At 41.9% G+C, this 72,089-nt stretch overlaps 1 protein-coding gene, 1 non-coding gene and 8 pseudogenes across 2 annotated transcripts; 9 read left to right on the top strand and 1 right to left on the bottom strand.

Moving 5' to 3' along the window:
- Window positions 1–31,818: 31,818 nt before the first annotated feature.
- On the top strand, window positions 31,819–31,937 carry LOC142116329 (5S ribosomal RNA; annotated as a pseudogene).
- Window positions 31,938–32,012: 75 nt separating this feature from the next.
- Window positions 32,013–32,131, top strand: LOC142133391 (5S ribosomal RNA). Its single transcript, XR_012686771.1, has one exon. It is a non-coding gene; the product is annotated as a 5S ribosomal RNA (ribosomal RNA).
- Window positions 32,132–32,387: 256 nt separating this feature from the next.
- LOC142129420 (5S ribosomal RNA) lies at window positions 32,388–32,506 on the top strand (annotated as a pseudogene).
- Window positions 32,507–41,537: 9,031 nt separating this feature from the next.
- On the top strand, window positions 41,538–41,656 carry LOC142130841 (5S ribosomal RNA; annotated as a pseudogene).
- An 81-nt stretch (window positions 41,657–41,737) lies between these two features.
- LOC142136704 (5S ribosomal RNA) lies at window positions 41,738–41,856 on the top strand (annotated as a pseudogene).
- An 83-nt stretch (window positions 41,857–41,939) lies between these two features.
- Window positions 41,940–42,058, top strand: LOC142130819 (5S ribosomal RNA; annotated as a pseudogene).
- Window positions 42,059–42,143: 85 nt separating this feature from the next.
- LOC142129133 (5S ribosomal RNA) lies at window positions 42,144–42,262 on the top strand (annotated as a pseudogene).
- Window positions 42,263–42,346: 84 nt separating this feature from the next.
- Window positions 42,347–42,465, top strand: LOC142132836 (5S ribosomal RNA; annotated as a pseudogene).
- A 286-nt stretch (window positions 42,466–42,751) lies between these two features.
- LOC142136372 (5S ribosomal RNA) lies at window positions 42,752–42,870 on the top strand (annotated as a pseudogene).
- Window positions 42,871–46,531: 3,661 nt separating this feature from the next.
- Window positions 46,532–48,122, bottom strand: LOC142110637 (serine/threonine-protein kinase SBK1-like). The gene is made up of 3 exons (XM_075193776.1): window positions 47,960–48,122; window positions 47,452–47,654; window positions 46,532–47,338 (listed from the first exon to the last, which is right to left on the bottom strand). The coding sequence occupies exons 1-3, from the start codon at window positions 48,120–48,122 to the stop codon at window positions 46,532–46,534; spliced, it is 1,173 nt and encodes a 390-aa protein (XP_075049877.1).
- Window positions 48,123–72,089: the final 23,967 nt, after the last annotated feature.

The raw sequence follows: 72,089 nt of genomic DNA, 5'->3' as shown, positions 1-72,089 counted from the left end.
AGTGTCAGTGCATGTCCTCGTGTTCTAATACTTCTCTTCCTCCCAGTGTCAGTACATGTCCTCGTGTTCTAATTCTTCTCTTACCCCAAGTGTCAGTACATGTCCTCGTGTTCTAATACTTTTCTTCCCCCCAGTGTCAGTGCATGTCCTCGTGTTCTAATACTTCTCTTCCCCCCCAGTGTCAGTACATGTCCTCGTGTTCTAATACTTCTCTTCCCCCCAGTGTCAGTGCATGTCCTCGTGTTCTAATACTTCTCTTACCCCCCAGTAACAGTACATGTCCTGGTGTTCTAGTACTTCTCTTCCCTCCAGTGTCAGTGCATGTCCTCGTGTTCTAATACTTCTCTTCCCCCCAGTGTCAGTACATGTCCTCGTGTTCTAATACTTCTCTTCCCCCCAGTGTCAGTGCATGTCCTCGTGTTCTAATACTTCTCTTACCCCCCAGTAACAGTACATGTCCTCGTGTTCTAGTACTTCTCTTCCCTCCAGTGTCAGTGCATGTCCTCGTGTTCTAATACTTCTCTTCCCCCAAGTGTCAGTACATGTCCTCGTGTTCTAATACTTCTCTTCCCCCCAGTGTCATTACATGTCCTCGTGTTCTAATACTTCTCTTCCCCCCAGTGTCAGTTCATGTCCTCGTGTTCTAGTACTTCTCTTCCCTCCAGTGTCAGTACATGTCCTCGTGTTCTAATACTTCTCTTCCCCCCCAGTGTCAGTACATGTCCTTGTGTTCTAGTACTTCTCTTCCCCCCAGTGTCAGTGCATGTCCTCGTGTTCTAATACTTCTCTTCCCCCCCATTGTCAGTACATGTCCTCGTGTTCTAGTACTTCTCTTCCCTCCAGTGTCAGTACATGTCCTCGTGTTCTAATACTTCTCTTCCCCCCAGTGTCATTACATGCCCTCTTGTTCTAATACTTCTCTTCCCCCCAGTGTCAGTGCATGTCCTCGTGTTCTAATACTTCTCTTCCCCCCCAGTGTCAGTACATGTCCTCGTGTTCTAGTACTTCTCTTCCCTCCAGTGTCAGTGCATGTCCTTGTGTTCTAATACTTCTCTTCCCCCAAGTGTCAGTACATGTCCTCGTATTCTAGTACTTCTCTTTCCTCCAGTGTCAGTACATGTCCTCGTGTTCTAATACTTCTCTTCCCCCAGTGTCATTACATGTCCTCGTGTTCTAATACTACTCTTCCCCCCCAGTGTCAGTACATGTCCTCGTGTTCTAGTACTTCTTTTCCCTCCAATGTCATTACATGTCCTCGTGTTCTAATACTTCTCTTCCCTCCAGTGTCAGTGCATGTCCTCTTGTTCTAGTACTTCTCTTGCCCCCAGTGTCAGTACATGTCCTGGTGTTCTAGTACTTCTCTTCCCCCCAGTGTCAGTACATGTCCTCATGTTCTAAAACTTCTCCTTCCCCCAGTGTCAGTACATGTCCTCGTGTTCTAGTACTTCTCTTCACTCCAGTGTCAGTGCATGTCCTCGTGTTCTAGTACGTCTCTTCGCCCCAGTGTCAGTGTATGTCCTCGTGTTCTAATACTTCTGTCCCTCCCAGTGTCAGTACATTTCCTCATGTTCTAGTACTTCTCTTCCCCCCAGTGTCAGTACATGTCCTCGTGTTCTAATACTTCTCTTCCCCCAAGTGTCAGTGCATGTCCTCGTGTTCTAGTACTTCTCTTCCCCCCAGTGTCAGTACATGTCCTCGTGTTCTAGTACTTCTCTTCCCTCCAGTGTCAGTGCATGTCCTCGTGTTCTAGTACTTCTCTTCCTCCCAGTGTCTGTGCATGTCCTCGTGTTCTAATACTTCTCTTCCTCCCAGTGTCAGTGCATGTCCTCGTGTTCTAATACTTCTCTTCCCCCCAGTGTCAGTACATGTCCTCGTGTTCTAATTCTTCTCTTCCCCCAATTGTCAGTACATGTCCTCGTGTTCTAATACTTCTCTTCCTCCCAGTGTCAGTACATATCCTCGTGTTCTAATTCTTCTCTTCCCCCAAGTGTCAGTACATGTCCTCGTGTTCTAATACTTCTCTTCCTCCCAGTGTCAGTACATGTCTTTGTTTTCTAGTACTTCTCTTCCCCCTAGTGTCAGTGCATGTCCTCGTGTTCTAATACTTCTCTTCCCCCAAGTGTCAGTGCATGTCCTCGTGTTCTAGTACTTCTCTTCCCCCCAGTGTCAGTACATGTCCTCGTGTTCTAGTACTTCTCTTACCTCCAGTGTCAGTGCATGTCCTCGTGTTCTAGTACTTCTCTTTCCCCCAGTGTCAGTACATGTCCTCGTGTTCTATTACTTCTCTTCCTCCCAGTGTCAGTACATGTCCTCGTGTTCTAATACTTCTCTTCCTCCCAGTGTCTGTGCATGTCCTCGTGTTCTAATACTTCTCTTCCTCCCAGTGTCAGTGCATGTCCTCGTGTTCTAATACTTCTCTTCCCCCCAGTGTCAGTACATGTCCTCGTGTTCTAATTCTTCTCTTCCCCCAAGTGTCAGTACATGTCCTCGTGTTCTAATACTTCTCTTCCTCCCAGTGTCAGTACATATCCTCGTGTTCTAATTCTTCTCTTCCCCCAAGTGTCAGTACATGTCCTCATGTTCTAGTACTTCTCTTCCCTCCAGTGTCAGTACATGTCCTCGTGTTCTAGTACTTCTCTTCCCCCAAGTGTCAGTACATGTCCTCGTGTTCTAGTACTTCTCTTCCCTCCAGTGTCAGTACATGTCCTCGTGTTCTAATTCTTCTCTTCCCCAAGTGTCAGTACATGTCCTCGTATTCTAATACTTCTCTTCCCCCCCAGTGTCAGTGCATGTCCTCGTGTTCTAATACTTCTCTTCCCCCCCAGTGTCAGTACATGTCCTCGTGTTCTAATACTTCTCTTCCCCCCAGTGTCAGTGCATGTCCTCGTGTTCTAATACTTCTCTTACCCCCCAGTAACAGTACATGTCCTCGTGTTCTAGTACTTCTCTTCCCTCCAGTGTCAGTGCATGTCCTCGTGTTCTAATACTTCTCTTCCCCCCCAGTGTCAGTACATGTCCTCGTGTTCTAATACTTCTCTTCCCCCCCAGTGTCAGTACATGTCCTCGTGTTCTAATACTTCTCTTCCCCCCAGTGTCAGTGCATGTCCTCGTGTTCTAATACTTCTCTTACCCCCCAGTAACAGTACATGTCCTCGTGTTCTAGTACTTCTCTTCCCTCCAGTGTCAGTGCATGTCCTCGTGTTCTAATACTTCTCTTCCCCCAAGTGTCAGTACATGTCCTCGTGTTCTAATACTTCTCTTCCCCCAGTGTCATTACATGTCCTCGTGTTCTAATACTACTCTTCCCCCCCAGTGTCAGTACATGTCCTCGTGTTCTAGTACTTCTTTTCCCTCCAGTGTCATTACATGTCCTCGTGTTCTAATACTTCTCTTCCCTCCAGTGTCAGTGCATGTCCTCTTGTTCTAGTACTTCTCTTGCCCCCAGTGTCAGTACATGTCCTGGTGTTCTAGTACTTCTCTTCCCCCCAGTGTCAGTACATGTCCTCATGTTCTAAAACTTCTCCTTCCCCAGTGTCAGTACATGTCCTCGTGTTCTAGTACTTCTCTTCCCTCCAGTGTCAGTGCATGTCCTCGTGTTCTAGTACGTCTCTTCGCCCCAGTGTCAGTGTATGTTCGTGTTCTAATACTTCTGTCCCTCCCAGTGTCAGTACATTTCCTCATGTTCTAGTACTTCTCTTCCCCCCAGTGTCAGTACATGTCCTCGTGTTCTAATACTTCTCTTCCCCAAGTGTCAGTGCATGTCCTCGTGTTCTAGTACTTCTCTTCCCCCCAGTGTCAGTACATGTCCTCGTGTTCTAGTACTTCTCTTCCCTCCAGTGTCAGTGCATGTCCTCGTGTTCTAGTACTTCTCTTCCTCCCAGTGTCTGTGCATGTCCTCGTGTTCTAATACTTCTCTTCCTCCCAGTGTCAGCGCATGTCCTCGTGTTCTAATACTTCTCTTCCCCCCAGTGTCAGTACATGTCCTCGTGTTCTAATTCTTCTCTTCCCCCAATTGTCAGTACATGTCCTCGTGTTCTAATACTTCTCTTCCTCCCAGTGTCAGTACATATCCTCGTGTTCTAATTCTTCTCTTCCCCCCAGTGTCAGTACATGTCCTCGTGTTCTAATACTTCTCTTCCTCCCAGTGTCAGTACATGTCTTTGTTTTCTAGTACTTCTCTTCCCCCTAGTGTCAGTGCATGTCCTCGTGTTCTAATACTTCTCTTCCCCCAAGTGTCAGTGCATGTCCTCGTGTTCTAGTACTTCTCTTCCCCCAGTGTCAGTACATGTCCTCGTGTTCTAGTACTTCTCTTACCTCCAGTGTCAGTGCATGTCCTCGTGTTCTAGTACTTCTCTTTCCCCCAGTGTCAGTACATGTCCTCGTGTTCTATTACTTCTCTTCCTCCCAGTGTCAGTACATGTCCTCGTGTTCTTATACTTCTCTTCCTCCCAGTGTCTGTGCATGTCCTCGTGTTCTAATACTTCTCTTCCTCCCAGTGTCAGTGCATGTCCTCGTGTTCTAATACTTCTCTTCCCCCCAGTGTCAGTACATGTCCTCGTGTTCTAATTCTTCTCTTCCCCCAAGTGTCAGTACATGTCCTCGTGTTCTAATACTTCTCTTCCTCCCAGTGTCAGTACATATCCTCGTGTTCTAATTCTTCTCTTCCCCAAGTGTCAGTACATGTCCTCATGTTCTAGTACTTCTCTTCCCTCCAGTGTCAGTACATGTCCTCGTGTTCTAGTACTTCTCTTCCCCCAAGTGTCAGTACATGTCCTCGTGTTCTAGTACTTCTCTTCCCTCCAGTGTCAGTACATGTCCTCGTGTTCTAATTCTTCTCTTCCCCCAAGTGTCAGTACATGTCCTCGTGTTCTAATACTTCTCTTCCCCCCCAGTGTCAGTGCATGTCCTCGTGTTCTAATACTTCTCTTCCCCCCCAGTGTCAGTACATGTCCTCGTGTTCTAATACTTCTCTTCCCCCAGTGTCAGTGCATGTCCTCGTGTTCTAATACTTCTCTTACCCCCCAGTAACAGTACATGTCCTCGTGTTCTAGTACTTCTCTTCCCTCCAGTGTCAGTGCATGTCCTCGTGTTCTAATACTTCTCTTCCCCCCAGTGTCAGTACATGTCCTCGTGTTCTAATACTTCTCTTCCCCCCCAGTGTCAGTACATGTCCTCGTGTTCTAATACTTCTCTTCCCCCCAGTGTCAGTGCATGTCCTCGTGTTCTAATACTTCTCTTACCCCCCAGTAACAGTACATGTCCTCGTGTTCTAGTACTTCTCTTCCCTCCAGTGTCAGTGCATGTCCTCGTGTTCTAATACTTCTCTTCCCCCAAGTGTCAGTACATGTCCTCGTGTTCTAATACTTCTCTTCCCCCCAGTGTCATTACATGTCCTCGTGTTCTAATACTTCTCTTCCCCCCCAGTGTCAGTACATGTCCTCGTGTTCTAGTACTTCTCTTCCCTCCAGTGTCAGTACATGTCCTCGTGTTCTAATACTTCTCTTCCCCCCCAGTGTCAGTACATGTCCTTGTGTTCTAGTACTTCTCTTCCCCCAGTGTCAGTGCATGTCCTCGTGTTCTAATACTTCTCTTCCCCCCCATTGTCAGTACATGTCCTCGTGTTCTAGTACTTCTCTTCCCTCCAGTGTCAGTGCATGTCCTTGTGTTCTAATACTTCTCTTCCCCCAAGTGTCAGTACATGTCCTCGTATTCTAGTACTTCTCTTCCCCCCCAGTGTCAGTACATGTCCTCGTGTTCTAGTACTTCTTTTCCCTCCAGTGTCATTACATGTCCTCGTGTTCTAATACTTCTCTTCCCTCCAGTGTCAGTGCATGTCCTCTTGTTCTAGTACTTCTCTTGCCCCCAGTGTCAGTACATGTCCTGGTGTTCTAGTACTTCTCTTCCCCCCAGTGTCAGTACATGTCCTCATGTTCTAAAACTTCTCCTTCCCCAGGGTCAGTACATGTCCTCGTGTTCTAGTACTTCTCTTCCCTCCAGTGTCAGTGCATGTCCTCGTGTTCTAGTACGTCTCTTCCCCCAGTGTCAGTGTATGTCCTCGTGTTCTAATACTTCTTTCACTCCCAGTGTCAGTACATTTCCTCATGTTCTAGTACTTCTCTTCCCCCAGTGTCAGTACATGTCCTCGTGTTCTAATACTTCTCTTCCTCCCAGTGTCAGTACATGTCCTTGTTTTCTAGTACTTCTCTTCCCCCTAGTGTCAGTGCATGTCCTCGTGTTCTAGTACTTCTCTTCCCCCCAGTGTCAGTACATGTCCTCGTGTTCTAATACTTCTCTTCCCCCAGTGTCATTACATGTTCTCGTGTTCTAATACTTCTCTTCCCCCCCAGTGTCAGTACATGTCCTCGTGTTCTAGTACTTCTTTTCCCTCCAGTGTCATTACATGTCCTCGTGTTCTAATACTTCTCTTCCCTCCAGTGTCAGTGCATGTCCTCTTGTTCTAGTACTTCTCTTGCCCCCAGTGTCAGTACATGTCCTGGTGTTCTAGTACTTCTCTTCCCCCAGTGTCAGTACATGTCCTCATGTTCTAAAACTTCTCCTTCCCCCAGTGTCAGTACATGTCCTCGTGTTCTAGTACTTCTCTTCCCTCCAGTGTCAGTGCATGTCCTCGTGTTCTAGTACGTCTCTTCGCCCCAGTGTCAGTGTATGTCCTCGTGTTCTAATACTTCTGTCCCTCCCAGTGTCAGTACATTTCCTCATGTTCTAGTACTTCTCTTCCCCCCAGTGTCAGTACATGTCCTCGTGTTCTAATACTTCTCTTCCCTCCAGTGTCAGTGCATGTCCTCGTGTTCTAGTACTTCTCTTCCCCCAGTGTCAGTACATGTCCTCGTGTTCTAGTACTTCTCTTCCCTCCAGTGTCAGTGCATGTCCTCGTGTTCTAGTACTTCTCTTCCTCCCAGTGTCTGTGCATGTCCTCGTGTTCTAATACTTCTCTTCCTCCCAGTGTCAGTGCATGTCCTCGTGTTCTAATACTTCTCTTCCCCCAGTGTCAGTACATGTCCTCGTGTTCTAATTCTTCTCTTCCCCCAAGTGTCAGTACATGTCCTCGTGTTCTAATACTTCTCTTCCCCCCAGTGTCAGTACATGTCCTCGTGTTCTAATACTTCTCTTCCTCCCAGTGTCAGTACATGTCCTTGTTTTCTAGTACTTCTCTTCCCCCTAGTGTCAGTGCATGTCCTCGTGTTCTAATACTTCTCTTCCCCAAGTGTCAGTGCATGTCCTCGTGTTCTAGTACTTCTCTTCCCCCCAGTGTCAGTACATGTCCTCGTGTTCTAATACTTCTCTTCCCCAGTGTCATTACATGTCCTCGTGTTCTAATACTTCTCTTCCCCCCCAGTGTCAGTACATGTCCTCGTGTTCTAGTACTTCTTTTCCCTCCAGTGTCATTACATGTCCTCGTGTTCTAATACTTCTCTTCCCTCCAGTGTCAGTGCATGTCCTCTTGTTCTAGTACTTCTCTTGCCCCAGTGTCAGTACATGTCCTGGTGTTCTAGTACTTCTCTTCCCCCAGTGTCAGTACATGTCCTCATGTTCTAAAACTTCTCCTTCCCCAGTGTCAGTACATGTCCTCGTGTTCTAGTACTTCTCTTCCCTCCAGTGTCAGTGCATGTCCTCGTGTTCTAGTACGTCTCTTCGCCCCAGTGTCAGTGTATGTCCTCGTGTTCTAATACTTCTGTCCCTCCCAGTGTCAGTACATTTCCTCATGTTCTAGTACTTCTCTTCCCCCAGTGTCAGTACATGTCCTCGTGTTCTAATACTTCTCTTCCCCAAGTGTCAGTGCATGTCCTCGTGTTCTAGTACTTCTCTTCCCCCAGTGTCAGTACATGTCCTTGTGTTCTAGTACTTCTCTTCCCTCCAGTGTCAGTGCATGTCCTCGTGTTCTAGTACTTCTCTTCCTCCCAGTGTCTGTGCATGTCCTCGTGTTCTAATACTTCTCTTCCTCCCAGTGTCAGTGCATGTCCTCGTGTTCTAATACTTCTCTTCCCCCCAGTGTCAGTACATGTCCTCGACCAGTGTCAGTACATGTCCTCGTGTTCTAATTCTTCTCTTCCCCCAAGTGTCAGTACATGTCCTCGTGTTCTAATACTTCTCTTCCTCCCAGTGTCAGTACATATCCTCGTGTTCTAATTCTTCTCTTCCCCCCAGTGTCAGTACATGTCCTCGTGTTCTAATACTTCTCTTCCTCCCAGTGTCAGTACATGTCTTTGTTTTCTAGTACTTCTCTTCCCCCTAGTGTCAGTGCATGTCCTCGTGTTCTAATACTTCTCTTCCCCCAAGTGTCAGTGCATGTCCTCGTGTTCTAGTACTTCTCTTCCCCCCAGTGTCAGTACATGTCCTCGTGTTCTAGTACTTCTCTTCCCTCCAGTGTCAGTGCATGTCCTCGTGTTCTAGTACTTCTCTTTCCCCCAGTGTCAGTACATGTCCTCGTGTTCTATTACTTCTCTTCCTCCCAGTGTCAGTACATGTCCTCGTGTTCTAATACTTCTCTTCCTCCCAGTGTCTGTGCATGTCCTCGTGTTCTAATACTTCTCTTCCTCCCAGTGTCAGTGCATGTCCTCGTGTTCTAATACATCTCTTCCCCCCCAGTGTCAGTACATGTCCTCGTGTTCTAATTCTTCTCTTCCCCCAAGTGTCAGTACATGTCCTCGTGTTCTAATACTTCTCTTCCTCCCAGTGTCAGTACATATCCTTGTGTTCTAATTCTTCTCTTCCCCCAAGTGTCAGTACATGTCCTCGTGTTCTAGTACTTCTCTTCCCTCCAGTGTCAGTACATGTCCTCGTGTTCTAGTACTTCTCTTCCCCCCAGTGTCAGTACATGTCCTCGTGTTCTAGTACTTCTCTTCCCTCCAGTGTCAGTACATGTCCTCGTGTTCTAATTCTTCTCTTCCCCCAAGTGTCAGTACATGTCCTCGTGTTCTAGCACTTCTCTTCCCCCCCAGTGTCAGTGCATGTCCTTGTGTTCTAATACTTCTCTTCCCCCCCAGTGTCAGTACATGTCCTCGTGTTCTAATACTTCTCTTCCCCCCAGTGTCAGTGCATGTCCTCGTGTTCTAATACTTCTCTTACCCCCCAGTAACAGTACATGTCCTCGTGTTCTAGTACTTCTCTTCCCTCCAGTGTCAGTGCATGTCCTCGTGTTCTAATACTTCTCTTCCCCCCCAGTGTCAGTACATGTCCTCGTGTTCTAATACTTCTTTCCCCCCCCAGTGTCAGTACATGTCCTCGTGTTCTAATACTTCTCTTTCCCCCAGTGTCAGTGCATGTCCTCGTGTTCTAATACTTCTCTTACCCCCCAGTAACAGTACATGTCCTCGTGTTCTAGTACTTCTCTTCCCTCCAGTGTCAGTGCATGTCCTCGTGTTCTAATACTTCTCTTCCCCCAAGTGTCAGTACATGTCCTCGTGTTCTAATACTTCTCTTCCCCCCAGTGTCATTGCATGTCCTCGTGTTCTAATACTTCTCTTCCCCCCCAGTGTCAGTACATGTCCTCGTGTTCTAGTACTTCTCTTCCCTCCAGTGTCAGTACATGTCCTCGTGTTCTAATACTTCTCTTCCCCCCCAGTGTCAGTACATGTCCTTGTGTTCTAGTACTTCTCTTCCCCCCAGTGTCAGTGCATGTCCTCGTGTTCTAATACTTCTCTTCCCCCCCATTGTCAGTACATGTCCTCGTGTTCTAGTACTTCTCTTCCCTCCAGTGTCAGTACATGTCCTCGTGTTCTAATACTTCTCTTCCCCCCAGTGTCATTACATGCCCTCTTGTTCTAATACTTCTCTTCCCCCCAGTGTCAGTGCATGTCCTCGTGTTCTAATACTTCTCTTCCCCCCCAGTGTAAGTACATGTCCTCGTGTTCTAGTACTTCTCTTCCCTCCAGTGTCAGTGCATGTCCTTGTGTTCTAATACTTCTCTTCCCCCAAGTGTCAGTACATGTCCTCGTATTCTAGTACTTCTCTTTCCTCCAGTGTCAGTACATGTCCTCGTGTTCTAATACTTCTCTTCCCCCAGTGTCATTACATGTCCTCGTGTTCTAATACTTCTCTTCCCCCCCAGTGTCAGTACATGTCCTCGTGTTCTAGTACTTCTTTTCCCTCCAGTGTCATTACATGTCCTCGTGTTCTAATACTTCTCTTCCCTCCAGTGTCAGTGCATGTCCTCTTGTTCTAGTACTTCTCTTGCCCCCAGTGTCAGTACATGTCCTGGTGTTCTAGTACTTCTCTTCCCCCCAGTGTCAGTACATGTCCTCGTGTTCTAGTACTTCTCTTCCCTCCAGTGTCAGTGCATGTCCTCCTGTTCTAGTACGTCTCTTCCCCCCAGTGTCAGTGTATGTCCTCGTGTTCTAATACTTCTGTCACTCCCAGTGTCAGTACATTTCCTCATGTTCTAGTACTTCTCTTCCCCCCAGTGTCAGTACATGTCCTCGTGTTCTAATACTTCTCTTCCTCCCAGTGTCAGTACATGTCCTTGTTTTCTAGTACTTCTCTTCCCCTAGTGTCAGTGCATGTCCTCGTGTTCTAATACTTCTCTTCCCCCAAGTGTCAGTGCATGTCCTCGTGTTCTAATACTTCTCTTCCTCCCAGTGTCAGTATATGTCCTCGTGTTCTAATACTTCTCTTCCCCCCAGTGTCAGTACATGTCCTCGTGTTCTAGTACTTCTCTTCCCTCCAGTGTCAGTGCATGTCCTCGTGTTCTAGTACTTCTCTTTCCCCCAGTGTCAGTACATGTCCTCGTGTTCTATTACTTCTCTTCCTCCCAGTGTCAGTACATGTCCTCGTGTTCTAATACTTCTCTTCCTCCCAGTGTCTGTGCATGTCCTCGTGTTCTAATACTTCTCTTCCTCCCAGTGTCAGTGCATGTCCTCGTGTTCTAATACTTCTCTTCCCCCCAGTGTCATTACATGTCCTCGTGTTCTAATTCTTCTCTTCCCCCAAGTGTCAGTACATGTCCTCGTGTTCTAATACTTCTCTTCCTCCCAGTGTCAGTACATATCCTCGTGTTCTAATTCTTCTCTTCCCCCAAGTGTCAGTACATGTCCTCGTGTTCTAGTACTTCTCTTCCCTCCAGTGTCAGTACATGTCCTCGTGCTCTAGTACTTCTCTTCCCCCAAGTGTCAGTACATGTCCTCGTGTTCTAGTACTTCTCTTCCCTCCAGTGTCAGTACATGTCCTCGTGTTCTAATTATTCTCTTCCCCCAAGTGTCAGTACATGTCCTCGTGTTCTAATACTTCTCTTCCCCCCCAGTGTCAGTGCATGTCCTCGTGTTCTAATACTTCTCTTCCCCCCCAGTGTCAGTACATGTCCTCGTGTTCTAATACTTCTCTTCCCCCCAGTGTCAGTGCATGTCCTCGTGTTCTAATACTTCTCTTACCCCCCAGTAACAGTACATGTCCTCGTGTTCTAGTACTTCTCTTCCCTCCAGTGTCAGTGCATGTCCTCGTGTTCTAATACTTCTCTTCCCCCCCAGTGTCAGTACATGTCCTCGTGTTCTAATACTTCTCTTCCCCCCCAGTGTCAGTACATGTCCTCGTGTTCTAATACTTCTCTTCCCCCCAGTGTCAGTGCATGTCCTCGTGTTCTAATACTTCTCTTACCCCCCAGTAACAGTACATGTCCTCGTGTTCTAGTACTTCTCTTCCCTCCAGTGTCAGTGCATGTCCTCGTGTTCTAATACTTCTCTTCCCCCAAGTGTCAGTACATGTCCTCGTGTTCTAATACTTCTCTTCCCCCCAGTGTCATTACATGTCCTCGTGTTCTAATACTTCTCTTCCCCCCCAGTGTCAGTACATGTCCTCGTGTTCTAGTACTTCTCTTCCCCCCAGTGTCAGTGCATGTCCTCGTGTTCTAATACTTCTCTTCCCCCCCAGTGTCAGTACATGTCCTCGTGTTCTAATACTTCTCTTTCCCCCAGTGTCAGTGCATGTCCTCGTGTTCTAATACTTCTCTTACCCCCCAGTAACAGTACATGTCCTCGTGTTCTAGTACTTCTCTTCCCTCCAGTGTCAGTGCATGTCCTCGTGTTCTAATACTTCTCTTCCCCCAAGTGTCAGTACATGTCCTCGTGTTCTAATACTTCTCTTCCCCCCAGTGTCATTGCATGTCCTCGTGTTCTAATACTTCTCTTCCCCCCCAGTGTCAGTACATGTCCTCGTGTTCTAGTACTTCTCTTCCCTCCAGTGTCAGTACATGTCCTCGTGTTCTAATACTTCTCTTCCCCCCCAGTGTCAGTACATGTCCTTGTGTTCTAGTACTTCTCTTCCCCCCAGTGTCAGTGCATGTCCTCGTGTTCTAATACTTCTCTTCCCCCCCATTGTCAGTACATGTCCTCGTGTTCTAGTACTTCTCTTCCCTCCAGTGTCAGTACATGTCCTCGTGTTCTAATACTTCTCTTCCCCCCAGTGTCATTACATGCCCTCTTGTTCTAATACTTCTCTTCCCCCCAGTGTCAGTGCATGTCCTCGTGTTCTAATACTTCTCTTCCCCCCCAGTGTAAGTACATGTCCTCGTGTTCTAGTACTTCTCTTCCCTCCAGTGTCAGTGCATGTCCTTGTGTTCTAATACTTCTCTTCCCCCAAGTGTCAGTACATGTCCTCGTATTCTAGTACTTCTCTTTCCTCCAGTGTCAGTACATGTCCTCGTGTTCTAATACTTCTCTTCCCCCAGTGTCATTACATGTCCTCGTGTTCTAATACTTCTCTTCCCCCCCAGTGTCAGTACATGTCCTCGTGTTCTAGTACTTCTTTTCCCTCCAGTGTCATTACATGTCCTCGTGTTCTAATACTTCTCTTCCCTCCAGTGTCAGTGCATGTCCTCTTGTTCTAGTACTTCTCTTGCCCCCAGTGTCAGTACATGTCCTGGTGTTCTAGTACTTCTCTTCCCCCCAGTGTCAGTACATGTCCTCGTGTTCTAGTACTTCTCTTCCCTCCAGTGTCAGTGCATGTCTTCCTGTTCTAGTACGTCTCTTCCCCCCAGTGTCAGTGTATGTCCTCGTGTTCTAATACTTCTGTCACTCCCAGTGTCAGTACATTTCCTCATGTTCTAGTACTTCTCTTCCCCCCAGTGTCAGTACATGTCCTCGTGTTCTAATACTTCTCTTCCTCCCAGTGTCAGTACATGTCCTTGTTTTCTAGTACTTCTCTTCCCCTAGTGTCAGTGCATGTCCTCGTGTTCTAATACTTCTCTTCCCCCAAGTGTCAGTGCATGTCCTCGTGTTCTAATACTTCTCTTCCTCCCAGTGTCAGTATATGTCCTCGTGTTCTAATACTTCTCTTCCCCCCAGTGTCAGTACATGTCCTCGTGTTCTAGTACTTCTCTTCCCTCCAGTGTCAGTGCATGTCCTCGTGTTCTAGTACTTCTCTTTCCCCCAGTGTCAGTACATGTCCTCGTGTTCTATTACTTCTCTTCCTCCCAGTGTCAGTACATGTCCTCGTGTTCTAATACTTCTCTTCCTCCCAGTGTCTGTGCATGTCCTCGTGTTCTAATACTTCTCTTCCTCCCAGTGTCAGTGCATGTCCTCGTGTTCTAATACTTCTCTTCCCCCCAGTGTCATTACATGTCCTCGTGTTCTAATTCTTCTCTTCCCCCAAGTGTCAGTACATGTCCTCGTGTTCTAATACTTCTCTTCCTCCCAGTGTCAGTACATATCCTCGTGTTCTAATTCTTCTCTTCCCCCAAGTGTCAGTACATGTCCTCGTGTTCTAGTACTTCTCTTCCCTCCAGTGTCAGTACATGTCCTCGTGCTCTAGTACTTCTCTTCCCCCAAGTGTCAGTACATGTCCTCGTGTTCTAGTACTTCTCTTCCCTCCAGTGTCAGTACATGTCCTCGTGTTCTAATTATTCTCTTCCCCCAAGTGTCAGTACATGTCCTCGTGTTCTAATACTTCTCTTCCCCCCCAGTGTCAGTGCATGTCCTCGTGTTCTAATACTTCTCTTCCCCCCCAGTGTCAGTACATGTCCTCGTGTTCTAATACTTCTCTTCCCCCCAGTGTCAGTGCATGTCCTCGTGTTCTAATACTTCTCTTACCCCCCAGTAACAGTACATGTCCTCGTGTTCTAGTACTTCTCTTCCCTCCAGTGTCAGTGCATGTCCTCGTGTTCTAATACTTCTCTTCCCCCCCAGTGTCAGTACATGTCCTCGTGTTCTAATACTTCTCTTCCCCCCCAGTGTCAGTACATGTCCTCGTGTTCTAATACTTCTCTTCCCCCCAGTGTCAGTGCATGTCCTCGTGTTCTAATACTTCTCTTACCCCCCAGTAACAGTACATGTCCTCGTGTTCTAGTACTTCTCTTCCCTCCAGTGTCAGTGCATGTCCTCGTGTTCTAATACTTCTCTTCCCCCAAGTGTCAGTACATGTCCTCGTGTTCTAATACTTCTCTTCCCCCCAGTGTCATTACATGTCCTCGTGTTCTAATACTTCTCTTCCCCCCCAGTGTCAGTACATGTCCTCGTGTTCTAGTACTTCTCTTCCCCCCAGTGTCAGTGCATGTCCTCGTGTTCTAATACTTCTCTTCCCCCCCATTGTCAGTACATGTCCTCGTGTTCTAGTACTTCTCTTCCCTCCAGTGTCAGTACATGTCCTCGTGTTCTAATACTTCTCTTCCCCCCAGTGTCATTACATGCCCTCTTGTTCTAATACTTCTCTTCCCCCCAGTGTCAGTGCATGTCCTCGTGTTCTAATACTTCTCTTCCCCCCCAGTGTCAGTACATGTCCTCGTGTTCTAGTACTTCTTTTCCCTCCAGTGTCATTACATGTCCTCGTGTTCTAATACTTCTCTTCCCCCCAGTGTCAGTACATGTCCTCGTGTTCTAATACTTCTCTTCCCCCCAGTGTCAGTACATGTCCTCGTGTTCTAATACTACTCTTCCCCCCAGTGTCAGTACATGTCCTCGTGTTCTAATACTTCTCTTCCCTCTAGTGTCAGTACATGTCCTTGTGTTCTAATACTTTTCTTCCCCCCAGTGTCAGTACATGTCCTCGTGTTCTAATACTTCTCTTCCCCTTAGTGTCAGTACATGTCCTTGTGTTCTAATACTTCTCTTCCCCCCAGTGTCAGTACATGTCCTCGTGTTCTAATACTTCTCTTCCCCTTAGTGTCAGTACATGTCCTTGTGTTCTAATACTTCTCTTCCCTCCAGTGTCAGTACATGTCCTCGTGTTCTAATACTTCTCTTCCCCCAAGTGTCAGTACATGTCCTTGTGTTCTAATACTTCTCTTCCCCTTAGTGTCAGTACATGTCCTTGTGTTCTAATACTTCTCTTCCCCCCCAGTGTCAGTACATGTCCTTGTGTTCTAATACTTCTCTTCCCCCCAGTGTCAGTACATGTCCTCGTGTTCTAATACTTCTCTTCCCTCTAGTGTCAGTACATGTCCTCGTGTTCTAATACTTCTCTTCCCCCAGTGTCAGTGCATGTCCTCGTGTTCTAGTACTTCTCTTCTTTTGTAGAATGTTTCCCTCCTGCACCTTGTTAAAACCCTGGATATATTTGAAAGTTTTTATCATATTATTATGAATTAACAGGTATAATTCTTGCCATTCAAATGCATGACCTGTTTCCCATTACAAGATTCTGGTTTATTTGTGTTTTTTTCTGGTCAGGAGTCTCTGTTTTGCCATCGGTGACATTTTCTCTCAGGAGCAGCCTTTAACAAAAACTAAATATACTGTATGTATAGATATATATATATAATACAAGCAGCCATCGGAAAAACTGGGTTTAGGGGTAATGTCTGCTGTTGAAGTTTAATAATTGGATAAAAGTGGTGACCTGGGAGATCCAGACACCTAGTTCTTCTAATGCTGTTAGCAGATGTGAGCCCTGACCACTACATACCTGGACAAATATAAAAAACTGCTATATCTCACCTCAACTACAATAGGGGATTAGAATATGCTCCTTTGTATTTAATGTTGTAATTGGGAACATCTCTGGCGTAAACATCTACTGGCTATCAATCAGTGGCACAAATATTATATTATCATTGCTTTCTTTGCAATACAAGTGTTGCAATCATAAATCCTAATACTGATATCACATTTATTCGGATTTGCAATCTGTAGAGTGGAATAAAGGAAAGGAGATTGAGAATCCTGATCTAAGCACTTATACTGTGTCTAAAGTACTATAAACTCATATCAACACATTTGCAAACTGCTATTTGGATGAACATTTGCATATTTCCTACATGAATGTGGGATTTGACCTTATAGCCAATTTGATAAATCAACTGACACAGATTGTTGTAACCGATATCCACAATTTGAGCCTCTAGAGCAGTGTTTCTTAAACCTGGTCCTCAGGACCCCAAACAGTGCATGTTTTCCATATCTCCTTGCTTTAGCACAGGCGTATTCATTACTGACTGGCACATTGAAACAGATCCACACTAATTATTTACCTTGTCACCTGGAAAACATGCACTGTTAGGGGTCCTGAGGACTGGGTTTGAGAAATACTGCTCTAGAGCTCTGTAACATAAATTGCTGCATTTCAGCAGCTACACTGCCATCTTGTGGCTGTTGAGGAAATTGCATGCCAAGTGATCTTTTCCTTATTTTCTCCATATCACATTGTTGTGTACAGTGTTTTGTCGAAGTCAGCAAATTGGATAAAGTCATTTCAATTAATATCGAGCAAACTTGGTTGTCTTTGTCTGAAAATATGCGTAGAGCATGCTACGGTGTGGAAGGGCGTGTCCAGCCGCAACAAGTGGCAATAACTGTTTTAACACTTTTGTATACATTCGCACAATCATACACACACATTTGTAAATAGTACACATTAATTGAAGTTGCAACACATAGTTATTTATGTCGAAATATAGTAGTGTTTATGTGTAATATTATAAGTTATATGCATATTAGTAATACATATGGTACAGGTTAAAGGAAAGGTGTCATGTCTGGTATCATATTCATCCCCTTTACATCAGCAGCTGTCCGGTTCATTCGGCAAAGAGATCGCACATTGCATACTCTAGTTATTGATGTTAGGGAATAAACCTTTAATATGATGCTGACTATAAAATGCTAATGGACTAGTTGTAACTGGAGTCTTGGCGGGAAGAAAGGAGCACATCCCCTGGAGAGATGACCCCCACCTTTGGATTCTTTAGTTTGAACTAGCCTATGATCTGCAACCCCCTGGACCTTTCTGAAGCCTGGACCAATAGAAGCAAGCCATACCATCTGCATTGTTTTACTGTATTTCTGTTTGCATATAAGCAGGTGCTTTTCATCTAGTGTTCAGTCGTGTTGACCACAGACTTCAGACCTGAATGACTGTTCACTGGATCCAGAGCGCCTGCGATAAGTAACGGCTGTACTTATTATTATTTCACTTGAATTATTCTGCTACTTTTTGAGAATAAATATTTGTGCGTTGGAAACACAAATCGAGATTCAACAATCGTTATTGGATAGCGACAAAACGTGCATAACAGTTTTGAACCACAATATACACAATCTTGCGAGCTAATGTAAATGGCTACCAAGTTCCACCGTGAGGGAAAGTGGCCAGTGACAGCCATTAAGTTTGTAGTACAGCTCAGCAGCACGCATTTATACTAACCTAATACTCTAACCACTCCAATTTTTAGATGAGTAAAGATAGGAGAGGCTCCTGCAAGAAAGGATCAACGAGCCTATCCAATTCATCTCATCTTCCTGCTATGCGTCCATTTCTGAAAACCTCCTGCTCACCGGCAATGTCTCAGCATCTCCAACCGTCATCTCCTGCCTCGTCAGCATCTTCTGATTCACCAGCCTTAAATACTGGTCAGCTTTCTAATCTTCCAGCAGGCTCTCATGACATAAGTGAAGTCCTACAATTGCTTAAGTCTTTACCAACTATACAAGACTTAGGTGGAAATTGAGAAACTGGAAATTAAGCTGCAAGATATAGTTTGCAAACATCCAGATAGATCTCTCTCACATCACCGCAAGACTGTCCATTTTGGAAGAAAGTATAGAAGTTGCTATAGATAATCAACACTGTATAGACAGTATAAGGGTTGAGACTCCGATCCTAGGGGCCGGTATTGCAAGGATTCCAATCTCCTATTTAGGGACTGCTACTATAAGGATCTCTTTATATCATTCTGCAAACGCTGCAGATTATACAGACCGTTTTTATATCTAATGATTACATTTCATTAAGAGTCTTGACTTCCCACAAGAAACATGCTATTTTGCCACAGCGGCAGAACCGAACTGGTTTAAACATTGCGCTCTATTTCCCCTTTTTTTTCAAACTTCGGACATACATACATTGTCCAGGATTGGATATCAGAACATATCCCATTCGAGCGCTTTTCATGAGACATTGTTCTCACAATGCAATTTGTTGCTGATTGTTTCCATTCCTTCTGACTAACACACAAATACCTACACATCGGCTTCTATGTCTTGCCTATTATTTTATTGTCAATTGCTCAGTTAGCATATGAAAAATTTGTTTTGGTCATCCAGTCTGCCTAACAATATATGAATTTTGCAGTCACAAAACAAACATAGCAACATTCTATGAGAGTGTACTACTTTGGAATATACCAGACATTTGCCTGTTTATATACTCTTCCATTTCATTAAAAAGACCCCTATCTGAGTGTGTTTTTTCATTTTAAATCACATGTATGTATGTATGTATGTGTGTATGTATGTATGTGTGCACTTTTTGTTTTTAATATTTCACATTTTTCTACCGGGAGGATGTTACATTTTAAGCTACCTAATAAAGGTTACATTTTTAATGGGATAGGAGTGTTACTTTGTCCTTCTGTAATGAACCTCCGTTCATGCTTTCTTTGCTTATAGATAATCAAAGCAGTCTTAAGGAGGTGGTCACCCACCAAGCCACAGAACTGAAACTGTTACAAACTAGGATGGTGTTATGAGCTTACCTGATCCCCGTTCCGCTGCGCTGTCAGCGTGGTCTAGCAGCTGTATCCGCTCTGTGCAGCGCTACTCCTGATGGCGTCCCCGCACTTCCGGGTTCTCCCTGCATCGTGTCATGTGACTCCTGGGCGGGGAATTCAAATAGCTATATCTTCTCTGCTCTGACACGCTGCCTGTGTCAGAGCAATGTGTTTCCTGTTCCTGGCTAACAGTTCCTGTGTTCCTGACTCCTGTGAACCTGCTCCCTGTGTACTCCTTTATTCCTCCTACTCCTGTGTACCAACCTGGCTGTGACCTGACTATTCTTTGGCTTATTCCTGGCACCACGTATTGGACTGTCTTCCCTGTGTACCGACCCGGCTGTGTTATCAACTACTCTCTGGATTTTCCTCTGGCACCGTATACCTGATATCTCCTGTGTACCGACCCGGCTGTGTTATCAACTACTCTCTGGATTTCCCCCTGGCACCGTATACCTGATATCTCCTGTGTACCGACCCGGCTGTGTTCCTGGACCCATCTCCTGCCACGCACTCATTGACTCCGTGCATCTACCCCTTACTGCTCCAGACCTTCAAACCCTGGAATTCACGGTTAGTGCCTGTACTTGCATCGCTTTGTCATATTGCCTGTCTGACTATCCATCACTTAGAACCTTCTCCCATACGTCAGTAGGCTAATCTGGGGGCCGCGACCTGCGGTTCTTCGGCAGCAAAGACCACACTACCTTGCGGTGGTTCTTGGTGAAGACCGGAAGGCCGTTAGACTCCGCGCCCTAGGTAAGCCTGTGCAAATACCGACTAAGGCATTTAAATCGTAACAGATGGATGACCTAGACAATCGCAGAAACTATCTACGGGTACGTGGAATCCCGGAAGACATCCCGACTCAAGGTTTGGTTGATGTATTAACAAAAATCTTTAACAAAATCCTGGAGCAAGACACAAATGAGCTTATTACATTTGATAGAGTGCATAGAGCCCTCTGCCCGAGATGGGTTGCAACTAAAAAACCTTGAGATGTATTTTTCAGGCTCCACTACTTTACCCAGAAGGAGGAGATCCTCAACAAAGTCAGGCACCTGGAAAATGTTGAATTTGATGGAAATACTATACAAATATTTAAAGTTTTATCTTGGCATACTTTACAAATCTGCAGAATGCTAAGACCTTTAACATCAGAGCTTAGTAAGAATAATATTAGATACCGATGGGGTTACCTAATGAGACTCCAAGCCACCCACAAAGGGACAGCAGTGATTCTTTGTGAACCTTCTGAGTTAGAGTCCTTCTGCAACGCGCTTGACATCCAGGTAGTTTCTGTCACGGCAATAGGGTTTCTGGGATCCGTCTTGGGACTAGCTGTGGCTGGGATGTAGTAGAAACTGGGAGACCGGATGAATGCTTTGATCATAGGGGTAACTCTACTCTTGTATACCAGACGCTAAGTGGAGGAATGCTGGACTGGACTCCGTACTGGAATAAACGACTGGAATCTGGGCGTGATGGACTGGAACCTGGATGTGGGAACAGGGAGGACCTAAACCCATGACCAGAGACTCAGTACCCCCAAGAACTGCGAAACTCAGAGGAATATAGCACCACAGCTGGGGCTGGGAACTCAGGCAGTGAATATACAGGAGTGGCACCCTCCTGAACAGAATAAGCCTTGAACTGGCCCTGGACAACTTAGAACCTGGGGTTGGCCTGGAACTGGAAGTCGGTACCCGAGACAGAGTTGACTCCAGAAAGTGGATGACTCAGAACAACAACCTACTACCCCAGATAGCCCGGTGGTAGTCAGTAGAAAACCCGACAGTGCTTACACTGGCTGGAGGAAACCAAAGAGCTGCTCTCCGACTGACTGAAATGATTGACACCTCACAAGGATGATTTTTCTCAATTGCGACCTCTGAAGAAGCCGGCAGTAGTGGCTGACGTCACATTGAAGAGACTCAATGTGATCCGACTTGTTCAGGTAATAATTTAAGGAAGCAATGCCTGTACAAGGTTCATTACTATACCATGTACCTTCTATAGACTATGGTTGAAGTCAGTATAATAGCAAACAGGATGAAGCTGAATTCACACGAAGGTTAATGGCTGAAATCTGTATACAGCAGTCAGAATGAAGCAGCAAATAAACAGCAATTGTGGTAAGCTGGAACTAGGAAAGTGTTGCACTGGCAATTAGCTAAGTGTAGGAGGAGACTATTATAGTCTGCAGAGGAAGCTAATTGGTGGATGAGATCAGCGGATAAAGGTATGAAAGAGCGATTTATGCAAGTTGCCATAATTCAGCGTCTTTGCAGGGAACTTTTAAAGTGGCGATGCCTTGTAAAGGCAAGTTTGTCTTTATTTTTTTAATTGTTTAGAGGGGATGTTTCAGTGCATTCTATGTTCTCTTTCTCAAATGTGCAGGGTACAGAGGCTATAGTAAGGGAGGGTCCTGTGTTGCCAGCTAAGACTAGTTAGGTCTCCTCAGTACTGGTAGGATTGTTAGAGTTTTCTTAGCTTAGATAGGGGGTGGTTAAGGGAATAAGTATACCATTGTTTTTGTCTAGGTATGCAGGGTGGGGGTATAGGTTATGGCTGGGAGTTAGGATGTTTAACGTAGTTCCATCAATATGTTTAACTAATACATTACTGTATGTTCATTATTTTGAAACATTGATTGCAAGATGTTATGTGCATCTACAATACCACATGTTGTTATACTCTAAGTACTTTCAATGCAACCCTTCGGAATATGCTGTTTCTTATTATTCTTAAATGTATTGTATATCCAGCTTTGGTGCAGATTTGGAAATGTATGACAGGGGTCTGAAGATAGATGATGGGGTCTTCTAGGGTGAGACATGGGGGGCTTTGGCTCCTTTCGTGGAATGTACGGGGGCTTGATGATCGTATTAAAAGGTCCCTAGCTCTTACACAATTGAAAAAAAAATCCAGATGTGGCTTGTCTGGTGGACATACCATTCGGTGCATTCTTCGCACTAGAGGGGGGTATCAGTGCTGATCATTGATGATCCAATTTGCTACTTCAACCAATACCTCAACTGTTTTATTATCTACGGATGCGGAAAAAGCATTCAATAGAATTGACTTGGACTTCATGCAGGTATACTTAGCCATTTGGGGTTAGGGCCGGTGGGGCTGGCAAGAATTCAAATGTTATACACACATCCAACAGCTAGAGTTAAGTTTAATGGGGATCTATCAGAACCCGTTAACATAACAAATGCAACGAGGCAGAGTTGCCACTTGTCTCCAATGATTTTCATCCTATGCATGGAGACATTAGCGCCGTTCATTAGAGCGAACCCAGATATTCCTGAAGTGCAGATGGGAGATAAATAATTTAAATTAGCACACTTTGTGGATGACCTCCTGGCCATCCTTATAAATCCAATAGTTTCCATCCTGAATCTAATGTCGGAATTCCGCGTTTTTGGGGAGCTATCTAATTTTAAAGCTAATTATTCAAAATCAGTGGCCCTTAACATTTCTTCTGAATCTGACGTAGTTGAAAGTCTGAAGCCGGCTTTTACCTTTGTCTGGCACCCCACACATCTTAAATACTTGGGGGTGATTATAAATAAAGGTAACTCAAAGATTTATAATGATAACTTCCTACCCTATAACCATCCATTCAAATCTGAGGGACTGGCTCCAGTGTTACGGCAAACAGTGTGGCATAAACTTATAGAACAGGTAGACGAGGTCTTCACCTTTAGCAGCCGCCTTTCCTGTAGAGACTGGTTATGCTCACAGGTAATCAAATGCCCCCCCAGGTCTTAACCTTTAAGTAGTACAAGTTTACACTCACATGGCTGCGCACAGGTTCGCGAGGTAACACACGGAATGGAGGCAGGCCAGCGATCTGCAGGCTGGACGGAGCACCAGAGGAGACGTCAGGTACCAGCAGGGTTGGGGTCACAGGCAAAGGTTCAGAATCCAAAGATAAGCAATAGGTCAAGGTCACAGGCAAAGCTTCAGAATCCGGGCATAGGCAATAGGTCAAGGTCACTGTCACACGCCGGTCCCATAGCTAGATGTTGGCGTTGTGACTTGCCCTTTAAGAACTATGATGGTGCTTGCTCTTGCTTCAGAGTCACTACCTTTCCATAGGTGTTCCTTGTTATGTTGATTGGGACCTCCTTCCGAAGTCTATTGGTCTCAGAGGACTATTTCAATCTCCCGTAATCATGGACTCATTGCCTGATCTTCGTGTTACTCACACTGCTGTGGGTTCTGGCTGCATACCTGACTTTCTGTTTATCTCCTGGATACTATCAGTTGCCGAAGTTACCTGTCATCATTGCTCTCCATCGGCTCCGCTGTATGCCAGTTCATGGTTCATCTACAAGCTGAAGTTACTTGTCGTTGTTCATCTGCACACAGAACTGTTCGTGAGTTGTCTGCTACACCTGTGCTCATATTGGTTGGCACAAGTACTACTCTACTCGGCTGTCTATGTTGCGGTATTCTATGTTAAACTACAATCAAGTTTTCTTGTCATCTGTGGTTCTATGTCTGGCACAGCTATTATTATTCTACTGATTATTATTGTTGGACTGTTAATATGAATATATTGCCAAGCCGGGAGCCATTTCCTCAACTCAAATGGTGTGCATTACCAGCTGTTGTCTATTGGTGATGAACTCACGCTTACCTGTTAACCGGATCATCTGTGACCTGTAGTTCCACGCTCAGTTGGATTTCGTTTATCACGCTGCTACTTCTAGGCAACACCTTGTTGCATGTTACCAGTTATATCCAAGTTCTTGGACAGCACATAACGTTTTCTGTTCCGCTAATATGAACTATTGTGATACCTATAACCACCTGCTAAAGTGAATCATATTATCTGTTTGGATCAGCCAAGTCTGCATACTATTCTCATTGGACTTCTAGCTGTGTCAGTGGTTCACCTTCATCTGCTGTGTGTTTCGTGTAGGATCCAAGTGTTCTAATTACCATCTCAGCGTTGAACTGTTATATTGCTGATTTCTCATGCTGTTGCCATTGGTTACTAACTGAAGTAACTTCTGTGATTATTACTGTATTCTATGAACTGCCGTGGGCTCAGCCCTGCTGAGTCGTACATACCTTTTATTACTACTGCTGTTGTACCATCTATTAATATACTAAGTTGCAACATTACCATCATCATCTGTGTTATTGTTCCCTGTGATGCTCTCAAGCTAAGAACTTCAAGTTCCATCGTGTTCTGTCTCCACCACCCTCTACTATCACCATCTAAGTAGAGGCTGGGGATCCATAATTATTCATAGCCGTGACAGTCACAGGCAAAGGGTCAGAATCCAGGGACAGGCAATAGGTCATACACAGGTAATCCAATAAACAGGTTCACAGCAACAAAGGCTAAGGAGCAGGCTAAGGACTGGAGGACAGAACTATAGGCACTGGCCAATAGGGGCAATAGTGTAATCAGTCCTAGAGACTGTCATAATCAGTTTCATGTGCTGATTAGCACACGCGCCCTGCTGGACCTAATGCCGGGACGCGGCGCTATGACTACAGCGTCCCGACTGTTGTCATCATAGTGATGGCCGGGACGCAGGTGAGGGAGTTGCGGTGGCTGGTTACCACCACGGCTCGTAACAGTACCCCCCCTTAAGGAGGGATCAAGGAACCCCGACACCCAGGTTTTCCAGGGAACTGTTTAAAGAATTTCTTGAGGAGTTGGCGTGTAGGCATTTTTGAGGGACACAAGAACGTTCTTCTGGGCCATAGCCTCGCCAATGTACTAGGAAATGGATTTGTCCCTGAACCCTCTTGGAGTCGAGAAGTTTTTCTACAATAAATTCATTGGAACCTTGCAAGTTAACTGGTTGAGGTTTGGGTTTTTTCAGAGTCACAAACTTAGAGGACAAGACAACAGGTTTCAGGAGGGAACATTGAAACGTATTAGGCATTCTCAAAGAAGATGGAATCTTCACCCTAAAGGCAACTTTTCTTATAATAGAAAATGGCCCAATGAACCTAGGTCCCAATTTCTTGCAGGGTTGTTTGAGCCTAATATTCCAGGTGAACAGCCAGACTTTGTCTCCCACTTTAAAAGAACAGTTCCTGCGATGACGGTCCGCAAAATATTTTGACCGAGCAGAGGCCTAAAACAAGGCGACATGGACTTTTTTTCAGATGATTCTGAGTTGGGAAGCTGTTTGGCGTACCCCAGGAGATATAGAAGAGTTGATTGCAGCAAAAGAGATAGACCTGGGATGAAGGCCGTAGTTGCAAAAGAAAGGAGATGTGCGGGTGGGAAAATGGCAAGAGTTATTGTAGGCGAATTCGGCCCACGGAAGTAAAGATGACCAATTGTTATGAAATTTGGAAATGTAGAACCAAAGAAACTGTTCCAATGACTTGTTGACTCTTTCTGTTTGACCATTTGACTGTGGGTGGTAAGCAGAGGACAGACTGACAATAATGCCAAGGTGATTGCAGAAAGATCTCCAAAACTGATGAATTGAGAGCCACGTTCTGAAATAATATCTTCAGGCAACCCGTGGAGATGGAAGATATGGTGGATGAATAATGATGCCAGAGTTTGGGCGTTGGGTAGCCCTGCCAAAGCAATGAAGTGTGCCATCTTACTAAAACGATCAACCACGACCCAGATTGTATTGTGATCGGATGACCAGGGTAAATCTACAATGAAATCCATAGAAAGATGTGACCAAGGCTTGCTTGGAGTAGATAAGGGTATGAGTTGACCCAACGGAGAACATGAGAGTACAAATTCTTTAACATCAGCGGATAAGGAGGGCCACCAAACTGTGTGTAGGAGGATTTCAGTGGTCTTGAATACTCCAGGATGTCAGCAACCTTGTTGTCATGAGCCTCAGACATTACAGCCTTCCTGAGATGGACTGGTACACACAATTTACCCGACGGAGTCTCAGAGGGAGCGATCTTTTGGAAATTTTGGAGAACAGCACCCAAATCCTGGGTCAATCCCGAATGAATAGAGGATGAATGCACAATAGGAAGCAGCGTAGCGGAAGGAGCATGAGAGGACACAAAGCTGCGGGAGAGAGCAACCGCTTTAACATTTTTTGAACCTGGTCTGTATGAAATAATAAAGTTGAAGCGGGTAAAGAACAAGGCCCAGCGTGCCTGTCTGGAGTTAGGGCGTTTGACCGATTCAATAAACAACAAATTTTTGTGGTCTGTGAGCACAGAGATGACATGAACAGCATCCTACAGCAGAGTGTCGCCATTCCTCAAATGGCCATTTATTAGCCAAAAGTTCTCGGTTACCCACATCATAATTTCTCTCAGCAGCCGAGAATTTTCATGAGAAATAAGCACATGGGTGCAGTTTATGATACCGAGGATCCTTCTGGGTGGGGACCGCACCAGCACCTCTATCAGAGGCATCCACCTCGATGACAAACGGTACTTCAGGATTGGGATATCTTAATACTGGAGCGGAGGCAAAGGCAAACTTCAGGGCTTCAAAAGAGGCAATAGCATCAGAGGTCCAATTAGTTGCATCAGCCACTTTCTGGGTTAAGGCCGTAAGAGGCGCTACAATGTCAGAAAAGGAATGAATAAATCTGCATGAATAGTTTGCAAAGCCCAAGAATCTTTGTATGGCCTTCAGATTGGTTGGGCGTATCCAATCTAAGACTGCTTGGACCTTACTGAGAACCATGAAGAAACCCCCCGGGGAGATAATATATCCTAGAAAAGAAACTTTTTGGACCTCAAATTCATACTTTTCTAGTTTGGCAAAGAGTTGATGTTGTCGAAGTTCAGAAAGGACCTGTTTCACATGATGGCGGTGCAGATCTATGGACGAGGAATATATCAGGATATCACCCAGGTATACTACGACAAAGTACCCCAAAAATTCTCGTAGAACATCGTTAATTAGATCCTGGAAGATAGCGGGTGCGTTGCATAAACCAAAAGGCATGACCAGATACTCATAGTGGCCTGAATGGCTATTAAATGCGGTCTTCCATTCATCCTCGTCTTTGATGCATATTAGGTTGCATGCTCCTCGTAGATCTATCTTGGTGAACACTGAAGCATTTCTGAGTTGATCAAATAGGACCGAAATGAGGGGAAGTGGGTAAGTATTCCTGAAGGTGATTTTATTCAACCCACAGAAGTCAAAACAGAGTCGAAGAGAGCTGTCTTTTTTTAGACACAAAGAAGAACCCGGCTCCTACCGGGGATCTAGAAGGTCTAATGAAGCCTTTTTTCAGATTCTTTTTAATGTACTCCTCCATGGCCTGTGTTTCAAGAATCGAGAGAGAATACAGTCTCCCATTAGGGAGTTTAGAGTCAGGGACTAGGTCATGTCAAAGTCAGCAAATTGGATAAAGTCATTTCAATTAATATCGAGCAAACTTGATTATCTTTGTCTGAAATTATGCGTAGAGCATGCTACGGCGTGAAAGGGCGTATCCAGCCGCAACACGTGGCAATAACAGTTATTACACTTCTGTATACATTCGCACAAACACACACACTTGTAAATAGTACACATTAATCGTAGTTGCAACACATAGTTATTTATGTCGAGATATAGTAGTGTTTATGTGTAATATTATAAGTTATATGCATATTAGTGATACATATGGTTCAGGTTAAAGGAAATGTGTCATGTCTGATATCATATTAATCCCTTTACATCAGCAGCTGTCCGGTGCATTCGGCGAAGAGATCGCACATTGCATACTCTAGTTATTGATGTTAGGGAATAAACCTTTAATATGATGCTGACTATAAAATACTAATAGACTAGTTGTAACTGGAGTCTTGGCAGGAACAAAGGAGCACATCCCCTGGAGAGATGACCCCCACCTTTGGATTCTTTAGTTTGAAGTAGCCTATGATCTGCAACCCCCTGGACCTTCCTGAAGCCTGGACCAATAGAAGCAAGCCATACCATCTGCATTGTTTTACTGTATTTCTGTTTGCATATAAGCAGTAGCTTTCATCTAGTGTTCAGTCATATAGACCACAGACTTCAGACCTGAATGACTGTTCATTGGATCCAGAGCGCCTGCGATAAGTAACGCTTGAATTATTTTGCTTGAATTATTCTGCTACTTTTTGAGAATAAATATTTGTGCGTTGGAAACACAAATTGAGATTCGACAATCGTTATTGGATAGCGACAAAACGTGCATAACAGTCAATTGTGATGTGGATAATCAATTCACACAAATGGAAGTTGAATTAAAGCTGGTTATAAAATAAAGTTAGGATGCTTAAGAGTTAAGAGAGCTACGTGCATAAATATATGTTGACAAATTAAGCTGTTTTACTGTTATAGAGATATTGCTTAAGGTATGTGGAGAAACATGTCTAAAAAGTATTGCAGTAACGTATCTAAAGGAAATATGCCCTCCATTATACATATTAAGGGAATAGGGAAGTTGTGGTACAGTAAGGTACAGTAAGTTAGCACCTGATAAGATGTGGCAAGATTAATGCCTATATCTGGGGGGGCGAGGGGAAGATATTGATAGTTCCTGAGATGTGGAGTGATATTATTGGTCTAAAGTATTTTATGATGCTTTTTATCTACGTATTATTTTGTGGTTTTAAGAAATAAAAGACTTGCAAAGGTACTATGAAAATACCATTATTCTATTTGAATTGAATGGTCTGTATTGCGCATACATAAATAAAGAACATATTCTGAAGAGACTTCGTTTTTGGATTAATTCTACAAAAGTCCATATCAAATTGCACAATCGTAGTCACGATGAGGAGGTAACGTGTCAGCTGCCTGTTTAGAGAATACAGCTTGAAACTCATGGTAGGGTGCCGGTAGCTGATCCAAAGAGACCTGGAGCAGACGAATAGGCACAGCCAAACAGGATGACGAACACGACGGGCTCCAGTGAATAATGTCTCCCTTGTTCCAATCAATGACCGGATTGTGGAGCTGTAACCAAGGATGTCCCAAGATCACCGAAATGTAGTGCCCCCACGGTGAGTTGTAATAGTGGGGTCTGTGAACACACTTTCCCACCTGGTAGAGGACCTCCATCCAGACCACAGACAATAATGGGTGATTCAAGCTTAATGATGGACATTCCCAAGGAATGGGCCAAGTCTAGATCCAGGACGTTTCCAGTGGCGCCACTGTCCAGGAAGGCATAGACAGGATTCAGATTGTGCACCAAAGGAGATAACTGCAGGAACCAGAAGTGTATTTTTGGAAGATATTATTTGTAAGCCTAGATGAACCTCTTCCTTGTTCTCTAGGCTTGCTCTTTTCCCGATCTGTCTGATTTGTCTGACTTGTTTGGACAAGCACGAAGGAGGTGGCCCCTGTTGCCACAATACAGACAAAGGCCTAAAGTACGTTTCTGGGTTTTCTCTTCCGAAGGAAGACGATACGAACCCAGCTGCATGGGCTCAGCGGCTACATAATGTACAGCAGGAGGAACAAGAAAAGAACTTGAGAAAATAGAGGTGTCCCTCTCGGCCTTCCTTTCTTTAAACCTGTGGTCAATCTTGATGACCAGTTGCATGAGATTCTCCAGTGTAGCTGGTACTGGATATTGCACCAGAGAATTTTTTATTTGTTCAGAAAGACCCAAATGGAATTGGCTACGGAGTGCTGGGTCATTCCCCTCGCTGTCTGTGGACCAGCGCCTGAACTCCACACAGTATTCCTCAGCCGTGCGGCGACCCTGTTTCAGGGCCCTGAGGTGTGATTCAGCCGAGGCGACTCTGTCAGGGTCATCATAAAGGAGTCCTAGGGCATCAAAGAACCATCCACAGATCGGTGTGGAGGACTTGTGGGAGCAAGGCTGAATGCCCAGGATTGAGGATCACCCTGCAAGAGAGATATAATGATGCCAAGTCTTTGAAGTGTGACAGGCCTTGAACCATCTGAGATAGCGTTTGGATTTGGCCCGCCAAGACTTGAGCTGGAGAAAGATTTGTTCAGCTATCATCCATGGGAATAGTCTCACAGTTTTCATTGGCTGGTTATAATGTTACGGCAACCAGTGTGGCATAAACTTATAGAACAGGAAGAACAGGTCTTCAACTTTAGCAGCCGCCTTTCCCGTAGAGACTGGTTATGCTCACAGGTATTCAGATGCCCCCAGGTCTTAAACTCTAAGTAGTACACATTTATACTCACATGGCTGCACACAGGTTCGCGAGGTAACACACAGAATGGAGGCAGACCAGCGATCTGCAGAGTGGACGGAGCACCAGAGGAGATGTCAGGTACCAGCAGGGTCGGGGTCACAGGCAAGGATTCAGAATCCAAGGATAAGCAATAGGTCAAGGTCACAGGCAAAGGTTCAGAATCCAGGGACAGGCAATAGGTCAAGTTCACAGGCAAAAGTTCAGGATCCAGGGACAAAAATAGGTCATACACAGGTAATCCAATAAACAGATTCACAGCAACAAAGGCTAAGGAGCAGGCTAAGGACTGGAGGACAGAACTATAACCGGCAGGGAGGCTAAGCCCTCTCTGCCTTATAAACAGACACTGGCCAAAAGGGGCAATAGTGTAATCAGCCATAGAGGCTGTCATAATCAGTTTCATGTGCTAATTAGCGCACGCGCCAGGCTGGACCTAATGCCGGGACGCGGCGCTATGACTTCAGCGTCCCGACTGTTGTCCAGGCAATGGCCAGACTAGACCCGGAAGTGACGTCCCGGTCGTCATAGCGATGCCCAGGACGCAGGTGTGGGAGTCGCGGCGGGTGGGCACTGCCGCGGCTCGTAACATCCAGAAGGACTTTTCCCTGATAGTTAGAGCTAATGTTGTAAAAATTAATTTACTTCCGAGAGTTCTATACCTCTTACATACACTCCCAATCCATGTCCCCACTTCTTGGTTTAATGAACTTCATAGGGCCATTAGACACTTTGTTTGGAGGGGCAGGAGGCTTCGTTTCAAGCATGACATACTATATAAACGCAAATGTGATGGTGGTTTACAGTATCCACATTTCTCTACATATTATGATGCTGTTATGCTGAATAGAGTTCTTGATTGGATGAGAGGAGGAGGGGGGGGGACAAGCAGTGGGTCCGCATTGAAGATTACATATTAAACACACAAATTGATCTTGCTCTATGGCAGTCCTCGCTTCCCACTGTTAAACACCCGACTATCTCTCCCACTTTGTCTAGATGGTCAAGGCTGCGCATTATTCCACATATTTCCACAAAACACTCACACTCGATCACACTTATTGAAAACCCGGACTTTCCCCCCGGTCTTTCAAGACAGACTTTCCAATATTGGATTCAAGCAGGGGTAACTCGTGTCGGCCAGCTGGTGGACGTGTCGGGATTCATACCCTTTGCTAATTTACAGGCAAAATGGGGTCTACCCAATGTGGAAATATGGAGATACATTCAATTGAGGCATTTTGCGTGTTCTCAGGGCGTCCATGAGAAGGCGGACAGGGCTCTCACACAAATTGAGTCCCTATGTACCGTGCCCCAACGCCCTGGGCAAACTTTATCATCTATATATAAGCTCTTGATTGGGCTTTTATTCAATACACTACCTAAATTCATTAGGGATTGGGAGCGGGAGTTAAACACAGTCATACCTGAGTCAGAGTGGGGGGACATATTCCAGCGTACTCAAGCTAGTTCAGTTAGTGTGAGAGAGGATGAAACACATTTCAAAATATTTACTTGGTGGTACCTGTATCCCAGACTCCTATCTAAAATGTTTCCTGCTGTCTCTGATCTTTGTAAGAGTGTCAGGGGGCATTGATCTGATCTTGAAAATTAAGCATGGGCGGGCCTGGTTAGTACATGGATGGGAGACCACCTGGGAATACCAGGAGCTGAAGGTCTTTTTTCTCTTGTTCATGCTTCCCACAATGCTGGTGTTGAGATGTATAAGAGATGTAGGTCAATAGGAAGCCAATACCTACAGCCACACCACCCTGAACAAGCCCAATCTCGTCTGATCTTGGTAGCTAAGCAGGGCTGGGCCTGGTTAGTACTTGGATGGGAGACCACCTGGGAATAACAGGAGCTGAAGGTCTTTTTTCTCTTGTTCATGCTTCCCACAATGCTGGTGTTGAGATGTATAAGAGATGTAGGTCAATAGGAAGCCAATACCTACAGCCACACCACCCTGAACAAGCCCAATCTCGTCTGATCTTGGTAGCTAAGCAGGGCTGGGCCTGGTTAGTACTTGGATGGGAGACCACCTGGGAATAACAGGTGCTGTAGGCCTTTTTTTTTTCTCGCTTGTTCCGGCTTCCTTCAATGCTGGTTTTGAGATGTATAAGAGATGTAGGTCATTAGGAAACCAATACCTACAGCCACACCACCCAGAACAAGCCCAATCTTGTCTGATCTTGGAAGCTAAGCAGGGACGGTCCTGGTTAGTACTTGAATGGGTGACCACCTGTGAATTGTAGGTGTTTTTTTCTCTTGTTCATGCTTCCTACAATGCTGGTGAAGAGATGTAGGTCAGAACGAAACCAATACCTGCAGCCACACCACCCTGAACAAGCCCAATCTCGTCTGATCTTGGAAGCTAAACAGGGGCGGGCCTGGTTAGCAATTGGATGGGAGACCACCTGAGAATACCAGGTGCTGTAGGCCTTTTTTTTTTCTCTTTTTCCTAATCTTTTTATTGAAAAAGTATTGCAACAAAATAAATACAAACTGAAACAAGTTGTGGCACTTATGTAAAAATTCAAAACATAGGATACTACATTTAGTGGTAGACACGAGAGTCCCAATTTAAAATGTCCATAGCAAGAACAACATAAAATTTTAAGTGCCCACAACCAAATATACAATCAACTATACAATCATAACATTACTTGTACTATATACACTGCAAGCAAAGAGAAACTGATCCAAGCTTTTAGACATATGCAACCGCACATAAAATAAAGATGTTAAGTCAAAAATCTACGGGGGGTGCAGGACAGAAAAGCCATAGATGAAGAGCCCCCAGACTTTGACCCCCCTACGGAGGTCTCAGAGCCCGCCACAGTCTGACCCAGCTTGTATTGTCCATCCGGGACCTCTCCATTTCCCTTAGTTTCCACACCCCGTGAAGAATGTCAGCCGCCACCACATCGCAAGGGAGGACTTTCCGTCTAATTGTGACCTGACACCGTGCATTCCACGTGAAGTACCGGACTACTAAGCTGACTAGAAAAAAGGTGGTCAAATCAATAACCCAGCACCTACCCTTGAGCGCTCCATAAACCCACTCAGGGTAACTAAGCCCCGAAAGGCAGGGAATGCCCAAGGCACCAGAAACCCTCTTGTAAACTTCTACATTGAAGGGACATTTGAGCAAAAAATGGTCCATCGTCTCTACCTCCCCTAGACACTCCTCCCGTGGGCAACCACAATCATCGGCATTTCTGTCCTTCAAATTTCCCCTCACGTAGAGTCTCCCATGAAAAGAGAGCCAGGCAATGTCCAAATATTTCGGGGGGACCCTCCGGAAATTAACCAGAGCCAGCCCCTCCGAACACACACTACCTGGGCAGTCCTTCAGTGACAGCTGTTCTGAGAAGTGCGAGCACAAAATTCTCCTCTCCAATTCCTTCCTAGAGAAGCCTTCCCCCACCTCCAAGCCCCAACGCCTTGTCACCTTCAAGCAAAGAGTCACGTAGGCCTGGGAGATATCCATGCCGGACCCGGAAACTTTTTACCGCACCTCCCTCTATCCAGACGCTGAGGAAGGGATGCACCCAGACTCTAAACCCCTCTACCCATCGAGGAGGGGTCTCTAAAAAGAGACTCCCAAGATGTAACTTGAGGAAGGTGGTTAGAAAGAAGAGCACTGGGTTTACCATCCCTAGGCCTCCCTCCCTCCTCGATTTATAGGTCACAGTTCGCTTAATGAGGTTCAACTGGTTCCCCCATAAGAGCTGGAAAAACACGGCATAGACCTTCGTCCATAAAGACTCCGGCAAGAGGCACACGTAACTAACGTACAGAAAAACTGGAATCAGGAAGGTCTTGATCAAGTCTACCCTTTCCCTCAGAGATAGCTTCCACCTCTTCCAGCTCTCTACTTTCTGGGTAGCTACAACCAGTCTAGCCTCCCAATTTCGACTGGCATAATCACCAGGGCCGAATTTAATGCCTAAGATCTTGATCTCCTGGCTGACACGGGGGAGGGTGTCCGGAAGGTCAAACTGCTGGCCTTCCTCCCCATCCAGAAAACCTCACTTTTCTCCTGGTTTACCTCTGAGCCACTGGCCTCGGAGTACCCACGGATTAGCATTGCCACCTCCAATGACTCCGCGGGACTCGACAAGACAACAGTGACATCATCGGCGTAGGCCACGACCCTCAGCGGACGACCCTGGCCCAGTCGCACCCCCTCTGCAGTGCTGCCACCTAACCTCCGAATGAAGGGGTCGATGGCGAACACATACAGAAGAGGGCTCAGGGGGCAACCTTGCCTTACACCAGAGTCAATCGCAAAGGCCGGACCCACCCAACCAGTCACAAGAGGGAAGCTCTCGGCCTGCCTGTAGATTGTCTGCCTGTAGATTGTCCACCCGCAATGGGAGCCCATACCACAGAAGGAGAACCCACAGGTACTCATGATTTACCTGATCAAAAGCCTTCGACTGATCCAACGCTAGTAAGTATTTCCCCCACTTCTCAGCACAGCAGCGTTCAATGGCCTCCCGGACCCCAAGGACAGCACTAAACATGCTGCGGCCCTTCACGGTGCAGTGCTGGGAAGGAGAAAGAATCTGGCCGGAGATAGTCATCAGCCTGTTGAAAATTACCTTTGCCAGAATCTTCCTGTCAGTATTGAGAAGGGCTATGGGGCGCCAGTTCTCAATACGTGATGGGTCCTTCCCTTTAGATAATAAAATAAGAGCAGACAGCCTCATTGAGGGAGGAAGGATTCCTCTGCCCAGGCGCTCATTGAATACCTCCACAAGACGAGGGGTCAAAAGGTCTTTAAAGATCTTATAAAACTCGGAGGTCAAGCCGTCCGGTCCTGGTGACTTCTTCATAGATAATTGATCTATGGCCACTTTGACCTCATTTGCTGTTATCTCATCACCCAAGGCATCAAACGAACTGTCAGGACTCACAAGTCCGGGTGTCTCCCTCAGAAACTGGTCCATCTTTTCTCTGATGAGTGGCTTCTCAGATAAAAGAGAGGAGTAGAAAGACTGTACAACACCGAGAATGCCCTCCTTATCTTTCCTGAGAACACCCCCGGCATCACACAGGCCCCTCACCTCCTTAGCATTGACTGATTTCATACAACTCTGGTAAGGATCAGGTGAGTGGTATTTCCCATAATCCCTCTCCAGAACCAAGGAAGCAAACCGGTCGTACTGTAACTCCTTCATCTGAGCCTTCACCCGGGAGATCTCCCCACCATCTCTCTGCTCAGAGATCAAGAACCCTAATTTCCTTCTCAGGGTCTGGTAGGAATTTTCATTCAGCAAGTTCTTTCTGGCTACGAGGTTGTAGAAGAAGTTCCCAGTCCTCTTTTTACACACCTCCCACCAGACCTACTCCATCCCACCTCCAAAAGTGACTCCTGTGCTTCAAAGAAGTCACTGAAGGACCGTTTGATCACCTCCTCCTCAAGGAGCCTAGGGTTTAGGCGCCAAAGGCCACTACCTTTCTGAGGAGTTTCTGAGGCGTTCAAGGATACACACAGGCAAATGTGAATGATGAACTCCACAGGCCTCAGCACTGGTGCCGAAGTCGTCGAGCCCTCCTTAACAAAAATCCTGTCTATTCTAGATCTACAACTACCTCTAATAAAGGTGAAACCCGTGAGGTCTGGGAAATGGCGAACGTGCACATCCACCAGACCCGCCTGCCTAACCATGTTAACTAAAAAATTAGAATCATAGCCCAAAGTAATCTTTGCACCCCCCCTGTCTTTGGGCCTGATGATGGTGTTGAAATCACCTGCAAAAACCAACTGCCGGGCTGTAAAAAGGTACGGTTTTATCTCCCCGAAAAGGCATTTCCTGTCCCACTTGCTTTGAGGACCATAGATATTAATTAGTCTCAGGTTATGCCCCCTCAGGTTGACATCTAAAATCATACATCTACCTACCTGTAATTTTATAACTCGCTGGAGAGTTATCATGTCGGTAAAAAGGACCGCCAACCCACTGTATGGCTTGGCCGCAAGAGACCAGAATGAGGGGCCACGTCTCCACTCCCGCTTCGCCTTATGGAGATCCGCGAGCCGCCCCACCCTAGTCTCCTGCAAAAATAAAATGTCAACCTCAAGCGTGTTAAAAAAATTGAAGGCCATATAGCGGCGGTTCCCAAAGTGTGCGCCGCGGCTCCCAGGGGTGCCGCGGCGCTGTCACTGGGGTGCCGTGAGCCAGCCATAGGTAAAAACAAAGAGCACATAAATTTACCAATCCACGCGGCGCCGGGACCCAGCAGACTCCTCTCTCCCGCAGCTGTCACTGACATCGATATTCAGTGACTGCTGCGGGAGAGAGGAGTCTGCTGGGTCCCGGCGCCGCGCGGTTTGGTAAGTTTATGTGCTCTTTGTTTTTTCCTATGGCTGGCTCACGGCAGAGGAGTGAGAGGGAGCGTGACAGCGGGGCAGGCAGAGGGGCAGAGGAGTGTGACAGCGGGGCAGACAGCGGGCAGACAGAGGGGCACAGCGGGGCAGACAGCAGGCAGACAGAGGGGCACAGCGGGGCAGACAGCGGGCAGACAGAGGGGCACAGGGGGCAGACAGAGGGGCACAGCGGGGCAGACAGAGGGGCACAGCGGGGCAGACAGCGGGCAGACAGAGGGGCAGACAGCAGGGCAGAGAAGTGTGACAGCGGGGCAGACAGAGGGGCAGAGGAGTTTGACAGAGAGGCAGACAGCGGGGCAGACAGAGGGGCAGAGGAGTGTGACAGAGGGGCAGACAGCGGGGCAGACAGAGGGGCAGAGGAGTGTGACAGAGGGGCAGACAGCGGGGCAGAGAAGTGTGACAGAGGGGCAGACAGCGGGGCAGACAGAGGGGCAGAGGAGGGTGACAGCGGGGCAGAGGAGGGGGGACATCGTGAGAGGGGCAGTGGAGGGGGGACATCGTGAGAGGGGCAGTGGAGGGGGACACAGCGTGAGAGGGGCAGTGGAGGAGGACACAGCGTGAGAGGGGCAGTGGAGGAGGACACAGCGTGAGAGGGGCAGTGGAGGGGGACACAGCGTGAGAGGGGCAGTGGAGGGGGACACAGCGTGAGAGGGGCAGTGGAGGGGGACACAGCGTGAGAGGGGCAGTGGAGGGGGACACAGCGTGAGAGGGGCAGTGGAGGGGGACACAGCGTGAGAGGGGCAGTGGAGGGGGACACAGGGTAAGAGGGGCAGTGAAGGGGGACACAGAGGGCAGAGGAGGGGACAGCGTGACAAAGGGCAGAGGAGGGGGGGACATCGTGAGAGAGGGCAGAGGAGGGGGGACAGCGTGACAGAGAGCAGAGGAGGGTGGACAGCATGACAGAGGGCAGAGGGGGCAGTGTGAGAGAGGGCAGTGTGTCTGGATGCAGAGGGGGCAGTGTGTCTGGATGCAGAGAGGGTAGAGTGCCTGAGGGCAGAGTGTCTAGATGCAGAGGGGGCATTTTTGCATACAACTAAATAAGTATTTCTGTCCTGACCTAAATACTTATTACATTTTTTTGACCAACTACTTCTAAAACAGGACTGCTCAATAATTATTTTGGAGGGGTGCCTTGAAAAAATTTGGAGACTCTAAGGATGCCGCGAACTGCAAAAGTTTGGGAACCACTGCCATATAGCGAGCACGTTCAGACAAGATGGATGCCACGTTAATAGTGGCAAACTTTATGGGCTGGGAAACTGCGATTCTGAGTTATAGCAAGTAGGACCCAGATCACTTTCTCTTTACTTTCTTACTGGAGTCCTCATCAGAGGAGCCCCATCTTTTTACACTAACCCCAGCCGGCACCATATCGGTGTCAAGAAGGTTTACCTACTCATCTTAGGAGGTCAACTTATCCGGCCCAGGGGAATCAATACCAGAAGAAATGGCAGAGATAGGAGGACTACCAACTTTCACTTCACCCTCCGTGCCTGCCTTAGGCAGACCCACTAATTCCTTAACCTTTGGCGGATCAGGCGGACCAGGGGGTGGGGGACCAGGGTCTGGAATATCCGGGGGAACCAGGAGGGAAGGGGCCTGAATAGAAGATACCAGGACAGGAGGTGAGGCTTTGGAGGAAACTGAAGGAACCAATGGAGGGAAAGAGTCCTCCGGGGGGTGAGAGATCTCTAAAGGGGTGGCCGATATTCCCGGGGAGGAAGAGGTTACTGTGGCCAACTCCTCCACAAGGAGAGACTTGCGCAAACTTAAAGGTGCCTTAAAGAAGTTTTCCCCAATCAGAACCCTAGCTGTCATTTTACCCGCTACCTTCTTTTTTGACTTGTCCTTTGGTTTCTTATACTTGGGTTCTACCCTTAATGGGGATGGGCTTTTGACCTTCCTTCTCCTCCTCGTGACCTTAGGCCTAAATTACAAGCTACCGTTCTCACCCCTCACTGTTTCTCCTTCTGACTCCTCATCACTTGAGAAGGATAGGAAACGGTTAGATAGGATAAGCTTTTCCCCGCCAGACTTTACAGCCCGACTCCTTCTCCCCTTCTCCCCTTGCACTGTAAAGGGGGCTTCTTCCTCCATAACTGTTGGTTTTGCAACTGGCACAGTGGACTGGGCCCACACCGGCTGGGAGGGGAGAGGGGGAGTGGGAGCAGACACCGAAGAAGGTCCAGGTAGGGGAGGGGTGGGAGATCCAGAAGAAGGACCTGGGGCCTGGACAGGGCTCACCACAGATGGCACACTTAACCCCTATTTCCATTAACTCTGCAGCCTGAACCAGGTCTATATCAGATATTTCACACGCATTGATGGGAGGCGTGAGGACAGCGACTAAAGGGATGGCCAACCTCACCACATAAATTACATTTAATCTTTACACATGACCTGACCTCATGTCCCTGATCCCCGCAATGGCCACACTTTTGAACGGGACAATTCATACTGAGGTGCGGAAGTCACCACAGCGGTGGCACATCCTCGGCTGGCCCGGGTAAAAGCATTGAATGCGGTCGCGACCAATAAAGGCCGCAGATGGTACGTGCAGCACACCAGCCTCCATGCATCGCAGATGGACCATGGCAGACCACCCACCACCCCAGACATGACGGCTCGGATCGGGAACTTTCTCCAACAGGGACACTAAGTCCGCATATCTTTTTAACCAAAAACACAAGTCAGATTTAGGTAGAGATTCGTTCCTAACTAATATGGTCACACGCACCCTTTCTTGGCGCGTGAACGGGATTGCTCGGAAATTAGACCATGGCTCTGTATCTTTCTGCCTTCCCCACTTAGCCCAAAAATCTTGCAACCCATAGTAAGAACAAAAGCTGAACTCACAGGATGTATGCATGCAAAAAGATCCTCAGCTTTATAACCAAAACTTGCAAAAAAACTATCCAAAAAGGCAGGTCTAGTAGGGGTCTCACCACTTACATATTTCAATTGAACGACATTCCTCCTCTTAGGGGGCTGCCCTCTGACAGACATTTGAGGGACAGTAGGTGCTGCAACACCAGGCACCACCCCCGATACTGCCTTTGCATAGGAAATGGGACCAGGTACCCCAACTGGTGCAGGAACGGGAGCTTCACACATAGGATTAGGGGTAACTACTGCAGAGGGCACATCAGTGGTCACCAAACAGGGAGCTGTTGCAACAGCAGATTTAACCCCCCGCAAACTCCCACTACTATTTACACCATTTATTTTGCAGCTGCCTCAATCACCTCAAGAGCTGCCTTTGCTCTAGGAGGCACACATTATGGACCATAAACAGTATCTACCACATAACCCTGCACATTATTCATATCACATCTATTCAGACATTGCTGGGCTGTACCCGTATTCAGGGGCACGGAGGTAGCAGACACTGGCAGATTTCCCCCGATCACCGGCACCACAGCTCCGCCCCCTCAACTTGCAGAGTTAACCTCCGCTGCTGGTATGGATAAGATGGCTTCATTACTATTGGCACAGACAGGCAACGGGGGATCCGACACAGCTGCATTCACCGACGCCTTGCATGCGCTCCTGTCAGACACTGGAATAGGCTTCAATACAACACGAGAGCCAGCAGCACCGCTGCAGCTTGAATGGACCACACACACAGGGTGAGGCAGATACATCACAGCTGCAGCCACATCAGTAATAACAGGCATGGAGCCTGCACTCACAGGAATCGGGCCACAGACAGGGGATCCTGAGCCAACCACAGCAACTGCAGCAGGCTCCATCTCCCGATCTACAATGGCCGCGGCTTCTTACAGCTACGTCACTGGCAAGTCACCCTCCATTACTCTTATATTATTATATAAAATGTTCTTCATTGGACCTTGAACATCAGAAACAGGAGCATTAATAGGCAAGGGTTCCGATGTCAAGCACTCCTCTTTCTCAGACAATAATTCGTCTGATGGTGAGTGTAACTTTTCAATTAACCCTTGCAGTACTTGTTCTTTGTTAAGAAGGATTTCTTCCATTTCTTTAATTTCTGCTGTGAAGGTTACCCTGTCCGTGCTATAAGCATTGTTCCTTTTCCTTTTTTTTGCAACAATTTGTTTTTTAACCCTTGCAATCCCAGATTCTAGGTCTAGAATTTGCTCCCTAACTGCAGACTCATTTTCCTCACTGGGAGCTGATTCAGAGAGGCACATATTCACACACCCCTTCTGTGCCGCATCAGTGTTGCCGGCAGGCACCGTCTCCATAGCCACTTCACATAATACAGGTTCAACATTAGCTTGCACATCCATACTACCAGTTATATTTACAGTCACTGAACTTACTTCTGTGTTACTGGAGGCAAGCCTGCTTGGTACAGGGCCTGGGTTAGGAAGTTGTGCCTTTTCCACTGCAGTAGTACTTTTAGATGCAGTGTCTGGACTGGATCCCTGAGCCTCCACATTAGCAGTAGCTGTACTTGTTTCCATATTTCCAGAGGCAGGCTTGCTTGGCACAGAGCCTGCATTAGGAACTTGTGCCTTTTTCACTGCAGTAGTATTTTTAGATGCAGGGTCTGTGCTAGATTCCTGAGTCTTCACCACCTTAGTGGTAGCTGGATTCACCACCAAGTACTTAGTAGCAACAGGCTTACTTGGTACAGAGCCTGATATAGGCCCCTGGGCCTTTGCAGTAGAAACAACTGAATCCACAGTCTGGATACTCTTCTGGTTGTGTGCTCTCAACACAGTGCCCTGGCTGGGCCTCTGCAGCTGGGCCTCGTTGCCATCCTTAGGTATAATCAAGGTTTTCCCTGCAGCTTGCACATTCAAAGTAGGGCCTGTGTTAGGCCCAAAAGCCTGGGAACTCGCCTTGTCTTTTTCAGCTTGATTATGCTACTTAGGAGTGTGGCCTAAGCTAGGCCTGAAAGCCAGGGGACTTCCTGCACTCCTCCCCCAGGATCCTCCATCCTCTCTGGGCTTGCTCCCAGAGTCAACACTGGTTCTCAGACAGCTAAGACACACCTCCTTCTCTCTTTTTTATTTTCTCTTGTTTCGGCTTTCTTCAATGCTGGTTTTGAGATGTATAAGAGAAGTAGGTCATTAGGAAACAAATACCTACAGCCACACCACCCTGAACAAGCCCAATCTCGTCTGATCTTGGAAGCTAAGCAGGGCTGGGCCTGGTTAGTACTTGGATAGAAGACCACCTGGCAATACCACGTGCTGTAGGCCTTTTTTTTTTTTCTCTTGTTCCGGCTTCCTTCAATGCTGGTTTCGGGATGTATAAGAGATGTAGGTCATTAAGAAACAAATACCTACAACCACACCACCCTGAGCAAGCCCAATCTTGTCTGATCTTGGAAGCTAAACAGGGCTGGGCCTGGTTAGTACTTGGATAGAAGACCACCTGGCAATACCATGTGCTGTAGGCCTTTTTTTTTTTTTTCTCTTGTTCCGGCTTCCTTCAATGCTGGTTTCGGGATGTATAAGAGATGTAGGTCATTAAGAAACAAATACCTACAACCACACCACCCTGAGCAAGCCCAATCTTGTCTGATCTTGGAAGCTAAGCAGGGCTGGGCCTGGTTATTACTTGGATGGGAGACCACCTGGAAATACCAGGTGCTGTAGGCTTTTTATTTTTTATTTTCTCTTGTTTTGGCTGCTTTAAATGCTGGTTTTGAGATGTATAAGAGATGTAGGGCATTAAGAAACAAATACCTACAGCAACACCACGCTGAACAAGCCCAATCTCGTCTGATCTTGGAAGCTAAGCAGGGCCAGGCCTGGTTAGTACTTGGATGGAAGACCACCTGGGAATACTAGGTGCTGTAGGCTTTTTATTTTTATTTTCTCTTGTTCCGGCTTCCTTCAATGCTGGTTTTGAGATGTATAAGAGATGTAGGTCATTAGGAAACCAATACCTAAAGCCACACCATCCTGAACAAGCCCAATCTCGTCTGATCTTGGAAGCTAAGCATGGCCAGGCCTGGTTAGTATTTGGATGGGAGACCACCTGGGAATACCAGGTGCTGTAGGCCTTTTTTTTTTATTTTCTCTTGTTCTGGCTTCCTTCAATGCTGGTTTTGAGATGTATAAGAGATGTAGGTCATTAGAAAACCAATACCTACAACCACAACACCCTGAACAAGGCCAATCTCATCTGACCTTGGAAGCAAAGCAGGGACGGGGCTGTTTAGTACTTGGATGGGAGAGCACCTGGGAATACCAGGTGCTGTAGGCCTTTTTTTTATTTTCTCTTGTTCCGGCTTCCTTCAATGCTGGTTTTGAGATGTATAAGAGATGTAGGAAATTAAGACACCAATTCTCTACAGCCCCAACTCCCTGAACAAGCCCAATCTCATCTGATCTTGGAAGCTAAGCAGGGCCAAGCCTGGTTTGCACTTGGATGGGAGACCACCTGGGAATACCAGGTGCTGTAGGCTTTTTTTTTTATTTTCTCTTGTTCCGGCTTCCTTCAATGCTAGTTTTGAGATGTATAAGAGATGTAGGTCATTAGGAAACTAATACCTACAGCCACACCACCCTGAACAAGCCCAATCTCGTCTGATCTTGGAAGCAAAGCAGGGCCTCAGTTACCCCTCCCATGCACTGGGTGGTGCTCCACTCCAACAGGCAGCCTGTTCCACGGTGAGGGAGAATCATCAAGCTGGCTGTGATTTTGCCATTCAACAAATCTACTGTACTCTTTGTCTCTAGGCATTGCCAACTGCCAGGGAAACTCTCCTGTTAGCAAGCAATAAAGAACAATACCAAATGCCCACAAATCAAGAGTGGAGTCTACAACCAAACGATCCTTGTCAGTAAGCTGGCACATCTCAGGGGCCATGTAAGAGCCAGTCCCAGACTTGGTTTGAATTGCTGTTCCCTTGAACCGTACAAGACCAGAGTCAGAAATTTTAATGCAATGACAGTGCTGATCAAACACCAAAATGTTCTCTGGTTTAATATGTCCATATGCACCAGTCCTTTATTTTCTATAAATTCCAGTGCATTGGATATCTGCACTGCACATCTCTTCACTGTGTCTCCTGGAAGTCCAGTCTGAAAGAAATAAATCAATTGATTCAGCATCTTTTAAACATGTTACAATGAGAAGGTTAAAAGTGTTTAAAGCATCAAGTTGATGTAAAATCAATTCAAGGACTTGTACTTACATTGGGTAGAATGAGAGATAACAAATCACCCACTGGTGACAGCTCCTGGGCAAAGGCAAAGTGGTCACTGGTCTTGAACGCAATGCCGTAACTCCCAATGATATTGGGATGAGATGAGAGGAGGAAGGACATACTGAACTCCATGAGGAAATTTCTCTCAGTTGTTCTTTTCCTGTCCATCATCTTTACTGCCATTCTCTGATCTGTGAAGAAAAGGTCATGGTTAGTTGTGAATTCAAATTGAAAAAAAATAATAGATTTGAGGACTCAATGATAATTTGGCAATGAAATTAGAACTATACAGTACATGGCAACGTTTGACTACAGGACTCGTGCTTGGTCAGTTTTATGATTTTTGTGGCTCAGTAAGGATGAGAATTGTTACCATGTGAATTTTGTCCCATAAAGATAAGGAATGTCCAAGGGATATCACCCTCTTGTAAACCTGGCTGAAAAATGGTGCCTTAAAAGTAGATTATGAAAAGGGCGATAATTGACCACACTGACCTGTTTTTATGTCCTTTACCATGAACACTGAAGCATAGCCACCTCCTCCAAGCTCCTTCATGACGTGGTAGCTGTCCTCAAGTTCTATTTCCTGCAGGAACTGGGAAGCAAAGGAGACCATTTCTTCCAGGGAAAGCTCCACATCACGTACACTGGAGGCCATTGTATCCTGGATGAAGACAGAAAAAATATTTTATTTACTTTAATCACTACGTTATTTTAGGAATATATTTAGAGAAACATTTTTATTTTTGCAATCGGTGTCCATATAGAAAAGGAACTTGTGTCCTACACAAATAAAATGTATGACATGTATAATTGTTTATTTTTGTATTTGCAGAAGATAAATAGTAGTCATTATTTTATAATACACAGCTTTGACATCACCAATTATCTGATTAGACTTGCTAGTAAATCAATGTTTTAAATTTACAGATTAATGAAATGATCAAGATTTAGAATTTCAAATCACAAACATGTAATAATTTCTATAAAAACTATAGGTATCTTACCTTGGAGAAATATTCAATTTAGTCTTGAATATGTCTGGTATAATTTCAGTTGTGTTGGAAACTGCTGAAAGGCTTCACAAAATAACAGAGTTAAATTGCAATCTATTCTGTAATAAAAAAGTCGCTCTGAGTCTTAAGCAGTAGAGAAAGTCACTAATCAGAATGGGAAGATGTCTGGTTTATGTAAGGAAGGTGGGCTGGGGCAGGTAGATGTTGGTGCCTCCTGATTGGCTGATTGATGATGTGCATATGTTGTGTAAACAACTGGGCATTGTTCTTCTTTATTTGCATTTCACAAGAATTACTACAGATTGTTATAGGAATGTGTGAGAAAAAGAACTCATGCCATATCATTCATGTGTGTTACAAAGGGTTAATATAAACTTAAGACAATATCTTAACCACACCCTGGTATATTCAGTCTTTTCACATGAGCAGGTGACCGAATATCCAGACAATGGGAGGGGGGGGGGTTTGTTTAGTAAATATGGACACCCAAATTGATGAAAAGAAAATCCTTTTACACCAAACAGAAGTGGTGCAGCTCCTTATTAACATATGAATTAACAAGAAAATGGACACTATGGGTGTAATTATATTTTGTTTTACGTTGTTTTCATATAACACACATTAATCTTGCAGTCATTCATAACATTACCCTTTTATAGTTAGCTCTTGCGAAGAATATTATTACTGTTGGTTGTTAACTCTGTTTTTTAACATTTTTAAAGATGTGTTTTGTAAAGCGATATTTGAGAGAAAATAAAACAATGTGTATCAGTAATATTGTACACTGCTTTTAGGTTGTAAAGAGGAGATAAGTTATAATATACCTTTATCATAAAACATGGTGTTCATTTACCTCTCAGGTTCTAAATCCCAGTTACTTTTTAACTGCAATTTTTTGAACCTGGCAATGTAACTGTTTAGGATGTTTTTCAAACAGCAATAATAACTCTCACAGTACAAGAATTACTAATGAACGGGAAAAACAAAGAATGGGCAAAAAAAATGGGAGAGTTCATGGTTTTCTAAAATAAAATTCTAGGTTTCTGACCTCATTTAAAAATTAAGCACCAGGCAAATAATTTCATACAATTTAAATCTTTATTAAACCTATAAATAATTAAAGGAAATGTATTAAACAAGAACTGATACATAAACACACACACAAAATATATATCAGGATAATTTAGGTGTAAAAATAATGAGATTCAATTTGTATAATGCACTCGTACAATTATATTTCTCATTAAAAATAGAATAATATCGTTCTTATAATGCTAAACCTTCATCCCGATGATCTTCTACTGGTTGTAAGCGGAAGTTCTGGAAATTAGCATCAGCTGATCATTTTCAAGAGCACCACCTAGTGCATGGGAGGGGTAACTGAGGATATTTATACAAGTTACACCAATGTGCACCAGATGGGACCTTGTTCATCTGCTTTGTAGGTTCCTAAAATCGTTACTGTAGGAATTTAGAAGAATGTTAATATAATAGTATAAAATAAAAGTGTGACAATGTACTGTGAAACAGATGAGGTATTTTGGGAAATCAATAAGCATTTTACACTATAACTGATTTTAGAAAATCAATTTCCATGAACACTGCATAATACTATATAGCAATACATGTAATTACTCCAGGGGAAAAGTGCTTTTGTAGGATAAGCTACATATATCAATGGCAGACTAGTATTTACTTCCTTTTAGATACAGAGTGGACAATTAAAAGGACTGGTAAATCAAGGTATGAACAAGTTGAAGATTCTCTATTTACATTATATCTCCAGATATCAGTGCTCTGGAAGTGACATTATTTCCTAAACAAGTAACTTACCTGCATAATAAGAGAAGAGCATATTTGATGTCTTCACAAAGCCATGAGACACAGTTACTGCTGAGTGTTCACCCAATTTCCACCTCTGCCCCGACATGTAGAGATATCTCATCATCCAGAAGTATGAGTGGATTTGGTGCATTATTCTGCCAGTCATCTGGTGTCTCCTCACACTCCAAGCCAAAACTATCAGTGTTCAAATGACGTGACATGGCGCTAATAACAGACTGAATGGACTCACTGCTGTTTGAAGTGTCTGTTGGGATGTAAGACAGATTCTTGCTGAAACATGAGAGCTCTGATTGTACAGGAAAATTGTCTGTAGTATCATTCTGGGCTCTTTCTGCTTTCCAACTCTCACCCATGAACATCAAGATTTCAGTAGATTTGCTTCGCTGACTACTGTCTATGGCTAAAAGATGACTAAACATCCTCAACACTCCAACAGGCAGCCTGTTCCACGGTGAGGGAGCGACGTCAAGCTGGCTGTGATTTTGCCATTCAACAAATCTACTGTACTCTTTGTCTCTAGGCATTGCCAACTGCCAGGGAAACTCTCCTGTGAGCAAGCAATAAAGAACAACACCAAATGCCCACACATCAAGAGTGGAGTCTACAACCAAACGATCCTTGTCAGTAAGCTGGCACATCTCAGGGGCCATGTAAGAGCCAGTCCCAGACTTGGTTTGAATTGCTGTTCCCTTGAAATGTGAAAGACCAAAGTCAGAAATTTTAATGCAATGACAGTGCTGATCAAACACCAAAATGTTCTCTGGTTTAATGTCCATATGCACCAGTCCTTTATTTTCTATAAATTCCAGTGCATTAGAGATCTGCACTGCACATCTCTTCACTGTGTCTCCTGGAAGTCCAGTCTGAAAGAAATAAATCAATTGATTCAGCATCTTTTAAACATGTTACAACCAGAAGGTAAAACGTGTTTAAAGCACCAAGTTGATGTAAAATCAATTCAAGGACTTGTACTTACATTGGGTAGAATGAGAGATAACAAATCACCCACTGGTGACAGCTCCTGGGCAAAGGCAAAGTGGTCACTGGTCTTGAACGCAATGCCATAACTCCCAATGATATTGGGATGGGATGAGAGGAGGAAGGACATACTGAATTCCATGAGGAAATTTCTCTCAGTTGTTCTTTTCCTGTCCATCATCTTTACTGCCATTCTCTGATCTGCGAAGAAAAGGTCATGATTAGTTGTGAATTTTAAATTGGAAAAAACTAATAGATTTGAGGACTCAATGATAATTTGGCAATGAAATTAGAACTATACAGTACATGGCAACGTTTGACTACAGGACTCGTGCTTGGTCAGTTTTATGAATTTTGTGGCTCAGTAAGGATGAGAATTGTTACCATGTGAATTTTGTCACATATAGAAAAGGAATGTCCAAGGTATATCACCCTCTTGTAAACCTGGCTGAAAAATGGTCCCATAAATGTAGATTATGAAAAGGGTGATAATTGACCAAACTGACCTGTTTTTATGTCCTTTACCATGAACACTGAAGCATAGCCACCTCCTCCAAGCTCCTTCATGACGTGGTAGCTGTCCTTAAGTTCTATTTCCTGCAGGAACTGGGAAGCAAAGGAGACCAGTCCTTCCAGGGTAAGCTCCACATCACGTAGACTGGAGGCCATTGTATCCTGGATGAAGACAGAAAGAATATTTTATTTACTTTAATTACTACATTATTTTAGGAATATATTTAGAGAAACATTTTTATTTTTGCAATCAGTGTCCATATAGAAAAGGAACTAGTGTCCTACACAAATAACATGTATGACAAGTATAATTGTTTATTTTTATATTTGTAGAAGATAAATAGTAGTCATTATTATATAATACACAGTTTTGATATCACCAATTATCTGATTAGACTTGCTAGTAAATCAATGTTTTAAATTTACAGATTAAACAAAAATGATCAAGATTTAGAATTTCAAATCACAAACATGTAATCATTTCTACAATGACTATAGGTATCTTACCTTGGAGAAATGTTCAATTCAGTCTTGAATATATCTGGTATAATTTCAGTTGTGTTGGAAACTGCTGAAAGTCTTCACAAAATAACAGAGGTAAATTGCAATCTATTCTGTAATAAAACAGTCGCTCTGAGTCTTAAGCAGTAGAGAAAGTCACTAATCAGAATGGGAAGATGTCTGGTTTATGAAAGGAAGGTGGGATGGAGCAGGTTAATGTTGGTGCCTCCTGATTGGCTGATTGATAATGTGCATATGTTGTGTAAACAACTGGGCATTGTTCTCCTGGATTTGCATTTCAAAAGAATTCCTACAGATTGATATAGGAATGTGTGAGAAAAAGAACTCATGCCATATCATTCATGTGTGTTACAAAGGGTTAATATAAACCTAAGAGAATATCTTAACCACACCTTGACACCCCAACTAACTGTCACTCATGTGTTTTACACGTGCATAATGTTTCTCTAGATCGGAAATTATAAGACATTAATGAACACCCTGAACCTTTTCCAACACTTACAGTTTGAAGATACCGGCTAACAGAGATATTAAATGTATCAAGTTTACACAAAACAGCAACTCATCACAAAGATACATCTATGTTCAATTAGCAAACTGGGTACATTCATTTCTAATTGATGGTATTAAACTATTGCAGGGTTAGTGTAAAACTTAGAGGATACTTTGGCTACCGCTAGCCTTATGGATGGGATGAGCTTAGATTGTAGGATGTTACTTTAGCTGATATAATTTCTAAGCAAAAGGAAGACACCACAGATGTGATGAAGATTTGGGTCACCACATATCATAGTTTCTATATTTCTGTCTAGCATCCAATTCTTTCAAACAGAATATATAAATCAGGAGACTTCATGAGAGACACATTGCAAAATATCTTTATGTCAGAACAATGCTGAGATCTGTACCATGGATGTGAGTATGTTTTGAGTATTACTTGTTCTTCATTTAAACCAGATTAACTTTGAAGACACTTGTAACTTTACCAGTATTGTATATGTTACATTTACTTAAATTTTAAATTTGTATTTTGTAAAGAGAAGTTTTAGAGCAAATAAAACAACATGTATCAGTAAGATTGTACACTGCATATGGGTTGTAAATTGGAGAGAAATGAAAGTACACCTTGATGATAAAACATGATGTTCATTTCACCCTATATAAAGGACATACTACTTGTAGCTTCTGTTTCCTATTCATTTTTAAAATACCCCTTAAAAATGTTCTTCTTACTATGCCAGACAGACAGGGAAAACACTATTTATATAAGACTTGTGTATAGTTTCCCATTATAAACATAACAACTTCAGTCCTGGTCTCTGGTTCCTAGTCCCAGTCTCACACAGGATTTAGAATGATTATATTCAGTCTTTTCACGTGAGCAGGTGACCGAATATCCAGACAATGGGGGGTTTGTGTTTAGTAAATATGGACACCCAAATTGATGAAAAGAAAATCCTGTTACACCGAACAGAAGTGGTGCAGCTCCTTATTAACATATGAATTAACAAGAAAATGGACACCATGGGTGTAATTATATTTTGTTTTATGTTGTTTTCATATAACACACGTTAATCTTGCAGTCATTCATAACATTACCCTTTTATAGTTAGGTCTTGCGAAGAATATTATTACTGTTGGTTGTTAACTCTTTTTTTTTAACATTTTTAAAGTTGTGTTTTGTAAAGTGAAATTTGAGAGAAAATAAAACATTGTGTATCAGTAATATTGTACACTGCTTTTGGGTTGTAAAGAGGAGATAAGTTATAATATACCTTTATCATAAAACATGATGTTCATTCACCTCTCAGGTTCTAAATCCCAGTTACTTTTTAACTGCAATTTTTTGAACCTGGCAATGTAACTGTTTAGGATGTTTTTCAAACAGCAATAATAACTCTCACAGTACAAGAATTACTAATGAACGGGAAAAACAAAGAATGGGCAAAAAAAATGGGAGAGTTCATGGTTTTCTAAAATAAAATTCTAGGTTTCTGACCTCATTTAAAAATTAAGCACCAGGCAAATAATTTCATACAATTCAAATCTTTATTAAACCTATAAATAATTAAAGGAAATGTATTAAACAAGAACTGATACATAAACACACACACAAAATATATATCAGGATAATTTAGGTGTAAAAATAATGAGATTCAATTTGTATAATGCACTCGTACAATTATATTTCTCATTAAAAATAGAATAATATCGTTCTTATAATGCTAAACCTTCATCCCGATGATCTTCTACTGGTTGTAAGCGGAAGTTCTGGGAAATAGCATCAGCTGATCATTTTCAAGAGCACCACCTAGTGCATGGGAGGGGTAACTGAGGATATTTATACAAGTTACACCAATGTGCACCAGATGGAACTTTGTTCATCTGCTTTGTAGGTTCCTAAAATCGTTACTGTAGGAATTTAGAAGAATGTTAATATAATAGTATAAAATAAAAGTGTGACAATGTACTGTGAAACAGATGAGGTATTTTGGGAAATCAATAAGCATTTTACACTATAACTGATTTTAGAAAATCAATTTCCATGAACACTGCATAATACTATATAGCAATACATGTAATTACTCCAGGGGAAAAGTGCTTTTGTAGGATAAGCTACATATATCAATGGCAGACTAGTATTTACTTCCTTTTAGATACAGAGTGGACAATTAAAAGGACTGGTAAATCAAGGTATGAACAAGTTGAAGATTCTCTATTTACATTATATCTCCAGATATCAGTGCTCTGGAAGTGACATTATTTCCTAAACAAGTAACTTACCTGCATAATAAGAGAAGAGCATATTTGATGTCTTCACAAAGCCATGAGACACAGTTACTGCTGAGTGTTCACCCAATTTCCACCTCTGCCCCGACATGTAGAGATATCTCATCATCCAGAAGTATGAGTGGATTTGGTACATTATTCTGCCAGTCATCTGGTGTCTCCTCACACTCCAAGCCAAAACTATCAGTGTTCAAATAACGTGACATGGAGCTAATAACAGACTGAATGGACTCACTGCTGTTTGAAGTGTCTGTTGGGATGTAAGACAGATTCTTGCTGAAACATGAGAGCTCTGATTGTACAGGAAAATTGTCTGTAGTATCATTCTGGGCTCTTTCTGCTTTCCAACTCTCACCCATGAACATCAAGATTTCAGTAGATTTGCTTCGCTGACTACTGTCTATGGCTAAAAGATGACTAAACATCCTCAACACTCCAACAGGCAGCCTGTTCCACGGTGAGGGAGTGACGTCAAGCTGGCTGTGATTTTGCCATTCAACAAATCTACTGTACTCTTTGTCTCTAGGCATTGCCAACTGCCAGGGAAACTCTCCTGTGAGCAAGCAATAAAGAACAACACCAAATGCCCACACATCAAGAGTGGAGTCTACAACCAAACGATCCTTGTCAGTAAGCTGGCACATCTCAGGGGCCATGTAAGAGCCAGTCCCAGACTTGGTTTGAATTGCTGTTCCCTTGAAATGTGAAAGACCAAAGTCAGAAATTTTAATGCAATGACAGTGCTGATCAAACACCAAAATGTTCTCTGGTTTAATGTCCATATGCACCAGTCCTTTATTTTCTATAAATTCCAGTGCATTGGAGATCTGCACTGCACATCTCTTCACTGTGTCTCCTGGAAGTCCAGTCTGAAAGAAATAAATCAATTGATTCAGTATCTTTTAAACATGTTACAACCAGAAGGTAAAACGTGTTTAAAGCACCAAGTTGATGTAAAATCAATTCAAGGACTTGTACTTACATTGGGTAGAATGAGAGATAACAAATCACCCACTGGTGACAGCTCCTGGGCAAAGGCAAAGTGGTCACTGGTCTTGAACGCAATGCTATAACTCCCAATGATATTGGGATGGGATGGGATGAGAGGAGGAAGGACATACTGAATTCCATGAGGAAATTTCTCTCAGTTGTTCTTTTCCTGTCCATCATCTTTACTGCCATTCTCTGATCTGCGAAGAAAAGGTCATGGTTAGTTGTGAATTTTAAATTGGAAAAAACTAATAGATTTGAGGACTCAATGATAATTTGGCAATGAAATTAGAACTATACAGTACATGGCAACGTTTGACTACAGGACTCGTGCTTGGTCAGTTTTATGAATTTTGTGGCTCAGTAAGGATGAGAATTGTTACCATGTGAATTTTGTCACATATAGAAAAGGAATGTCCAAGGTATATCATCCTCTTGTAAACCTGGCTGAAAAATGGTCCCATAAATGTAGATTATGAAAAGGGTGATAATTGACCAAACTGACCTGTTTTTATGTCCTTTACCATGAACACTGAAGCATAGCAACCTCCTCCAAGCGCCTTCATGACGTGGTAGCTGTCCTCAAGTTCTATTTCCTGCAGGAACTGGGAAGCAAAGGAGACCAGTCCTTCCAGGGTAAGCTCCACATCACGTAGACTGGAGGCCATTGTATCCTGGATGAAGACAGAAAGAATATTTTATTTACTTTAATTACTACATTATTTTAGGAATATATTTAGAGAAACATTTTTATTTTTGCAATCAGTGTCCATATAGAAAAGGAACTAGTGTCCTACACAAATAACATGTATGACAAGTATAATTGTTTATTTTTATATTTGTAGAAGATAAATAGTAGTCATTATTATATAATACACAGCTTTGATATCACCAATTATCTGATTAGACTTGCTAGTAAATCAATGTTTTAAATTTACAGATTAAACAAAAATGATCAAGATTTAGAATTTCAAATCACAAACATGTAATCATTTCTACAATGACTATAGGTATCTTACCTTGGAGAAATGTTCAATTCAGTCTTGAATATATCTGGTATAATTTCAGTTGTGTTGGAAACTGCTGAAAGTCTTCACAAAATAACAGAGTTAAATTGCAATCTATTCTGTAATAAAACAGTCGCTCTGAGTCTTAAGCAGTAGAGAAAGTCACTAATCAGAATGGGAAGATGTCTGGTTTATGAAAGGAAGGTGGGATGGAGCAGGTTAATGTTGGTGCCTCCTGATTGGCTGATTGATAATGTGCATATGTTGTGTAAACAACTGGGCATTGTTCTCCTGGATTTGCATTTCAAAAGAATTCCTACAGATTGATATAGGAATGTGTGAGAAAAAGAACTCATGCCATATCATTCATGTGTGTTACAAAGGGTTAATATAAACCTAAGAGAATATCTTAACCACACCTTGACACCCCAACTAACTGTCACTCATGTGTTTTACACGTGCATAATGTTTCTCTAGATCGGAAATTATAAGACATTAATGAACACCCTGAACCTTTTCCAACACTTACAGTTTGAAGATACCGGCTAACAGAGATATTAAATGTATCAAGTTTACACAAAATAGCAACTCATCACAAAGATACATCTATGTTCAATTAGCAAACTGGGTACATTCATTTCTAATTGATGGTATTAAACTACTGCAGGGTTAGTGTAAAACTTAGAGGATACTTTGGCTACCGCTAGCCTTATGGATGGGATGAGCTTAGATTGTAGGATGTTACTTTAGCTGATATAATTTCTAAGCAAAAGGAAGACACCACAGATGTGATGAAGATTTGGGTCACCAAATATCATAGTTTCTATATTTCTGTCTAGCATCCAATTCTTTCAAACAGAATATATAAATCAGGAGACTTCATGAGAGACACATTGCAAAATATCTTTATGTCAGAACAATGCTGAGATCTGTACCATGGATGTGAGTATGTTTTGAGTATTACTTGTTCTTCATTTAAACCAGATTAACTTTGAAGACACTTGTAACTTTACCAGTATTGTATATGTTACATTTACTTAAATTTTAAATTTGTATTTTGTAAAGAGAAGTTTTAGAGCAAATAAAACAACATGTATCAGTAAGATTGTACACTGCATATGGGTTGTAAATTGGAGAGAAATGAAAGTACACCTTGATGATAAAACATGATGTTCATTTCACCCTATATAAAGGACATACTACTTGTAGCTTCTGTTTCCTATTCATTTTTAAAATACCCCTTAAAAATGTTCTTCTTACTATGCCAGACAGACAGGGAAAACACTATTTATATAAGACTTGTGTATAGTTTCCCATTATAAACATAACAACTTCAGTCCCGGTCTCTGGTTCCTAGTCCCAGTCTCACACAGGATTTAGAATGATTATATTCAGTCTTTTCACGTGAGCAGGTGACCGAATATCCAGACAATGGGGGGTTTGTGTTTAGTAAATATGGACACCCAAATTGATGAAAAGAAAATCCTGTTACACCGAACAGAAGTGGTGCAGCTCCTTATTAACATATGAATTAACAAGAAAATGGACACCATGGGTGTAATTATATTTTGTTTTATGTTGTTTTCATATAACACACGTTAATCTTGCAGTCATTCATAACATTACCCTTTTATAGTTAGGTCTTGCGAAGAATATTATTACTGTTGGTTGTTAACTCTTTTTTTTTAACATTTTTAAAGTTGTGTTTTGTAAAGTGAAATTTGAGAGAAAATAAAACATTGTGTATCAGTAATATTGTACACTGCTTTTGGGTTGTAAAGAGGAGATAAGTTATAATATACCTTTATCATAAAACATGGTGTTCATTCACCTCTCAGGTTCTAAATCCCAGTTACTTTTTAACTGCAATTTTTTGAACCTGGCAATGTAACTGTTTAGGATGTTTTTCAAACAGCAATAATAACTCTCACAGTACAAGAATTACTAATGAACGGGAAAAACAAAGAATGGGCAAAAAAATGGGAGAGTTCATGGTTTTCTAAAATAAAATTCTAGGTTTCTGACCTCATTTAAAAATTAAGCACCAGGCAAATAATTTCATACAATTCAAATCTTTATTAAACCTATAAATAATTAAAGGAAATGTATTAAACAAGAACTGATACATAAACACACACACAAAATATATATCAGGATAATTTAGGTGTAAAAATAATGAGATTCAATTTGTATAATGCACTCGTACAATTATATTTCTCATTAAAAATAGAATAATATCGTTCTTATAATGCTAAACCTTCATCCTGATGATCTTCTACTGGTTGTAAGCGGAAGTTCTGGAAAATAGCATCAGCTGATCATTTTCAAGAGCACCACCTAGTGCATGGGAGGGGTAACTGAGGATATTTATACAAGTTACACCAATGTGCACCAGATGGGACCATGTTCATCTGCTTTGTAGGTTCCTAAAATCGTTACTGTAGGAATTTAGAAGAATGTTAATATAATAGTATAAAATAAAAGTGTGACAATGTACTGTGAAACAGATGAGGTATTTTGGGAAATCAATAAGCATTTTACACTATAACTGATTTTAGAAAATCAATTTCCATGAACACTGCATAATACTATATAGCAATACATGTAATTACTCCAGGGGAAAAGTGCTTTTGTAGGATAAGCTACATATATCAATGGCAGACTAGTATTTACTTCCTTTTAGATACAGAGTGGACAATTAAAAGGACTGGTAAATCAAGGTATGAACAAGTTGAAGATTCTCTATTTACATTATATCTCCAGATATCAGTGCTCTGGAAGTGACATTATTTCCTAAACAAGTAACTTACCTGCATAATAAGAGAAGAGCATATTTGATGTCTTCACAAAGCCATGAGACACAGTTACTGCTGAGTGTTCACCCAATTTCCACCTCTGCCCCGACATGTAGAGATATCTCATCATCCAGAAGTATGAGTGGATTTGGTGCATTATTCTGCCAGTCATCTGGTGTCTCCTCACACTCCAAGCCAAAACTATCAGTGTTCAAATGACGTGACATGGCGCTAATAACAGACTGAATGGACTCACTGCTGTTTGAAGTGTCTGTTGGGATGTAAGACAGATTCTTGCTGAAACATGAGAGCTCTGATTGTACAGGAAAATTGTCTGTAGTATCATTCTGGGCTCTTTCTGCTTTCCAACTCTCACCCATGAACATCAAGATTTCAGTAGATTTGCTTCGCTGACTACTGTCTATGGCTAAAAGATGACTAAACATCCTCAACACTCCAACAGGCAGCCTGTTCCACGGTGAGGGAGCGACGTCAAGCTGGCTGTGATTTTGCCATTCAACAAATCTACTGTACTCTTTGTCTCTAGGCATTGCCAACTGCCAGGGAAACTCTCCTGTGAGCAAGCAATAAAGAACAACACCAAATGCACACACATCAAGAGTGGAGTCTACAACCAAACGATCCTTGTCAGTAAGCTGGCACATCTCAGGGGCCATGTAAGAGCCAGTCCCAGACTTGGTTTGAATTGCTGTTCCCTTGAAATGTGAAAGACCAAAGTCAGAAATTTTAATGCAATGACAGTGCTGATCAAACACCAAAATGTTCTCTGGTTTAATGTCCATATGCACCAGTCCTTTATTTTCTATAAATTCCAGTGCATTGGAGATCTGCACTGCACATCTCTTCACTGTGTCTCCTGGAAGTCCAGTCTGAAAGAAATAAATCAATTGATTCAGCATCTTTTAAACATGTTACAACCAGAAGGTAAAACGTGTTTAAAGCACCAAGTTGATGTAAAATCAATTCAAGGACTTGTACTTACATTGGGTAGAATGAGAGATAACAAATCACCCACTGGTGACAGCTCCTGGGCAAAGGCAAAGTGGTCACTGGTCTTGAACGCAATGCCGTAACTCCCAATGATATTGGGATGGGATGAGAGGAGGAAGGACATACTGAATTCCATGAGGAAATTTCTCTCAGTTGTTCTTTTCCTGTCCATCATCTTTACTGCCATTCTCTGATCTGCGAAGAAAAGGTCATGGTTAGTTGTGAATTTTAAATTGGAAAAAACTAATAGATTTGAGGACTCAATGATAATTTGGCAATGAAATTAGAACTATACAGTACATGGCAACGTTTGACTACAGGACTCGTGCTTGGTCAGTTTTATGAATTTTGTGGCTCAGTAAGGATGAGAATTGTTACCATGTGAATTTTGTCACATATAGAAAAGGAATGTCCAAGGTATATCATCCTCTTGTAAACCTGGCTGAAAAATGGTCCCATAAATGTAGATTATGAAAAGGGTGATAATTGACCAAACTGACCTGTTTTTATGTCCTTTACCATGAACACTGAAGCATAGCCACCTCCTCCAAGCGCCTTCATGACGTGGTAGCTGTCCTCAAGTTCTATTTCCTGCAGGAACTGGGAAGCAAAGGAGACCAGTCCTTCCAGGGTAAGCTCCACATCACGTAGACTGGAGGCCATTGTATCCTGGATGAAGACAGAAAGAATATTTTATTTACTTTAATTACTACATTATTTTAGGAATATATTTAGAGAAACATTTTTATTTTTGCAATCAGTGTCCATATAGAAAAGGAACTAGTGTCCTACACAAATAACATGTATGACAAGTATAATTGTTTATTTTTATATTTGTAGAAGATAAATAGTAGTCATTATTATATAATACACAGCTTTGATATCACCAATTATCTGATTAGACTTGCTAGTAAATCAATGTTTTAAATTTACAGATTAAACAAAAATGATCAAGATTTAGAATTTCAAATCACAAACATGTAATCATTTCTACAATGACTATAGGTATCTTACCTTGGAGAAATGTTCAATTCAGTCTTGAATATATCTGGTATAATTTCAGTTGTGTTGGAAACTGCTGAAAGTCTTCACAAAATAACAGAGTTAAATTGCAATCTATTCTGTAATAAAACAGTCGCTCTGAGTCTTAAGCAGTAGAGAAAGTCACTAATCAGAATGGGAAGATGTCTGGTTTATGTGAGGAAGGTGGGATGGAGCAGGTTAATGTTGGTGCCTCCTGATTGGCTGATTGATAATGTGCATATGTTGTGTAAACAACTGGGCATTGTTCTCCTGGATTTGCATTTCAAAAGAATTCCTACAGATTGATATAGGAATGTGTGAGAAAAAGAACTCATGCCATATCATTCATGTGTGTTACAAAGGGTTAATATAAACCTAAGAGAATATCTTAACCACACCTTGACACCCCAACTAACTGTCACTCATGTGTTTTACACGTGCATAATGTTTCTCTAGATCGGAAATTATAAGACATTAATGAACACCCTGAACCTTTTCCAACACTTACAGTTTGAAGATACCGGCTAACAGAGATATTAAATGTATCAAGTTTACACAAAATAGCAACTCATCACAAAGATACATCTATGTTCAATTAGCAAACTGGGTACATTCATTTCTAATTGATGGTATTAAACTACTGCAGGGTTAGTGTAAAACTTAGAGGATACTTTGGCTACCGCTAGCCTTATGGATGGGATGAGCTTAGATTGTAGGATGTTACTTTAGCTGATATAATTTCTAAGCAAAAGGAAGACACCACAGATGTGATGAAGATTTGGGTCACCACATATCATAGTTTCTATATTTCTGTCTAGCATCCAATTCTTTCAAACAGAATATATAAATCAGGAGACTTCATGAGAGACACATTGCAAAATATCTTTATGTCAGAACAATGCTGAGATCTGTACCATGGATGTGAGTATGTTTTGAGTATTACTTGTTCTTCATTTAAACCAGATTAACTTTGAAGACACTTGTAACTTTACCAGTATTGTATATGTTACATTTACTTAAATTTTAAATTTGTATTTTGTAAAGAGAAGTTTTAGAGCAAATAAAACAACATGTATCAGTAAGATTGTACACTGCATATGGGTTGTAAATTGGAGAGAAATGAAAGTACACCTTGATGATAAAACATGATGTTCATTTCACCCTATATAAAGGACATACTACTTGTAGCTTCTGTTTCCTATTCATTTTTAAAATACCCCTTAAAAATGTTCTTCTTACTATGCCAGACAGACAGGGAAAACACTATTTATATAAGACTTGTGTATAGTTTCCCATTATAAACATAACAACTTCAGTCCCGGTCTCTGGTTCCTAGTCCCAGTCTCACACAGGATTTAGAATGATTATATTCAGTCTTTTCACGTGAGCAGGTGACCGAATATCCAGACAATGGGGGGTTTGTGTTTAGTAAATATGGACACCCAAATTGATGAAAAGAAAATCCTGTTACACCGAACAGAAGTGGTGCAGCTCCTTATTAACATATGAATTAACAAGAAAATGGACACCATGGGTGTAATTATATTTTGTTTTATGTTGTTTTCATATAACACACGTTAATCTTGCAGTCATTCATAACATTACCCTTTTATAGTTAGGTCTTGCGAAGAATATTATTACTGTTGGTTGTTAACTCTTTTTTTTTAACATTTTTAAAGTTGTGTTTTGTAAAGTGAAATTTGAGAGAAAATAAAACATTGTGTATCAGTAATATTGTACACTGCTTTTGGGTTGTAAAGAGGAGATAAGTTATAATATACCTTTATCATAAAACATGGTGTTCATTCACCTCTCAGGTTCTAAATCCCAGTTACTTTTTAACTGCAATTTTTTGAACCTGGCAATGTAACTGTTTAGGATGTTTTTCAAACAGCAATAATAACTCTCACAGTACAAGAATTACTAATGAACGGGAAAAACAAAGAATGGGCAAAAAAATGGGAGAGTTCATGGTTTTCTGAAATAAAATTCTAGGTTTTTGACCTCATTTAAAAATTAAGCATCAGGCAAATAATGTCATACAATTTAAATCTTTATTAAACCTATAAATAATTAAAGGAAATGTATTAAACAAGAACTGATACATAAACACACACACAATGTATATATCAGGATAATTTAGATGTAAAAGTGTAAAAACAATGAGATTCAATTTGTATAATGCACTCGTACAATTATATTTCTCATTAAAAATAGAATAATATCATTCTTATAATGCTAAACCTTCATCCTGATGATCTTCTACTGGTTGTAAGCGGAAGTTCTGGGAAATAGCATCAGCTGATCATTTTCAAGAGCACCACCTAGTGCACGGGAGGGGTAACTGAGGATATTTATACAAGTTACACCAATGTGCACCAGATGGGGCCTTGTTCACCTGCTTTGTAAGTTCCCAAAATCGCTACTGCAGGAATTCAGAAGAATGTTAATATAATAGTATAAAATAAAAGTGTGAAAATGTACTGAGATAGAAATGAGGTATTTTGGGAAATTAATAAACATTTTACACTATAACTGATTTTAGAAAATCAATTTCCATGAACACTGCATAATACTATATAGTAATACATGTGATTACTCCAGGGGAAAAAGTGATTTTGTAGGATAAGTTACATATATCAATGGCAGACTAGTATTTACTTCATTTTAGATAGAGTGGACAATTAAAAGGACTGGTAAATCAAGGAATGATTTGTTATTATCCAAATCCAATAATGTTGCAATCATTTCATCCAAAATGTTAGAAGTCCTCAAAATTCAAAACCTTTTTTCTGTATGTTATCATGAATAGGGATTTTTTCCCATGTTTACGTATTTTGTTGGTTTTACATATATTGTATATGTATGGTATTTTTAGTAGGGCTGTATATTTGAAAAGGACTTTTTGATCAGTATATATTTTAATCCCGTTTATATACCTGCATATTAGATTATACTATACTATAATATATTTAAATTCCACTCCTCTTCCTTATTTCTATCGAGACCGCTTGACGGTCCACACACTTATAGATAGAACTTGGTAGTTTCCATAAGCTGTGTATAGGCGTAAGTATGTCGGCTGATGTATAACAGGTGTTTGGAGTTTTATATTACGTTATAGTGATTGTGTCTGTGCAGAAGATTCTCTTCCTACTTTGAATTCCATACAGGGTATGTAGAGACATAGTAGGTAGAATATCGGGATTAAATTGCGGCAGTATTAATATAGGCTCCGTTGTTACTTAATAATAGAAGCACTGATGACTCTGATCGATAAGCTTTTAATTATCATTTAAGGATATTAGAGGCATTCAGTTTCCTTCATTTGTTAACTTTGTGAGGATTTGTCCTATTATTGCTATGGATGACACCTTTGGTTTTAGTCCGAACGGTGCGGTGATTGATTTTATTTTATAGTGACTCAACTTGTGGAGTATGTATTCTACACATGAAATATATGTATATAGTGGATATTATATCGAGCACTAGCTGGGTACATATTTATATATGTTTTTTAACAATCCGGCTGGATTATTGTTTAGCCATTATTAAGTCATTTTAAGAAGTTAGAGATAACTTTTTCCTTTCTAAATTGTAACAACATTAAAACCCCGTGAGGTACTGTTTAAATAATGATATGGGTTACACCTGGGCTTTTAGTGCAAGCGGTGTTAAATAGGAAGGAAGGTTCTGTTCCCAATAAGCCTTGAGAAAGATTCTGTTGAATTGAAACGCGTTGACTGGGAGATTTATGGATAGCTGTCTCTTACCTAGAATGTGAAGCCCCGTGAATTGCAGGCAATTCATTATAATTATTTCACTGGCTACCTGGAAAACCTGCCCTGTTAGGGCTCCCTGAGAACTACATTGTATGCAGTGTGCTGTTAATATTTGAATAGCTATTAGTACTATTACATGTTGCTAATGGAAATAAATACTCATCATTTTAACATAGGATATCCATAGCAAGTAGATTAACCATATAATACTTGAGAACTAGTGCATGTTTTTCTCCTAAACACCATTACCAGCATGATGACTAAACCTAGCCATTTGACATTGTCAGGACAAGTCAGTCTCCCTACCAATCATCAAGATGTTCCAGAGGACAATAGTAAGACCAACTTGATCTCTAGTCAATCAATTAGACCTAGGATATTATTTATACGTGGACTTTAATCCATAGACACAAGATACTAATGGCATTGTACAGATATACACGTCAGTCCGCCACTCCAAAGACCAACAAAGCCTTCCTGATGCAGCGATATAATCATAGACTGTCTGTTTCAGGTGTTGTCTGAAAGAGCCTGTTCTCACACAGCGGAGACCACCTGACTTTCATCACTACATGGCTCTATGGACAGAGGATTAAACTTAAAATGATTGAAAGCTCCAGACTAGCTATTTCCCCTGTTAGATTGAGCGATGGGCACCGCCACTCAGCAGCTGGTTGCCTAGCATTGTTCTGGTTATTAGGCTACACCCGCTGATGAGCCTTAGCTGATTATCACTGATGGCAGGCTGCACACTCCTGTTTACTATCTTTTCTAATTAATAAGCTGATCTGTAGGCTTCTCCTGTTTGCACCTCATCCTTTATTAAGCTCTCTCACCACTTCCTATATATATAGGGCACAGTCATGCCCTTATATTATGGTTGAATCTAATAAACTGCATTCTGCCATGGTAATTTTGTCAGATGGGGCCATGGTGTTCAAGGGGCTACTGTATAAAAAGTATTATAGCTATTAAGATCAAATTTGCCATGCCATTGGAGAACCGTCCATAGATGCCGCATGCCAAATTTCAGAAAAAAAGAATAAAAAATTACATATCAGGGATAATCTACATTTGAAAATCTCACAGTTTTTTTAAATTCCTGATTTTCAAGAAGTCAGTTTTTCCCTTTTTTTTGTTGAGAGCGTAACTCAAGTGTACAGGACGTTTTAAGGCTAGGAGGTTTGTTTGGTTAGAAAGCTATTATGACTTTGACAGGTTATAGTTTTTTTTTACAATTTGGTAAAATATGCCCCATTTTAAAGATAGGGGATTTCATAGCGTTTCACATGTCAAATAGAGGTGTGTTCTAGGTGTACTTACAGTGGCTTCACTTGAGAGTACAAATATGACTGACTCCTCTCGCTAGTAGATTTCCTTCTGTGAGCAGGAGGAATTAGCCATATTTACCAGTTACAGTAAAGGTGGCTGGGGTTTGGGGGCTGCGGTGGAAACACACTAGTATTTTTAGCCCTGGCACCACAGGGCTTCAGTTGTTCTACCGGCACTACACACTGATACATCCCTCACTCTTTATGCAGCTCTGTACCACAGAAACAAGCAGACAGAATCCTGCAGGCCACTCTGATTGTGTTTTAAACACAATCAGAGCAGCTGGGCACCATACTCTGGCTGTCTGTCTCTGCAGACACGGACCTGTACATAGTACCAAAATTAAAGTAAAAAAGGGATCAGGGACTAAATCGTCCTCCCCCCCCAAAAAATAATAATCTAGAACCGCCCCTGGATCTCTCCCCCTTTACTCTGGTTGCAACACTAGGATAGGGGCTTCTTCTACTTGGCAGCCTGTCTCCTCTTTTCTTTGGGAATTGCTGGAAGTCACCTGTTAATGCCTTGAGCAGCACTGTGAGCTGGTGCACAAGGGGGTGACATGTGAAAGAAAAGCTGGTGTGCACGGGGTGACATAAGAGAAAAGGTGGTGTTCAGGGGGTTACATGTGACTGTAGTGCTGGTGCTCGGGGGGGGGTGACATGTGATGGTATAACCTGTTCCCAGGGATCATGTGAGAAAAGCTGGTGCGCAGGCAGTGACATATGACAGAAAAGCTGGAGGAAAAGAGGGGGGGTGACATGTTAAAGTAAAGCTGGTGTGCATGACATGTGAGAAACACTGGTGCACATTGGGAAGATGTGTTTTAGAAAAGCTGGTGCACAGGTGGGTTAAATACGAGAAAAGCTAGTGTGTGGTAAAGACGTGTGAAAAGCTGGTGTGCAGGGGGTGACATGTGAGGAAAGCTTGTGTACAGGCGGGTTAAGTATGACAAAAGCTGGTGCGCAGGGTGTGATATTTGAAAAAAAATGGAGAAATGGGGGTGACAAGAGAAAATAAAGCTGATGCTCAGGGAGGTTACATGTGAAAGAAAAGCTGGTGAGAACTGGGTGTCAGGTGACATAAGAAGAAACCTTCTGCTCTTGGAGGTGGCATGTGTGTATGTGATCACAAAGCTGGTGGGCACTGGGGTATGAGTGAGAAAAAGACATGCACTAGAAATGGAGGGTACTAGGTTTAGAGGAAAAATTACTTTGTCAAAAAGCTAAGAGGTAGGTTTAATAGGCATGTAACCGAGGTGGTATAGGTTAACATAAGAGTGATATAGAAATATATGGTTATTAAAAATTAAGAAAATTTGGGGAAACTAGATGCACCAAGTGATTCTTATCTGCTGTGAAATTCTAGGTTTAGAAAAATTTTAAATTATAAATATTTTCACTTTTCAAAAAGCTATGAAATTACATAGACAAAAAACCTTACGGTTTAACATGTCCGATTAAGGCTCCTTACACAACATCTAAAATGGGACTTTTTTATTTCCCTGTCATTGGTAAATTGCTAATTGTTAGAAATTTCCTGTAGTGTGTACCTAGCCTTACTGTTGATACTTAGAACAGGTCTTTCTTCTCATACCCTCTGTCTAGACAATAGGTGAATCCTAAACAAAAGGTCAATTTGTTGACATAACAGGATGCTAGAAACTGCAATGATCTAATCAAGAAGGTTTTACCTCCTGATGAGGTCTAATTAAAATTTTCCCTTGTAATAAGTGACCTTAGGAATGTTTATATCTCATTTACAAGTCAAAAAAGTTACAGGAGAAATTGCATTAAAACAACTTGCACATTTTATGAAACCCTAATTTAGAAATCACCTAGAGACAAACAGTCTGAGAATTCTGTTTTATCATCTGGTAACTGCTGATGAGAGATGGGGAGAAATGACTAAATAGTAACATACAGTTGTAATATATATACATATATATATATATATATATATATAAATATAAATATATTAATCAATTCTGGGTTTTCAAATAAACTGTATGAGCCATATATGAAAAGACAGGTATAATATAGTTCTCCCCCAATCTTGAAAGCCAAATTTGTTACACAATTACTTTAGATTAACGCCAATTAGTTTCATGAGCCAACCATTGATTACATGATAACATAATATTATGAACACTACAGATATTGACACTATGGAGTAGTTAATATGAATAGGAGAGCCTATTTATCAGATGATGTTCTGAAAATGTGTTTTATATATTCTTATCTTCCTATAAATTCTCAGAAAATTCTCCTTAATAGTGGTGTTTATTAGTGTATGTCCAAACTACATCCCTTCAGATGTCCAATATATAATCATGTAGTATTCCATTATGTATCACTTCAATCTGCGCTAGTTATCAAGTAATCTCATCCACATTCTATGCATTTGTATCAGTGATTCCATCCCCATATTAACCATAAGGGGCCACGAGTGTGACCAAATTAATAGACTTTCTTTTGTTTTGCTCGATATAGAAAAGTGTTTTACACTGTAATGAAAATGCTAATTATAAGGAATTATAGAATCAATAGAAATATTTTTACTTACTATAGTAGAAGCTGTCAGATGGAAAATAAAGTAAGAAGTGACCAGATCCCTGATTATTGGTGGGAGACACTACTCCACTAAGGTAAATTTGATACAACATTTTTGATGAACTGTAGAACACAATAATTAGGTAATGATGACCAAATGGGTGAAGACTCCTTTCTCCCTGTTTAACATTCTAACAACATTTCTTCCATTACTACTGATCACATGATCATTTTCATTTTAATATTTTGCTTGGGAAAAGAACAGTCTAACATGAAAAAATAAATTGCCTCACACTAAATCACACACAATTTTTTTAAACTATGACATGTTTAGTAATACAGATGATTTATTCTCTAATGTCCAAAGAGTATATTGAGGTTTATTCCATATAATTCCATATTATTTGTATTACTGAAGCCATCTCTGCTTTTTCAAACACAATTTGCATTGGAAACCACAGGAGCACTTTTCACATGTTAATTTTATAGTTCGCTGCTCTGGTTACTGTGACAAAACAGGTAGATTCAACTTGGTATACAATAAATATTCATATTTTAGATGCAGATTCCAGAGTGTCTCATTTTTTGTATCAAATTTGCTTCTTAAGTGAACTTATTGTCTATTTTGTTCATGGAAGGAACAGCCTACAGCTAAATATGTAAAGTGCTTCCTTAATAGTGAGCAGGGGACTAGTCCATTATCTACTGTGCATATATATCACAGCTTTGTGTTAGAACAGGTCTTTTTGCTCACACTCTCTGATTAGATAATAGATGAATAATAAACAAAATGTCCATTTGTTGACATAACAGGAAGTCAGTGACTTTGATCATCTAATTAGAATTCAAGATTTTACCAGGTGTATCACGGTCTAATTAGAATTTTCCTTTTATAGTAAGTGGCCTTAGGAATGTTTATACCTCATTTACATGTCAATGAGATTTACATGAGAGACCTGGAGACAAACAGTATGAGAACCTTCTGGTCATCCCGTGAACTGTTGAAGAGAGATGGGAAGGAATGACTATAAATAGTCTGTATCAGCCCAGTGTTAGTGAGTTGGTGGCTGGAGAGCTGGAAGGATGGAACAGTAAGAATGATCAGGAGGGAAAGAGATAGAAGGAGAAATCTTCAGAGTAAGGTAAGTGTATTATGCCTAAAAAGATACATAAACAAATTCTTGTGTATATTATGTTGTAAATATTGTAATATTATACATGTGTGATGCGTTTTTACCTTCATAATGTTTGTATAGTTAGTACTACAACCTAACATATTTATAATCATTTCATTACACTACTGTGCATTGTATATCCTGTACTTTGTGTTATTTTTAGTAAATATTGTATAACAAAATAAAGCTGGGTTAACATGTCTTCAAAGTTAAATATCCTGATAATACACTGTACATTATTTGTATCTACTTTCCCACATGGTTGCAGTGTAGTTAGATGTTCATGAACCATTATAAATATCAATGTACATTTATATTATCTTCAAAAAGAAAAAAAGAAGCACAAATTTTATACCACACATTTAATTAATAATTTAAAAAAATGATGTTTATTAGCATCCAACTTGCAGAATTAAAATAAAATCCACCAAATTAAATAAAAAATAGAAAAGGAACCCAATTGCTTTTTAATCGTAAAATAAAATAAATGGGTTAAAATTTCTGTCGGTGCACACACCAGAGTATACACATTCATTAGTATCTCCAAGAATTGTGTAAATAGGTATTTGTCACAGATATATCCTATATAAAGGAAAATTCCCTCTAAATGCTCATTGTAGGTATACTTCTGTTAGACTATTAGGGAGTAAATATCATCCCTCTTATAATTCAGAAGCATAGATGGTGTTATTCAGATCGCTGCTTTCGGGGCTAATTAAGATCAATGTTTCACTTAGTATACAGCAAATAGTATATTCAGCCACCCGACGCGCTTCATAATCCAGTCTCTCCGCAGCAGCACATAAAACACAGCTCCCTGTCTGTTACCTTATTACGGCTCAATGTATTTCGATTGTAGGATTAGTAACTTTTTGGGACCCAGTTCTCTCTTTTATAAAATTCAATAAGGACATACGTGACCAATCAGGCTAGGCTTTTCTGGTCAAACAAATCTTCTTTTTACGCGTTAATTAAACTGGAGTTTCTTTAGACATGTGGAATTGACAGCTGAACTTAATTTTAAATTAGAGCTGACCAATCATGGCTTTATCTGTCGCAGATAACAAGTGATACAATCAATTCATTGCCATTAGTATGATATCAAACATAGCAGAAATACTACATATATCATAAAAGAATAAAACAATAAAAAATGCTTTATTGTTTAATGACATATGTAGTATAACTGATTTTAATTGGTCCTGAAAGCTGAATGATACCATCTATGCCTCCGAAATGTAAGAGGGGAGTTATTTACTCCCTAACAGTCTAACAGAAGAATACCTGCAATTAGCACTTGGAGTGAATTTTCTTTTGTATAAGATATATCCGTGATTAAACACTTTTACACAATTTGTGAAAATATTAATGAATGAAAAAACTTCTGTTTGTGTAACACCAGAATTATTAACTCTCTTACTTTATTTTATCATTAAAAGGCAATTGGGTGCTTTTTCTATTTGTTATTTAATTAGGTATATTTTACTCTAATTTTGTATGTTTGGATGTTAATAAAAAAAAATTTTTAATGGTAAATTGGATGTAATGTATATATTTTGGGGAGCCTGTTTGCAATTATTATTTTCTTTTTAAAGCTTTTGGTGGTTACATTTTTGCACAGTAATTTATTATTGGAGCAGCAAATCTCTTCACAAATAATTAAGAAATTGAATTAAATCCAAAAAATAATTAGGAATTAAAATTTCATTAAGATAGATTTTATCTGAGTATTTTTAAGTGGTCTAATTTATAGTGTGTAATAAGGATTTTGGGTCATTGTCCAATTAAAATTTTGTAGATTTAAGATTTTTTTTACATTGATAATATATTCACAAATATATTGATGGACATTTCTAGGTTTTCTCCTAAATTGAATAAGCCATATATGTGAGGACTGGAATAATATAGCTCTTCCATAATCTTAAAAGCCTTCTTTGTTTAACAATTGTTTAAGATTAAGGTCCAAATAGTTTCCTGGGCCAAATGATATAAATATGCACTCAGTGGCCACTTGTACAGGTATACCTTTCTAGTACTGGGAAGGACCAACCTTTAAGTTGCTGTCACATGATTTTCTACCTCATTTTGAAAACGTTTTCTTCAATTATTTACTTATTGTTAATTTTGTTCACAGAAGCACCACCTACAAAAAAATATGTAAATTACTTAATTTAATAGTGGGAAGGTGGTGAGTACTTCATGACCTGTCCGGATATATCAGAGGTTTTTGTTTTGTGTAGGTGTACAGATAAGTCTTCACAGTTTTGTTTTAAGAATGTATGTTGGTTTGGCAATGTACACAAAAATATAAACAATGGTCAATGATTGGGTCATATTTGATAGTGCATAAAATATTTTTGTGTTTCTTACACAATATAACACTACTACTGTTAAAATAGATAAATTAATGTTATAGGCTTCTTAATATAAACATGTTTTTTCTCACAGGTGAATTAATGAGTTGTCCTACTCTAAAAACAGGAGACGTTTCGGAAAGCACCTTGTACTCTGAACATTCCAAAAATATACCCTCATCGACAAGTCACATAGACTACAGACATTAGTTCATAATAAACTCTTTCTGGCTCACACAATCTAATTTCATTTTTCAATACAGAAAAACTTCTACAAATAAGTTCTTGCTCAATAATTGGACAGAAGTACTATCTGTGCTCTGAATGTGACAAAATGTTTACTTATAAATCACAACTGATCATACATCAGAAGACTCACGCAAAAATGAAGCCATTTAAATGCTCTGAATGTAACAAATGTTTTACCTAAAAGTTAAAACTTGTAAAACATCAGAGAATTCACACAGAAGAGAAACCATTTAATTGCTCTGAATGCTTCAAGTGTTTTGCGTACAAGTCAAGTCTTGTTGTGCATCAGAGGATTCACACAGGAGATAAACCATTTAAATGCTCTGAATGTAGCAAGTGTTTTAACCAAAAGACACATCTTCTTAGACATCAGAGGATTCACACAGAAGACAAACCATTTAATTGCTCTGAATGTGGGAAGTGTTTACCCAAAAGACAGATCTTGTAAGACATGAGTGGATTCACACAGGAGAAAAACTATTTAAATGCTCTGAATGTAGCAAGTGTTTTACCCAAAAGTCCCATCTCCTTATACATCAGAGAATTCACACAGAAGAGAAAACATTTAATTGCTCTGAATGCTTTAATTCTTTTGCTTACAAGTCAAGTCTTGTTGTGCATCAGAGGATTCACACAGGAGAGAAACCATTTAAATGTTCTGAATGTAGCAAATGTTTTACCCACAAATCAAAGCTTGTTGTACATCAGAGGATTCACACAATATAAATCATATATATATGCGGAATATAACAAGTGTTTTTCTAAAAAAAGGACAGAACTATAAGTACTCAATATTTCTACTGGAACACATCACACTGCCCTGTTTCACAATACATGTGTGTTTATTAGTCTATGTTATAGCCTCCATTTTCTTTCCCTCATGCTTATCTATTGCAGTCTTATTTCCATCTGTTATGACAACTATGTACTCAGAAAAAGTTATTTAGTAAATGTTGCAAGAAAAATACTGGTTGCTGTATCCCATAACAGCCAATCAGATCATCACATTTGCTGGTATGATGATAGCAGACTGCTAGTAGCTGATATCTGGTTGCTATGGGTTACAGCACATCCTTGTTCTTCATACTATCTTATTACCTAACTCCCAAGGCAGACACATTGTTTCCCAGGGTACCTGTAAATGTCCTTCAAAAGTATTTATTTTTTGCTGTATAGTCATTGTCATCAGTCAGCACTGACCTGCATATACACTGAAGGACCATATTCACACAATATTTGTAATTACCATTTATTTTACTGGCAACTGTTTGTATCACACTTGATGTTTAATAAAATCTGACATTGATAAATGTGAAGCTTCTGTTTTTGATTATGGAACTAATATATTTTTCAGTAGTATTGAGTACTGTACACTCTTCTGCATTTTAGAATCTGGGACCACGGGTGATGAGTAGGTGTCATCCATCCTGACAATAGAACAACCAATAATGAAAACACAACAAAGACACATTAGTAACATACAGCAAATGTATTAGCAAAGTGCTTTTTTTGCCTAAACCAAAATATAAACACAGAGTCTGCTTCATCAGGGAACGTAAATGTGGATTTTATGTGTATAATCTGCAATTTAATCTGCACAAGCCCAGAACCGACTATACTCAACTAAACGCAGCAATGTTCAATTGATCTTCATACACAAAGGACACTTACTACAGATTTCTGGGAGGGAACGGGCAGGGAAGGAGCATTCGCCCTTATTCTATGTACAGAATGGGCCAAACCTGAGTGCATGGAGCCACATCAGACTCAAGCTCTGGGGATCTCTCAGGTACTTGATTTTAATCTGTATCTCTTGCTCCAGCTACAGGACTAGTTTAAGTCCTGATTACTAGTGATGACAGTCACGTATACATGCTATAACATGTGTTTACAATCAGGAGGAACTGTAAAAATGTATTTTATGTTCAGTAGACATTAAAAACATCCTAATACATGTATTTCATTTAGGAAAATAAAATAAAAATGCACGTTTTTAAAACTTTTTTTTTATCATATATTTATATTATATTATTAACAGGTGACATTAAATGAATAGGTTTTTTAGATCCATTAATTGTTGAACTCAGGAGACCGCAGAGCCAATTACTGGGCACTTTAAATTAAAGCGCACATTGCTCTCAGTATGTGTTACTTGATGAATCAGGCCCAGGGTCTTACTGACCATAAGTAATTGCTGAGTAGAAGAAAACATACATAGTATCCCCTGCTAGCTGCTGTCTTTCCTTGTCTCCTGACTTCCAGAGGGACAACAATTCACCGTGCAAATGTGACTAATTAAGTAAACTAAACACACATTTCTCCATTATTTATATATATATATATATATATATATATATATATATATATATATAAATATATATATACACATGTGTTCGTCAGCTCCAATTCCCTCAGACCACCTCCAGGGTCTCGAATAGTTTTACTGCCCTACTTCAACTGCATAATTTAGATTTTTCGCTCCTTTGAGCAGGGCTCTCCTACCTTCTGTTTCCATCACTTTTAACTGCGCTCTCCAGCTACTCT

The sequence above is a fragment of the Mixophyes fleayi genome, chromosome 1 (assembly GCF_038048845.1).
Source record: "Mixophyes fleayi isolate aMixFle1 chromosome 1, aMixFle1.hap1, whole genome shotgun sequence".
Lineage (NCBI taxonomy): Eukaryota > Metazoa > Chordata > Amphibia > Anura > Limnodynastidae > Mixophyes > Mixophyes fleayi.
The sequence above is the reverse complement of the archived record's forward strand: the minus strand, read 5'-3'. Positions and strand labels throughout refer to the sequence as shown.

Coding starts and splice junctions, on each gene's coding strand:
- LOC142110637 (XM_075193776.1), bottom strand. CDS start 48,122: ATGGCCTCCAGTCTACGTGATGTGGAGCTTACCCTGGAAGGACTGGTC. Junction 47,655..47,959: donor GGTAAAGGACATAAAAACAG/GTCAGTTTGGTC, acceptor TTTTCTTCGCAG/ATCAGAGAATGGCAGTAAAG. Junction 47,339..47,451: donor TATCTCTCATTCTACCCAAT/GTAAGTACAAGT, acceptor TATTTCTTTCAG/ACTGGACTTCCAGGAGACAC.